This window comes from Triticum urartu, chromosome 7 (genome assembly GCF_003073215.2).
Source record: "Triticum urartu cultivar G1812 chromosome 7, Tu2.1, whole genome shotgun sequence".
Classification (NCBI taxonomy): Eukaryota; Viridiplantae; Streptophyta; class Magnoliopsida; order Poales; family Poaceae; genus Triticum; species Triticum urartu.
Window position 1 is genome coordinate 487852782 of NC_053028.1, and position 71840 is coordinate 487924621.

The window sequence follows — 71840 nt, forward strand, 5'->3', positions numbered from 1 at the left end:
AACGAGTGATTAGATGCATCTACGTACCTTGTAGATCGCGAGCGGAAGCGTTCAAAGAACGGGGATGATGTAGTCGAACACGACGTGATTCAAATCACCGATGATCTTAGCACCGAACGGACGATGCCTCCGCGTTCAACACACGTACGGAACGGATGACGTCTCCTCCTTTCTTGATCCAGCAAGGGGGGAAGAGAGGTTGATGAAGATCCAGCAGCACGACGGCGTGGTGGTGGATGCAGGGCGTCACAGTAGCAGGGCTTCGCCTATACTACGAGAGAGAGACGTAACGGGGAGAGAGGAAGCACCAAAGGCTGAGGTATAAAATCCCTCCTCTCCCCCACTATATATAGGAGGGCCAAGGGGGGGTGGTGCGCCAGCCCAGGAGATCTAATCTCCTTGGTGCGGCGGCCAGGGGAGGTTTCCCTCCCCCCCAAGGCACTCAGGGGTGCCTTCCACTAGTGGGACTCCTCCCATATGGAAACCCTAGGCGCATGGGCCTATAGGGGCTGGTGCCCTTGGCCCATACAGGCCAAGGCGCACCCCCTACAGCCCATGTGGCCCCCCGGGATAGGTGGCCCCACCCGGTGGGCCCCCGGGACCCCTCCGGTGGTCCCGGTACAATACCGATAACCCCGAAACTTGTCCCGATGGCTGAAACAGCACTTCCTATATATAATTCTTTACCTCCGGACCATTCCGGAACTCCTCGTGACGTCCGGGATCTCATCCGGGACTCCGAACAACATTCGGGTTACTGCATATACATATCTTCACAACCCTAGCGTTACCGAACCTTAAGTGTGTAGACCCTACGGGTTCGGGAGACAAGCAGACATGACCGAGACGACTCTCCGGTCAATAACCAACAGCGGGATATGGATACCCATGATGGCTCCCACATGCTCCACGATGATCTCATCGGATGAACCACGATGTCGAGGATTAATCAACCCCGTATACAATTCCCTTTGTCAATCGGTATGTTACTTGCCCGAGACTCGATCGTCGGTATCCCAATACCTTGTTCAATCTCGTTACCGGCAAGTCACTTTACTCGTACCGTAACGCATGATCCCGTGATCAACCACTTGGTCACCTTGAGCTCATAATGATGATGCATTACCGAGTGGGCCCACTGATACCTCTCCGTTATATGGAGTGACAAATCCCAGTCTCGATCCGTGTCAACCCAACAGACACTTTCGGAGATACCTGTAATGCACCTTTATAGTCACCCAGTTACGTTGTGACGTTTGGTACACCCAAAGCACTCCTACGGTATCCGGGAGTTACACGATCTCATGGTTAAAGGAAAAGATACTTGACATTGGAAAAGCTCTAGCAAACGAACTACACGATCTTTGTGCTATGCTTAGGATTGGGTCTTGTCCATCACATCATTCTCCTAATGATGTGATCCCGTTATCAATGATATCCAACGTCCATAGCCAGGAAATCATGACTATCTGTTGATCAACGAGCTAGTCAACTAGAGGCTTACTAGGGACATATTATGGTCTATGTATTCACACGTGTATTACGATTTCCGGATAATACAGTTATAGCATGAATAAAGACAATTATCATGAACAAAGAAATATAATAATAATGCTTTTATTATTGCCTCTAGGGCATATTTCCAACAACTAGCGGGTGTCAGTTTCTCCAACTTTAGTTGAACCGAGTGTGGCTACGCCCTGTCCTTGCGAAGGTTAAAACAGCACCAACTTGACAAACTATCATTGTGGTTTTGATGCGTAGGTAAGAATGGTTCTTGCTAAGCCCGTAGCAGCCACGTAAAACTTGCAACAACAAAGTAGAGGACGTATAACTTGTTTTTGCAGGGCATGTTGTGATGTGATATGGTCAAGACGTGATGAGATATAAGTTGTTGTATAAGATGATCATGTTTTGTTGAAGTTATCGGCAACTGGCAGAAGCCTTATGGTTGTCTCTTTATTGCATAAGATGCAAGCGCCAAATAATTGCTTTACAATTATCGCTATGTGATAGCAATAGTTGCAAGAGCAATAGTTGGCAAGACGACCATGTGACGACACATTGATATAGATCAAGATGATGGAGATCATGGTGTCATGCCGGTGATGATGGAAATCATGACGATGTTTTGGAGATGGAGATCAAAGGCACAAGATGATGATGGCCATATCATGTCACATATTTTGATTGCATGTGATGTTTTATGCATCTTATCTTGCTTTAATTGACGGTAGCATTATAAGATGATCTCTCACTAAATTTCAAGATAAAAGTGTTCTCCCTGAGTATGCACCTTGACAAAGTTCGTCGTGCCCAGACACCATGTGATGATCGGGTGTGATAAGCTCTACGTCCATCTACAACGGGTGCAAGCCAGTTTTGCACACGCAGAATACTCAGGTTAAACTTGACGAGCCTAGCATATGCAGATATGGCCTCGGAACACTGAGACCGAAAGGTCGAGCGTGAATCATATAGTAGATATGATCAACATAGTGATGTTCACCATTGAAAACTACTCCATTTCACGTGATGATCGGTTATGGTTTAGTTGATTTGGATCACATGATCACTTAGAAGATTAGAGGGATGTCTTTCTAAGTGGGAGTTCTTAAGTAATATGATTAATTGAACTTAAATTTATCATGAACTTAGTCCTGGTTGTATTACATATCTATGTTGTAGATCAATAGCTCGCGATGTTGCTCCCCGTTTAATTTTTATATGTTCCTAGAGAAAACTAAGTTGAAAAATGTTAGTAGCAATGATGCGGATTGGATCCGTGATCTGAGGATTATCCTCATTGCTGCACAGAAGGATTATGTCCTTGATGCACCGCTAGGTGACAGACCTATTGCAGGAGCAGATGCAGACGTTCTGAACGTTTGGCTAGCTCAATATGATGACTACTTGATAGTTTAGTGCACCATGCTTAACGGCTTAGAATTGGGACTTCAAAGACGATTTGAACGTCATGGAACATATGAGATGTTCCAGGAGTTGAAGATAATATTTCAAGCAAATACCCGAATTGAGAGATATGAAGTCTCCAACAAGTTCTATAGCTAAAAGATGGAGGAGAATAGCTCAAGCAGTGAGCGTGTGCTCAGATTGTCTGGATACTACAATCGCTTGAATCAAGTGGGAGTTAATCTTCCAGATAAAATAGTGATTGACAGAATTCTCTAGTCACCATCACCAAGTTAGTAGAACTTCGTGATGAACTATAATATGCAAGGGATAACGGAAACGATTCCCAAGCTCTTCATGATGCTGAAATCGACGAAGGTAGAAATCAAGAAAAGCATCAAGTGTTGATGGTAAACAAAAACCACTAGTTTCAAGTAAAGGGACAAAGGGAAGAAAGGGGAACTTCAAGAAGAACGGCAAGCAAGTTGCTGCTCAAGTGAAAAACCCAAGTCTGGACCTAAGCCTGAAACTGAGTGCTTCTACTGCAAAGGGACTGGTCACTGGAAGCGGAACTACCCCAAGTAATTGGCGGATAAGAAGGATGGCAAAGTGAACATAGGTATATTTGATATACATGTTATTGATGTGTACTTTACTAGTGTTTATAGCAAATCCTCAGTATTTGATACTAGTTCAGTTGCTAAGAATAGTAACTCGAAACGGGAGTTGTAGAATGAACAGATACTAGTTAAGGGTGAAGTGACGATGTGTATTGGAAATGGTTCCAAGATTGATATGATCATCATCGCACACTCTCTATACTTTTGGGATTAGTGTTAAACCTAAAATAAATGTTATTTAGTGTTTGCGTTGAGCATAAATATGATTTGATCATGTTTATTGCAATACTGTTATTCATGTAAGTTAGAGAATAATTATTGTTCTGTTTACATGAATAAAACCTTCTATGGTCATACACCCAATGAAAATGGTTTGTTGGATCTCGATCGTGGTGATACACATTTTCATAATATTGAAGCCAAAAGATGCAAAGTTAATAATGATAGTGCAACTTATTTGTGGCAATGCCGTTTAGGTCATATTGGTGTAAAGCGCATGAAGAAAATCCATGCTGATGGGCTTTTGGAATCAGTTGATGCTTGCGAACCATGCCTCATGGGCAAGATGACTAAGACTCCATTCTCCGGAACAATGGAGCGAGCAAAAGATTTGTTGGAAATCATACGTACTGATGTATGTGGTCCGATGAATATTGAGGCTCGTGGCAGGTATCATTATTTTCTGATCTTCACAGATGATTTGAGCAGATATGAGTATATCTACTTGATGAAACACAAGTCTGAAACATTTGAAAAGTTCAAAGAATTTCAGAGTGAAGTGGAGAATCATCGTAACAAAAATAAAAGTTTCTACGATATGATCGCAGAAGTAGAATATTTGAGTTATGAGTTTGGCCTTCAATTAAAACAATGTGGAATAGTTTCACAAAACTCATGCCACCTGGAACACCACAGCGTAATGGTGTGTCCGAACATCGTAACCGTGCTTTATTAGATATGGTGCGATCTATGATGTCTCTTACCGATTTACCACTATCATTTTGGGTTTATGCATTAGAGACAGCTACATTCACGTTAAATAGGGCACCATCTAAATCCGTTGAGACGACACCGTATGAACTATGGTTTGGCAAGAAACCTAAGCTGTCGTTTCTTAAAGTTTGAGGTTGCAATGCATATGTGAAAAAGTTTCAACCTGATAAGCTCAAACCCAAATCGAAGAAGTGCGTCTTCATAGGATACCCAAAAGAAAATGTTGGGTACACCTTCTATCACAGATCCGAAGGCAAGATATTCGTTGCTGAGAATGGATCCTTTCTAGAGAAGGAGTTTCTCTCGAAAGAAGTGACTGGGAGGAAAGTAGAACTTGATGAGGTAACTGTACCTGCTCCCTTATTGGAAAGTAGTTCATCACAGAAATTTGTTCCTGTGACTACTACACCAATTAGTGAGGAAGCTAATGATGATGATCATGTAACTTCAGATCAAGTTACTACCGAACCTCGTAGGTAAACTAGAGTGAGATCTGCACCAGAGTGGTACGGTAATCCTGTTCTGGAGGTCATGTTACTTGACCATGATGAACCTACGAACTATGAGGAAGCGATGATGAGCCCAGATTCCGCGAAATGGCTTGAGGCCATGAAATCTGAGATGAGATCCATGTATGAGAACAAAGTATGGACTTTGATTGATTGCCCAATGATCAGCGAGCCATTGAGATTAAATGGATCTTCAAGAGGAAGATGGACGCTGATAGTAGTGTTACTATCTACAAAGCTAGAATTGTCGCAAAAAGGTTTTTGACAAGTTCAAGGTGTTGACTACGATGAGAGTTTCTCACTCGTATCTATGCTTAAGTCTGTCCGAATCATGTTAGCAATTGCCGCATTTTATGAAATTTGGCAAATGGATAAACAAAACTGCATTCTTTAATGGATTTATTAAAGAAGAGTTGTATATGATGCAACCAGAAGGTTTTGTCAATCCTAAAGGTACTAACAAAATATGCAAGCTCTAGCGATCCATCTATGGACTGGTGCAAGCATCTCGGAGTTGGAATATACGCTTTGATAAGTTGATCAAAGCATATAGTTTTATACAGACTTGCGGTGAAGCCTGTATTTACAAGACAGTGAGTGGGAGCACTACAACATTTCTGATAAGTATATGTGAATGGCATATTGTTGATCGGAGATAATGTAGAATTATTCTGCAAAGCATAAAGGAATGTTTGAAAGGAGTTTTTCAAAGAAAGACCTCGGTGAAGCTGCTTACATATTGAGCATCAAGATCTATAGAGATAGATCAAGACGCTTGATAAGTTTTTCAATGAGTACATACCTTGACAAGATTTTGAAGTAGTTCAAAATGGAATAGTCAAAGAAAGAGTTCTTGCCTGTGTTACAAGGTGTGAAACTGAGTAAGACTCAAAACCCGACCACGGCAGAAGATAGAGAGAGAATGAAAGTCATTCCCTATGCCTCAGCCATAGGTTCTATAAAGTATACCATGTTGTGTACCAGACCTATTGTATACCCTGCCCTGTGTTTGGCAAGGGAGTACAATAGTGATCTAGGAGTAGATCATTGGACATTGGTCAAAATTATCCTTAGTGGAATAAGGGTATGTTTCTCGATTATGGAGGTGACAAAAGGTTCATCGTAAAGGGTTACGTCGATGCAAGTTTTGACACTGATCCAGATGACTCAAAGTCTCAATCTGGATACATATTGAAAGTGGGAGCAATTAGCTAGAGTAGCTCTGTGTAGAGCATTGTTGACATAGAAATTTGCAAAATACATACTGATCTGAATGTGGCAGACCCGTTGACTAAACTTCCCTCACAAGCAAAACATGATCACACCTTAGTACTCTTTGGGTATTAATCACATAGCGATGTGAACTAGATTATTGACTCTAGTAAACCCTTTGGGTGTTGGTCACATGACGATGTGAACTATGGTTGTTAATCACATGGTGATGTGAACTATTGATGTTAAATCACATGGCGATGTGAACTAGATTATTGACTATAGTGCAAGTGGGAGACTGAAGGAAATATGCCCTAGAGGAAATAATAAAGTTATTATTTTTTCCTTATATCATGATAAATGTTTATTATTCATGCTAGAATTGTATTAACCGGAAACATGATACATGTGTGAATACATAGACAAACAGAGTGTCACTAGTATGCCTCTACTTGACTAGCTTGTTGATCAAAGATGGTTATGTTTCCTAGCCATAGACAAAGAATTGTCATTTGATTAACGGGATCACATCATTAGGAGAATGATGTGATTGACATGACCCATTCTGTTAGCTTAGCAATTGATCATTTAGTTTTTTGCTATTTCTTTCTTCATGACTTATATATGTTCCTATGACTATGAGATTATGCAACTCCCGTTTACTGGAGGAACACTTTGTGTGCTACCAAACGTCACAACGTAACTGGGTGATTATAAAGGTGCTCTACAGGTGTCTCTGAAGGTACTTGTTGGGTTGGCGTATTTTGAGATTAGGATTTGTCACTCTGATTGTCGGAGAGGTATCTCTGGGCCCACTCGGTAATACACATCACTTAAGCCTTGCAAGCATTGCAACTAATGAGTTAGTTGCGGGATAATGTATTACGGAACGAGTAAAGAGACTTGCCGGTAACGAGATTGAACTAGGTATTGAGACACCGACGATCGAATCTCGGGCAAGTAACACACCGATGACAAAGGGAACAACGTATGTTGTTATGCGGTTTGACCGATAAAGATCTTTGTAGAATATGTGGGAGCCAATTGAAGGAAATATGCCCTAGAGGCAATAATAATGTTATTATTTTATTTCTTATATCATGATAAATGTTTATTATTCATGCTAGAATTGTATTATCCGGAAACATAATACTTGTGTGAATACATAGACAAACTAAACGTCACTAGTATGCCTCTACTTGACTAGCTCGTTAATCAAAGATGGTTATGTTTCCTAACCATAGACATGTGTTATCATTTGATTAACAGGATCACATTATTAGGAGAATGATGTGATTGACATGACCCATTCCATTAGCTTAGCACCCGATCATTTAGTATGTTGCTATTGCTTTCTTCATGACTTATACATGTTCCTATGACTATGAGATTATGCAATTCCCGTTTGCCGGAGGAACACTTTGTGTGCTACCAAACGTCACAACGTAACTGGGTGATTATAAAGGAGTTCTACAGGTGTCTCCAAAGGTAAATGTTGGGTTGGCGTATTTCGAGATTAGGATTTGTCACTCCGATTGTCGGAGAGGTATCTCTGGGCCCTCTCGGTAATGCACATCACATAAGCCTTGCAAGCATTGCAACTAATGAGTTAGTTGCGAGATGATGTATTACGAAACGAGTAAAGAGACTTGCCGGTAACGAGATTGAACTAGGTATTGAGATACCGACGATCGAATCTCGGGCAAGTAACATACCGATGACAAAGGGAACAACATATGTTGTTATGCGGTCTGACCGATAAAGATCTTCGTAGAATATGTGGGAGCCAATATGAGCATCCAGGTTCCGCTATTGGTTATTGACCGAAGACATGTCTCGGTCATGTCTACATTGTTCTCAAACCCGTAGGGTCCGCACGCTTAAGGTTTCGATGGCAGTGATATTATGAGTTTATGAGTTTTGATGTACCTAAGTTAGTTCGAAGTCCCGGATGTGATCACGGACATGACGAGGAGTTTCGAAATGGTCGATACATAAAGATTGATATATTGGACGGCTATATTCGGACACCGGAAGTGTTCCGAGTGATTTCGGAGAAAACCGGATTGCTGGAGGGTTACCGGAACCCCCCGGGAGAAGTAATGGGCCTTATGGGCCTTAGTGGAGAGAGAGAGGGGCAGCCAGGGTGGGCCGCGCGCCCCCTCCCCCTCTGGACCGAATTGGACTAGGAGAGGGGGGGCGGCGCCCCCTTTCCTTCTCCCTCTCCCCCTTCCTTTCCCCCTCCTAGTAGGAGTAGGAAAGAGGGGAGTCCTACTCCTACTAGGAGGACGACTCCTCCTCCTTGGCGCGCCCTAGGGCCGGCCAGCCTCCTCCCCTTGCTCCTTTATATACGGGGGCAGGGGCACCCCTAGACACACAAGTTGATCCACATGATCGTTTTCTTAGCCGTGTGCGGTGCCCCCTTCCACCATACTCCTCGATAATATTGTAGCAGTGCTTAGGCGAAGCCCTGCGACGGTAGAACATCAAGATTGTCACCACGCCGTCGTGCTGATGGAACTCTTCCCCGACACTTTGCTGGATCGGAGTCCGGGGATCGTCATCGAGCTGAACGTGTGCTAAAACTCGGAGGTGCCGTAGTTTCGGTGCTTGATTGGTCAGGCCGTGAAGACGTACGACTACATCAACCGCATTGTCATAACGCTTCTGCTGTTGGTCTACAAGGGTACGTAGATCACACTCTCCCCTCTCGTTGCTATGCATCACCATGATCTTGCGTTTGCATAGGAAAATTTTGAAATTACTACGTTCCCCAACAGTGGTATCAAAGCCTAGGTTTTATGTGTTGATGTTATATGCACGAGTAGAACACAAGTGAGTTGTGGGCGATATAAGTCATACTGCTTACCAGCATGTCATACTTTGGTTCGGCGGTATTGTTGGACGAAGCGGCCCGGACCGACATTACGCGTACGCTTACGCGAGACCGGTTCTCCCAACGTGCTTTGCACAAAGGTGGCTAGCGGGTGTCAGTTTCTCCAACTTTAGTTGAACCGAGTGTGGCTACGCCCGGTCCTTGCGAAGGTTAAAATAGCACCAACTTAACAAACTATCGTTGTGGTTTTGATGCGTAGGTAAGATTAGGTCTTGCTTAAGCCTGTAGCAGCCACGTAAAACTTGCAACAACAAAGTAGAGGACGTCTAACTTGTTTTTGCAGGGCATGTTGTGATGTGATATGGTCAAGACATGATGCTAATTTTTATTGTATGAGATGATCATGTTCTGTAACCGAGTTATCGACAACTGGCAGGAGCCATATGGTTGTCGCTTTATTGTATGCAATGCAACTGCGCTGTAATGCTTTACTTTATCACTAAGTGGTAGCGATAGTCGTGGAAGCATAAGATTGGCGAGACGACAATGATGCTATGATGGTGATCAAGGTGTTGCGCCGGTGACGATGGTGATCATGACGGTGCTTCGAAGATGGAGATCACAAGCACAAGATGATGATGGCCATATCATATCACTTATATTGATTGCATGTGATGTTTATCTTTTATGCATCTTATCTTGCTTTGTTTGACGGTAGCATTTTAAGATGATCTCTCACTAATTATCAAGAAGTGTTCTCCCTGAGTATGCACCGTTGCAAAAGTTCTTCATGCTGAGACACCACGTGATGATCGGGTGTGATAGGCTCTACATTCAAATACAACGGGTGCAAAACAGTTGCACACGCGGAATACTCAGGTTATACTTGACGAGCCAAGTATATACAGATATGGCCTCGGAACACGGAGACCGAAAGGTCGAGCGTGAATCATATAGTAGATATGATCAACATAGTGATCTTCACCAATGAAACTACTCCATCTCACGTGATGATCGGACATGGTTTAGTTGATTTGGATCACGTGATCACTTAGAGGATTAGAGGGATGTCTATCTAAGTGGGAGTTCTTTAGTAATATGATTAATTAAACTTAAATTTATCATGAACTTAGTACCTGATAGTATCTTGCTTGTTTATGTTTGATTGTAGATAGATGGCCCGTGCTGTTGTTCCGTTGAATTTTAATGCATTCCTTAAGAAAGCAAAGTTGAAAGATGATGGTAGCAATTACACGGACTGGGTCTGTAACTTGAGGATTATCCTCATTGCTTCATAGAAGAATTACGTCCTGGAAGCACCACTGGGTGCCAGGCCTGCTGCTGGAGCAACATCAGATGTTATGAACGTCTGGCAGAGCAAAGCTGATGACTACTCAATAGTTTAGTGTGCCATGCTTTACGGCTTAGAATCGGGACTTCAACGACATTTTGAACGTCATGGAGCATATGAGATGTTCCAGGAGTTGAAGTTAATATTTCAAGCAAATGCCCGGATTGAGAGATATGAAGTCTTCAATAAGTTCTATAGCTGCAAGATGGAGGAGAACAGTTCTGTCAGTGAGCATATACTCAAAATGTCTGGGTATAATAATCACTTGATTCAATTGGGAGTTAATCTTGCAGATGATTGCGTCATTAACAGAATTCTCCAATCACTGCCACCTAGCTACAAGAGCTTCGTGATGAACTATAATATGCAAGGGATGAATAAGACTATTCCCGAGCTCTTCGCAATGCTGAAAGCTGCGGAGGTAGAAATCAAGAAGGAGCATCAAGTGTTGATGGTCAACAAGACCACTAGTTTCAAGAAAAATGGCAAAGGGAAGAAGAAGGGGAACTTCAAAAAGAACAGCAAGCAAGTTGCTGCTCAAGAGAAGAAACCCAAATCTGGACCTAAGCCTGAAACTGAGTGCTTCTACTGCAAGCAGACTGGTCACTGGAAGCGGAACTGCCCCAAGTATTTGGCGGATAAGAAGGATGGCAAGGTGAACAAAGGTATATGTGATATACATGTTATTGATGTGTACCTTACTAATGCTCGCAGTAGCACCTGGGTATTTGATACTGGTTCTGTTGCTAACATTTGCAACTCGAAACAGGGACTACGGATTAAGAGAAGATTGGCTAATGATGAGGTGACGATGCGCGTGGGAAATGGTTCCAAAGTCGATGTGATCGCGGTCGGCACGCTACCTCTACATCTACCTTCGGGATTAATATTAGACCTAAATAATTGTTATTTGGTGCCAGCATTGAGCATGAACATTATATCTGGATCTTGTTTAATGCGAGACGGTTATTCATTTAAATCAGAGAATAATGGTTGTTCTATTTATATGAGTAAAATCTTTTATGGTCATGCACCCATGAAGAATGGTCTATTCTTATTAAATCTCGATAGTAGTGATACACATATTCATAATGTTGAAGCCAAAAGATGCAGAGTTGATAATGATAGTGCAACTTATTTGTGGCACTGCCGTTTAGGTCATATCGGTATAAAATGCATAAAGAAACTCCATACTGATGGACTTTTGGAACCACTTGATTATGAATCACTTGGTACTTGCGAACCGTGCCTTATGGGTAAGATGACAAAAACAACGTTCTCCGATACTATGGAGAGAGCAATAGATTTGTTGGAAATCATACATACAGATGTATGTGGTGTTGGAAATATGCCCTAGAGGCAATAATAAATTAGTTATTATTATATTTCCTTGTTCATGATAATCGTTTATTATCCATGCTATAATTGTATTGATAGGAAACTCAGATACATGTGTGGATACATAGACAACACCATGTCCCTAGTAAGCCTCTAGTTGACTAGCTCGTTGATCAATAGATGGTTACGGTTTCCTAACCATGGACATTGGATGTCGTTGATAACGGGATCACATCATTAGGAGAATGATGTGATGGACAAGACCCAATCCTAAGCCTAGCACAAAGATCCGTGTAGTTCGTATGCTAAAGCTTTTCTAATGTCAAGTATCATTTCCTTAGACCATGAGATTGTGCAACTCCCGGATACGTAGGATGCTTGGGGTGTGCCAAACGTCACACGTAACTGGGTGGCTATAAAGGTACACTACAGGTATCTCGAAAGTGTCTGTTGGGTTGGCACGAATCGAGACTGGGATTTGTCACTCCGTATAAACGGAGAGGTATCTCTGGGCCCACTCGGTAGGACATCATCATAATGTGCACAATGTGATCAAGGAGTTGATCGCGGATGATGTGTTACGAAACGAGTAAAGAGACTTGCCGGTAACGAGATTGAACAAGGTCAGGATACCGACGATCGAATCTCGGGCAAGTATAGATACCGCTAGACAAAGGGAATTGTATACGGGATTGATTAAGTCCTTGACATCGTGGTTCATCCGATGAGATCATCGTGGAACATGTGGGAGCCAACATGGGTATCAGATCCCGCTGTTGGTTATTGACCGAGCCGTTCTCGGTCATGTCTGCATGTTCCCGAACCGTAGGGTCCTCCACACTTAAGGTTCGATGACGCTAGGGTTATAGAAGATTTTGTATGTGTACCGAATGTTGTTCGAGTCCCGGATGAGATCCGGACGTCACGAGGAGTTCCGGAATGGTCCGGAGGTAAAGATTATATATAGGAAGTGCTATTTCGGCAATTGGGACAAGTTTCTGGGTCACCGGTATTGTACCGGGACCACCGGAAGGGTCCCGGGGGTCCACCGGGTGGGACCACCAGCCCCGGGGGGCCACATGGGCTGTAGGGGGGTGCACCTTGGCCTATATGGGCCAAGGGCACCAGCCCCAAGAGGCCCATGCGCCAAGAGAAGAGGAAAAGGAAGAGTCCTAAAGGGGGAAGGCACCTCCGAGGTGCCTTGGGGAGGAGGGACTCCTCCCTGGCCGCACCCTTCCTTGGAGGAAGGGCCAAGGCTGCGCCCCCCCTCCCTTGGCCCTATATATAGTGGGGGGAAAGAGGGCAGCAACATACCTGAGCCCTGGCGCCTCCCTCTCCCTCCCGTGACACAACTCCCTCCTCCCGCAGCGCTTGGCGAAGCCCTGTTGGAATCCCGCTACTTCCACCATGCCGTCGTGTTGCTGGATCTCCATCAACCTCTCCCTCCTCCTTGCTGGATCAAGGCGTGGGAGACATCTCCGCTCCGTACGTGTGTTGAACACGGAGGTGCCGTCCGTTCGGCGCTAGGATCATCGGTGATTTGAATCACGACGAGTACGACTCCATCAACCCCGTTCTCTTGAACGCTTCCGCGCGCGATCTACAAGGGTATGTAGATCCACTCCTCCCTCGTTGCTAGATGACACCATAGATTGATCTTGGTGACACGTAGGAAAATTTTGAATTTATGCTACGTTCCCCAACAGTGGTATCAGAGCCAGGTTTATGCGTAGTTTCTATGCACGAGTAGAACACAAAGTAGTTGTGGGCGTTGATTTTGTTCAATATGCTTGCCGTTACTAGTCTTGTCTTGATTCGGCGGCATCGTGGGATGAAGCGGCTCGGACCGACCTTACACGTACTCTTACGTGAGACTGGTTCCACCAACTGATATGCACTAGTTGCATAAGGTGGCTAGCGGGTGTCTGTCTCTCCTACTTTAGTCGGATCGGATTCGATGAAAAGGGTCCTTATGAAGGGTAAATAGCAATTGGCATATCACGTTGTGGTTTTGCGTAGGTAAGAAAAGTTCTTGCTCGAAACCCATAGCAGCCACGTAAAACATGCAAACAACAATTAGAGGACGTCTAACTTGTTTTTGCAGGGTATGCTATGTGATGTGATATGGCCAAAAGGATGTGATGAATGATATATGTGATGTATGAGATTGATCATGTTCTTGTAATAGATGATCATGGAGCCCCAAGATGGAGATCAAAGGAGCTATATGATATTGGCCATATCATGTCACTATTATTTGATTACATGTGATGTTTATCATGTTTATACATCTTATTTGCTTAGAACGACGGTAGTAAATAAGATGATCCCTCACTAAAATTTCAAGAAGTGTTCTCCCCTAACTGTGCACCGTTGCTAAAGTTCGTCGTTTCGAAGCACCACGTGATGATCGGGTGTGATAGATCCTTACGTTCACATACAACGGGTGTAAGACAGTTTTACACATGCAAAACACTTAGGGTTAACTTGACGAGCCTAGCATGTGCATAGACATGGCCTCGGAACACAGAAGACCGAAAGGTCGAGCATGAGTCATATAGAAGATATGATCAACATGAAGATGTTCACCGACGTTGGCTAGTCCGTCTCACATGATGATCGGACACAGCCTAGTTGACTCGGATCATGTAATCACTTAGATGACTAGAGGGATGTCTATCTGAGTGGGAGTTCATAAGATGAACTTAATTATCCTGAACATAGTCAAAAGATCTTTACAAATCATGTCGTTGCTCGCGCTTCAGTTCTACTGTTTAGATATGTTCCTAGAGAAAATTTAGTTGAAAGTTGATAGTAGCAATTATGCGGACTAGGTCCGTAAACTGAGGATTGTCCTCATTGCTTCATAGAAGGCTGATGTCCTTAATGCACCGCTCAGTGTGCTGAACCTCGAACGTTATCTGTGGATGTTGCGAACATCTGACATACACAGTTTTGATAACTACGTGATAATTCAGTTAAACGGTTTAGAATTGAGGCACCGAAAACGTTTTGAAATGTCACGAAACATATGAGATGTTTCGAGGGCTGAAATTGGGATTTCAGGCTCGTGCCCACGTCAAGAGGTATAAGACCTCCGACGATTTTCTTAGCCTGCAAACTAAGGGAGAAAAGCTCAATTGTTGAACTTGTGCTCAGATTGTCTGAGTACAACAATGGCTTGAATCGAGTGGGAGTTGATCTTCCAGATAAGATAGTGATGTTTCTCCGAAGTCATTACCACCAAGCTGCTAGAGCTTCGTGATGAACTATAATATATCGGGGACATATATGATGATCCTTGAGATATTCGCGATGTTTGACACCGCAAAAGTAGAAATCAAGAAGGAGCATCAATTGTTGATGGTTGGTAAAACCACTAGTTTCAAGAAGGGCAAGGGAAAGAAGGGATACTTCATGAAACGGCAAATCAGCTGCTGCTCTAGTGAAGAAACCCAAGGTTGAACCCAAACCCGAGACTAAGTGCTTCTGTAATAAGGGGAACAACCACTGGAGCAGAATTACCCTAGATACTTGGTAGATGAGAAGGCTGTCGATAGAAGTATATTGGATATACATTATGTTAATGTGTACTTTACTAGTACTCCTAGTAGCACCAGGGTATTAGATACCGGTTCGGTTACTAAGTGTTAGTAACTCGAAACAAAAGGCTACGGAATAAGCGGAGACTAGCTGAAAGGTGAGATGACGATATGTGTTGGAAGTATTTCCAAGGTTGATCAAATATCGTACGCTCCCTCTACCATCGAGATTGGTGCTTGCGTTGAGCATAGACATGATTGGATTATGTCTATCGCAATACGGTTATTCATTTAAGGAGAATAACGGTTACTCTGTTTATTTGAATAATACCTTCAATGGTCTTACACCTAAAATGAATGGTTTATTGAATCTCGATCGTAGTGATACACATGTTCATGCCAAAAGATAGTAATGATAGTACCACCTACTTGTGGCACTGCCACGTAAGTCATATCGGTATAAAACGCATGAAGAAGCTCCATGTTGATGGATCTTTGGGCTCACTCATTTTTGAAAAGTTTGAGACATGCGGACCATGTCTATTGGTGTATATGCATGAAGAAACTCCATGCAAATGGACCGTTTGAACTCACTTGATCTTGAATCACTTGAGACATGCAAAACATACCACATGGGCAAGATGCCTGAAAGCCTTGGTTTCAGTAAAATGGAACTAGAAAGCAACTTGTTGGAAGTAATACATTTTGATGTGTGCAGTCCAATGAGTGCTGAGGCATGTAGTGGATATCGTTATGTTCTTACTTCACAGATGATTTGAGTAGATGTTGAGTATATTTGCTTGATGAATCACGAGTCTGAATTATTGAAAGGTTCAAGTAAGTTCAGGGTGAAGTTGAAAGATCGTCGTGACAAGAGGATAAAAGATCTATGATATGATCATAGAGATGAATATCTGAATTGCGAGTTTGGCACAGAATTAAGACATTGTGGAAATTTTTTCACAACTAATACAGCCTGGAACACCATAGTGTGATGGTGTGTCCGAACATCATAACTGCACCCTATTGGATATGATGCATACCATGATGTTTCTTATCGAATTACCACGATAGTTTATGGGTTAGGCATTAGAGACAACCACATTCACTTTAAATAGGGCACCACGTAATTCCGATGATATGACACCGTATGAACTATGGTTTAGAGAAACCTAAGCTGTCATTTCTTAAAGGTTTGGGGCTGTGACGCTTATGTGAAAAAGTTTCAGGCTGATAAGCTCGAACCCAAAGCGGATAAATGCATCTTCATAGGACACCCAAAACAGTTGGGTATACCTCCTGTCTCAGATCCGAAAGCAATAAGGGATTGTTTCTAGAATCGGGTCCTTTCACGAGGAAAAGTTTCTCTCGAAAGAATTGAGTGGGAGGATGGTGGAGACTTGATGAGGTTATTGAACCGTCTCTTCAACTAGTGTGTGACAGGGCACAGGGAGTTGTTCCTGTGGCACCTACACCAATTGAAGTGGAAGCTTATGATAGTGATCATGAAACTTCAGATCAAGTCACTACCAAACCTCGTAGGATGACAAGGATGAGTACTACTTCAGAGTGGTACGTAATCTTGTCTTGGAAGTCATGTTGCTAGACAACAATGAACCTACGAGCTATGGAGAAGCGATGGTGGGCCCAGATTCCGATAAATGGCTCGAGGCCATAAAATCCGAGAGAGGATCCATGTATGAAAACAAAGTGTAGACTTTGGCAGAACGGCTCGATGGTCGTAAGGCTATTGAGTACAGATGGATTTTAAAAGGAAGACGGACAATGATGGTAAGTATCACCATCAAGAAAGCTCGACTTGTCATTAAGATGTTTTCCGACAAGTTCAAGGAGTTGACTATGATGAGACTTCCTCACTCGTAGCGATGCTAAGAGTCTGTTGCAATTATATTAGCGATTACTGCATTATTTATGAAATCTTGCAGATAGGATATCAAAACATTGTTTCCTCGATGATTTTCTTGAGGAAAGGTTGTATGTGATACAACCGGAAGGTTTTGTCAATCCTGAAAGATGCTAATAAGTATGCAAAGCTCTAGCAATCCTTCTAAGGACTGGAGTAAGCATCTCGGAGTTGGAATGTATGCTTTGATGAGATGATCAAAGATTTTGGGTGTATACAAAGTTTATGAGAAACTTGTATTTCCAAAGAAGTGAGTGGGAGCACTATAGAATTTCTGATGAGTATATGTTGTTGACATATTATGGACAGAAATGACGTAGAATTTCTGGAAAGCATATAGGGTTATTTGGAAAGTGTTTTCAATGGAAAGCCTGGATTAAGCTGCTTGAGCATTGAGCATCAAGATCTATAAGGATAGATCAAACGCTTAATGGAACTTTCAAATGAGCACATACCTTGACATGATCTTGAAGGTGTTCAAGATGGATCAATCAAAGGAGTTCTTGCCTGAGTTGTAAGGTATGAAGTTAAGACTTAAAGCTCGACCATGGCAGAATAGAGAGAAAGGACGAAGGTCGTCCCCTATGCTTAAGACATAGGCTCTACAGTATGCTATGTTGTGTACCGCACCTGAAGTGTGCCTTGCCATGAGTCAGTCAAGGGGTGCAAAAGTGATCCAAGAATGGATCACAGGACAGCGGTCAAAGTTATCCTTAGTAACTAGTGGACTAAGGAATTTTCTCGATTATGGAGGTGGTAAAAGAGTTCGTCGTAAAGGGTTACGCCGATGCAAGCTTCGACACTAATCCAGATTATTCTGAGTAGTAAACTGGATTCGTATAGTAGAACAGATATTTGGAATAGCTCCAAATAGAGCGTGGTAGCTACATCTAGGAGATGACATAGAGATTTGTAAAGAACACACGGATCTGAAAGGTTCAGACCCGTTGACTAAAACCTCTCTCACAAGCAACATGATCAAACCCAGAACTCATTGAGTGTTAATCACATAGTGATGTGAACTAGATTATTGACTCTAGTAAACTCTTTGGATGTTGGTTACATGGCGATGTGACCTGTGAGTGTTAATCACATGGCGATGTGAACTAGATTATTGACTCTAGTGCAAGTGGGAGACTGTTGGAAATATGCCCTAGAGGCAATAATAAATTAGTTATTATTATATTTCCTTGGTCATGATAATCGTTTATTATCCATGCTATAATTGTATTGATAGGAAACTCAGATACATGTGTGGATACATAGACAACACCATGTCCCTAGTAAGCCTCTAGTTGACTAGCTCGTTGATCAATAGATGGTTACGGTTTCCTAACCATGGACATTGGATGTCGTTGATAACGGGATCACATCATTAGGAGAATGATGTGATGGACAAGACCCAATCCTAAGCCTAGCACAAAGATCGTGTAGTTCGTATGCTAAAGCTTTTCTAATGTCAAGTATCATTTCCTTAGACCATGAGATTGTGCAACTCCCGGATACCGTAGGAGTGCTTTGGGTGTGCCAAACGTCACAACGTAACTGGGTGGCTATGAAGGCACACTACAGGTATCTCCGAAAGTGTCTGTTGGGTTGGCACGAATCGAGACTGGGATTTGTCACTCCGTGTAAGCGGAGAGGTATCTCTGGGCCCACTCGGTAGGACATCATCATAATGTGCACAATGTGATCAAGGAGTTGATCACGGGATGATGTGTTACAGAATGAGTAAAGAGACTTGCCGGTAACGAGATTGAACAAGGTATCGGTATACCGACGATCGAATCTCGGGCAAGTATAATACCGCTAGACAAAGGGAATTGTATACGGGATTGATTAAGTCCTTGACATCGTGGTTCATCCGATGAGATCATCGTGGAACATGTGGGAGCCAACATGGGTATCCAGATCCCGCTGTTGGTTATTGACCGGAGAACGTCTCGGTCATGTCTGCATGTCTCCCGAACCCGTAGGGTCTACACACTTAAGGTTCGGTGACGCTAGGGTTATAGAGATATTAGTATGCGGTAACCCGAAAGTTGTTCGGAGTCCCGGATGAGATCCCGGACGTCACGAGGAGTTCCGGAATGGTCCGGAGGTAAAGAATTATATATAGGAAGTGCTATTTCGGCCATCGGGACAAGTTTCGGGGTCACCGGTATTGTACCGGGGCCACCGGAAGGGTCCCGGGGGTCCACCGGGTGGGTCCACCTGCCCCGGGGGGCCACATGGGCTGTAGGGGGTGTGCCTTGGCCTATATGGGCCAAGGGCACCAGCCCCAAGAGGCCCATGCGCCAAGAGAAGAAAAAAAGGGGAGAGTCCTAAAAGGGGAAGACACCTCCGAGGTGCCTTGGGGAGGATGGACTCCTCCCCCCCCTTTGGCCGCACCCTTCCTTGGAGGAAGGGTCAAGGGCTGCGCCCCCCCTCTCCCTTGGCCCTATATATAGTGGGGAAAAGGAGGAGCAAACATACCTGAGCCCTGGCGCCTCCCTCTCCCTCCCGTGACACAACTCCCTCCTCCCGCAGCGCTTGGCGAAGCCCTGTTGGAATCCCGCTACTTCCACCATGCCGTCGTGTTGCTGGATCTCCATCAACCTCTCCCTCCTCCTTGCTGGATCAAGGCGTGGGAGACATCTCCGCTCCGTACGTGTGTTGAACACGGAGGTGCCGTCCGTTCGGCGCTAGGATCATCGGTGATTTGAATCACGACGAGTACGACTCCATCAACCCCGTTCTCTTGAACGCTTCCGCGCGCGATCTACAAGGGTATGTAGATCCACTCCTCCCTCGTTGCTAGATGACACCATAGATTGATCTTGGTGACACGTAGGAAAATTTTGAATTTATGCTACGTTCCCCAACATGTGGTCCGATGAATATTGAGGCTCGTGGCGGATATCGTTATTTTCTCACCTTCATAGATGACTTAAGCAGATATGGGTATATCTACTTAATGAAACATAAGTCTGAAACATTTGAAAAGTTCAAAGAATTTCAGAGTGAAGTTGAAAATCATCGTAACAAGAAAATAAAATTCCTATGATCTGATCGTGGAGGAGAATATTTGAGTTACGAGTTTGGTGTACATTTGAAACAATGCGGAATAGTTTCGCAACTCACGCCACCCGGAACACCACAGCGTAATGATGTGTCCGAACGTCGTAATCGTACTTTACTAGATATGGTGCGATCTATGATGTCTCTTAATGATTTACCGCTATCGTTTTGGGGTTATGCTCTAGAGACGGCCGCATTCACGTTAAATAGGGCACCATCAAAATCCGTTGAGATGACGCCTTATGAACTGTGGTTTGGCAAGAAACCAAAGTTGTCGTTTCTGAAAGTTTGGGGCTGCGATGCTTATGTGAAAAAACTTCAACCTGATAAGCTCGAACCCAAATCGGAGAAATGTGTCTTCATAGGATATCCAAAGGAAACTATTGGATACACCTTCTATCACAGATCCGAAGGCAAGACTTTTGTTGCTAAATTCGGAAACTTTCTAGAGAAGGAGTTTCTCTCGAAAGAAGTGAGTGGGAGGAAAGTAGAACTTGATGAGGTAACTGTACCTGCTCCCTTATTGGAAAGTAGTACATCACAGAAACCGGTTTCTTTGACACCTACACCAATTAGTGAGGAAGCTAATGACGATGATCATGAAACTTCAGAACAAGATATTACTGAACCTCGTAGATCAACCAAAGTAAGATCCGCACCAGAGTGGTACGGTAATCCTGTTCTGGAAGTCATGCTACTAGATCATGATGAACCTACGAACTATGGAGAAGTGATGGTGAGCCCAGATTCCGCAAAATGGCTTGAAGCCATGAAATCTGAGATGGGATCTATGTATGAGAACAAAGTGTGGACTTTGGTTGACTTGCCCAAAGATCGGCAAGAAATTGAGAATAAATGGATCTTCAAGAAGAAGACTGACGCTGACGGTAATGTTACTGTCTACAAAGCTCGACTTGTCGCAAAAGGTTTTCGACAAGTTCAAGGGATTGACTACGATGAGACCTTCTCACCTGTAGCGATGCTTAAGTCTGTCCGAATCATGTTAGCAATTGCCGCATTTTATGATTATGAAATTTGGCAAATGGATGTCAAAACTGCATTCCTGAATGAATTTCTGGAAGAAGAGTTGTATATGATGCAGCCGAAAGGTTTTGTCGATCCAAAGGGAGCTAACAAAGTGTGCAAGCTCCAGCGATCCATTTATGGACTGGTGCAAGCCTCTCGGAGTTGGAATAAACGCTTTGATAGTGTGATCAAAGCATTTGGTTTTGTACAGACTTTTGGAGAAGCCTGTATTTACAAGAAAGTGAGTGGGAGCTCTGTAGCATTTCTGATATTATATGTAGATGACATATTACTAATTGGAAATGATATAGAATTTCTGGATAGCATAAAGGGATACTTGAATAAGAGTTTTTAATGAAAGTCCTCGGTGAAGCTGCTTACATATTGGGCATTAGATCTATAGAGATAGATCAAGACGCTTAATTGGACTTTCACAAAGCACATACCTTGACAAAATTTTGAAGAAGTTCAAAATGGATCAAGCAAAGAAAGGATTCTTGCCTGTGTTACAAGGTGTGAAATTGAGTAAGACTCAATGCCCGACCAATGCAGAAGATAAAGAGAAAATGAAAGATGTTCCCTATGCTTCAGCCATAGGCTCTATCATGTATGCAATGCTGTGTACCAGACCTGATGTGTGTCTTGCTATAAGTCTAGTAGGGAGGTACCAAAGTAATCCAGGAGTGGATCACTAGACAGCGGTCAAGAACATCCTGAAATACCTGAAAAGGACTAAGGATATGTTTCTCGTATATGGAGGTGACAAAGAGCTCATCGTAAATGGTTACGTTGATGCAAGCTTTGACACTGATCCGGACGATTCTAAATCGCAAACCGGATACGTGTTTACATTAAACGGTGGAGCTGTCAGTTGGTGCAGTTCTAAACAAAGTGTTGTGGCGGGATCTACATGTGAAGCGGAGTACATAGCTGCTTCGGAAGCAGCAAACGAAGGAGTCTGGATGAAGGGTTCATATTCGATCTAGGTGTCATACCTAGTGCATCGGGTCCAATGAAAATCTTTTGTGACAATACTGGTGCAATTGCCTTGGCAAAGAATCCATATTTCACAAGAGAACCAAGCACATCAAGAGACGCTTCAATTCCATCCGGGATCTAGTCCAGGTGGGAGACATAGAGATTTTCCAGATACATACGGATCTGAATGTTGCAGACCCGTTGACTAAGCCTCTTCCACGAGCAAAACCTGATCAGCACCAAAGCTCCATGGGTGTTAGAATCATTACTGTGTAATCTAGATTATTGACTCTAGTGCAAGTGGGAGACTGAAGGAAATATGCCCTAGAGGCAATCATAATGTTATTATTTTATTTCCTTATATCATGATAAATGTTTATTATTCATGCTAGAATTGTATTATCCGGAAACATAATACTTGTGTGAATACATAGACAAACTAAACGTCACTAGTATGCCTCTACTTGACTAGCTCGTTAATCAAAGATGGTTATGTTTCCTAACCATAGACATGTGTTGTCATTTGATTAACGGGATCACATTATTAGGAGAATGATGTGATTGACATGACCCATTCCATTAGCTTAGCACCCGATCGTTTAGTATGTTGCTATTGCTTTCTTCATGACTTATACATGTTCCTATGACTATGAGATTATGCAACTCCCGTTTGCCGGAGGAACACTTTGTGTGCTACCAAATGTCACAACGTAACTGGGTGATTATAAAGGAGCTCTACAGGTGTCTCCAAAGGTAAATGTTGGGTTGGCGTATTTCGAGATTAAGATTTGTCACTCCGATTGTCGGAGAGGTATCTCTGGGCCCTCTCGGTAATGCACATCACATAAGCCTTGCAAGCATTGCACTAATGAGTTAGTTGCGAGATGATGTATTACGAAACGAGTAAAGAGACTTGCTGGTAACGAGATTGAACTAGGTATTGAGATACCGACGATCGAATCTCTGGCAAGTAACATACCGATGACAAAGGGAACAACGTATGTTGTTATGCGGTCTGACCGATAAAGATCTTCGTAGAATATGTGGGAGCCAATATGAGCATCCAAGTTCCGCTATTGGTTATTGATCGGAGACATGTCTCGGTCATGTCTACATTGTTCTCGAACCCGTAGGGTCCGCACGCTTAAGGTTTCGATGACAGTTATATTATGAGTTTATGAGTTTTGATGTACCGAAGTTAGTTCGGACTCCCGGATGTGATCAAGGACACGACGAGGAGTCTCGAAATGGTCGATACATAAAGATTTATATATTGGACGGCTATATTGGGACACCGGAAGTGTTCCGAGTGATTTCGGAGAAAACCGGATTGCCGGAGGGTTACCGGAACCCCCCGGGAGAAGTAATGGGCCTTATGGGCCTTAGTGGAGAGAGAGAGAGGCGGCCAGGGTGGGCCGCGCGCCCCCTCCCCCTCTGGTCCGAATTGGACTAGGAGAGGGGGGGCGGCGCCCCCCTTTCCTTCTCCCTCTCCCCCTTCCTTTCCCCCTCCTAGTAGGAGTAGGAAAGAGGGGAGTCCTACTCCTACTAGGAGGAGGACTCCTCCTCCTTGGCGCGCCCTAGGGCCGGCCAGCCTCCTCCCCTTGCTCCTTTATATACGGGGGCAGGGGGCACCCCTAGACACACAAGTTGATCCACGTGATTGTTTTCTTAGCCGTGTGCGGTGCCCCCTTCGACCATACTCCTCGATAATATTGTAGCAGTGCTTAGGCGAAGCCCTGCGACGGTAGAACATCAAGATCGTCACCACGTTGTCGTGCTGACGGAACTCTTCCCCGACACTTTGCTGGATCGGAGTCCGGGGATCGTCATCGAGCTGAATGTGTGCTAAAACTCGGAGGAGCCGTAGTTTCGGTGCTTGATCGGTCGGGCCGTGAAGACGTACGACTACATCAACCGCATTGTCATAACGCTTCCGATGTCGGTCTACAAGGGTACGTAGATCATACTCTCCCCTCTCGTTGCTATGCATCACCATAATCTTGCGTGTGCATAGGAAAATTTTGAAATGACTACGTTCCCCAACACCAATATGAGCATCCAGGTTCCGCTATTGGTTATTGACCAGAGACGTGTCTCGGTCATGTCTACATAGTTCTCGAACCCGTAGGGTCCGCATGCTTAACGCTACGATGACAGTTATATTATGAGTTTATATGTTTTGATGTACCGAAGGAGTTCGGAGTCCCGGATGAGATCGGGGATATAACGAGGAGTCTCGAAATGGTCGAGACATAAAGATCGATATATTGGACGACTATATTCGGACTTCGGAAAGGTTCCGAGTGATTCGGGTATTTTTCAGAGTACCGAAGAGTTACGGGAATTCGCCGGGGAGTATATGGACTTTATTGGGCCATACGGGAATAGAGGAGATAGGCCAAAAGGAAGGAGGCCTGCCCCCCCCCTCTGGTCCGAATTGGACAAGGGGTGCAGCCCCCTTTTCCTTCTCCCTCTCCTCCTCTTTCCTTCACTCCTACTCCAACAAGGAAAGGAGGAGTCCTACTCCCGATGGGAGTTGGACTCCCCCCTTGGCGCGCCCTCCTCCTAGGCCGGCCGCCTCCCCCCTTGCTCCTTTATATACAGGGGCAGGGGGCACCTCTAGACACACAAGTTGATCGAGTTGATCATCTCTTAGCCGTGTGCAGTGCCCCCCTCCACCATAGTCCACCTCGATAATACTGTAGCGGTGCTTAGGCGAAGCCCTGCGTCGGTAGAACATCAACATCGTCACCACACCGTCGTGCTGACGAAACTCTCCCTCAACACTCGGCTGGATCGGAGTTAGAGGGACGTCATTGGGCTGAACTCGGAGGTGTCGTGCGTTCGGTACTTGATCGGTCGTATCGTGAAGACGTACGACTACATTAACCGCGTTGTGCTAATACTTCCGCTTTCGATCTACGAGGGTACGTGGACACACTCTCCCCTCTCGTTGCTATGCATCACCATGATCTTGCGTGTGCGTAGGAATTTTTTTGAAATTACTACGTTCCCCAACATGATCATGGCTTGAACATGCCACCAATCATAGTTTTCCCGAGGAGCAGCCATTCCGCGTTATGGCTTGTTTTGAATTCCGAACGACTGCAAGTTTCTGGCGGCGATGAGTAGATCTTGACGAGAGGCAATAAGGGGGCGCCGCCTGACCACTCGATGCAGCCGACTGGACCAACGGGCCAAAGAATGTAGCAGGACAACATCGACTAGGAGCGGCGCTCCGGTAGAGTTTGGAGCGAATTAAAAGCGTACATCGACGACCATGTCGGCAGAGTTGTACGGTGGACGAACCTCGCTCTAGATGCCAATGTTAGAAATTTAGGGTTTGTGGTCTATCCCCTATTCCTCTGCGTTTATCCATGGTGTCGCTCACAATTCGCATATCTGAGGCTAGAGGGTAGGGACCTTCTTATATTGTCTTTCCAAAGAGTCCACCTCTTATACAAATATAAGATTCCTAGTTTTTTTCACTAGTTTTCGGAATAGAGTCCAGACCAAATTATCAACCACAAAAATATTTGTCTGTTAACGGATTCTACCCCTTATGTCCCCGGAGCACGCGCTTGTGAGCGATGCGTCATAATAGAGTGTAAATTCCTCTAATCATGTAGATCAACATTAGGGCTGTAATCTAACTATACGATCTAGCTCCTTCCGATTATCACTGTACCCTGGTAGTCTTTCCAATATAAATAGTATATTGTATTCCACTGATAATCAACCAGCTTCCTTAAGCATATAACTTAATTATGTTCCAACAAGTGATAATTCCATGATAATCATGTAAAGTAATTCCATAATGAGGTATTCCGAATATTATTAACTCCTAGTAATTTGAATATAGTTGCAGGACACATAATTTCAACATCTCCCACTTGTCCAAAACGATCATTCAAATATTCATAAACCCATAGTCTTAACATGCTTACCAAATACCTCCTGACTAAGAGGCTTAGTCAAGGATCAACAATCGTATTAGCACTACGTTGAAAAACCCAGACTAAAAATGTGACACTTTCCCTCAATATGTTTCCTTGGTGTGACACTTAAGATCATTAGAGACCTTTAGTTTCCGCCTAACTATTCCAGCACACCTGTCCTCGGCGCCTCGAGTATTATTTCCTTGAGTGTAATTCCACCTTTATAGGCACCTTGAGTATTTTGTTTCCTCAAGTGAAATTCCGCATCAGTTATTTTCAGTCACATATATCAATAATATGAATAATTCCACATTGAGTCAAATAGAAGATATCGATCTTGAATAAAGTTCCCAAAAACCAAATAAATATCAAATCCAATCACGTGATGAAGTTCCATCAGTAACCATGTTTTGAAAGAAATTCCTGAGTTCGGTCAGTGAACCTGCACCATATTAGTACAAAAAATAACAATTGAATATGTGTACCTAGATTTATTTCTCATCTCGTAAATATAGTAATAGCTTCCTCAATGTGTTTACTTTTAATACAATTCCTAGAATAAATGTTACATTGTGATGCACTTTCCATGATCATGATGTGTGGGATTCCCTTAACCACCCTTTTATCCTTCCACATTTGTTCATTCCTTTTCCTCATGAGTTAAAAAATAATTCCTCATTGAGTGTCTTCCCTTCGTCAAAGGTGCTTTAATAGGTTTGCAATTTTCCGTAGAAAAAATGTTTCAAAACATTCCCTATGTATTTCCACTCCCAAAACATAGGAAGCTTCAAACATTCCTTTCATATGAAATTTAAAACATGACCAAGCTTTCACTTCCATCAACCTGATTTTATCATTGCAAACAACAAAACAATGTTAATGTATACAATAATAATGCAAAAAATATTTTACACTTACATTTGTAGATGAACTCCTTGCTTCATTTAGAAAATGATATGACCTGTTATTCCATTGATGTGAAACTTGTTATAAGACCATACATAATGTATTCAGTTAGCAAACCATGTCATTAGTTCCTCTTTCCCAAAATTCCAAGAGAGAGAGTTTTTTCAAAGAGACCACCTCTTATACAAATATAAGATTTCTAGTTTTTTCACTAGTTTCCGGAATAGAGTCCAGATCAAATTATCAACTACGATCATATTTGTCTGTTAACGGATTCTTCTCCTTATGTCCCCGGAGCACGCGATTGTGAGCAACGCGTCATAATAGAGTGTAAATTCCTTTAATCATGTAGATCAACATTAGGGCTGTAATCTAACTATACAATCTAGCTCCTTCCGATTATCACTGTATCCGGGTAGTCTTTCCAATATAAATAGTATATTGTATTTCACTGATAGTCGACCAACTTCCTTAAGCATATAACTTAAATACGTTCCAACAAGTGATAATTTCATGATAATCATGTAAAGTAATTCCATAACGAGGTGTTCCGAATATTATTAACTCCTAGTAATTTGAATATAGTTGCAGGACACATAATTCTAATAGAAATATCATGGATCAATGTACCTTCCCATCAATGACTGGATCGCAGTAGTATTGAAGAACACCAATGTTCAGAAATTTAGATAATTACGAGCAAGAACGGAGTTGCACCGCAGCACCAAATGATTTGCAGTAGTATGGAACATGAAACCCTTATATGATGATAAATAGCCTTGTAGATTATCTACTTCAAATGATGGCTATGCTGCAGCCATCACCATATAAATAATTTCAATGCTGGATAATGAAACAAAACTGCCAGTAGTATTAGAAGTTCCAGAAACACAATTGCTAGTATTAGAAATCAAGTGCTTGATCGACTAATCATCATACATATCTGATTGAACATGTGTATATATACGTAGGTCTGGATTTTGTATGTCGCACCTGTAGTGTTTCTCTCCCCCTGTATGTACTTGTATCTTGGGAAACAAGACACTGGTCACACCCCTTACCCAGTGCACGATCAATTATTATCGATACACCAAATCATTCTCCACATGGTATCTACCACAAGTCGATCTAATCCCGCTTCCGCCTAACCCTAGCCGCCGCCTCGGGTCGCCGCCGCCGCCGCGATCTACAACTGTCGCCGCCTCCCCACCCACTCTCCCGCGCCGCGCCTGCCTGTTCCGCGCCGCGCCGTGCCGTATCCATCCCGCTAGCCGCCAACCCCGATCCCACTTGGACGCTAGCCGCCAACCACCGCTCGCTCGCTTCGTGCCACGCCACGCCGCTAGCTTCCCGATCCCGATCCCTCCACGTCGCTAGCCCGCACGCTACGTCGCCCGCACGCTACGTTACCCGCTGCATCACTGCTGCTTACGCGGCTGCTTGCTCGCGCGTAGATCGCCCGAGCCGCCGCCAGCTGCCTCGCGTCGCTCCGCTCCCTTCCCTGTGTCGCTATGACTTCCACCGACTCTTCCTCCTACAACCCCTTCGTCGGGCCAGACCCCGCTGACATCCGCGACATCAACATCCACGACCGCATCCCCGTCGTCCTCGATGCCACCGACGCCACGTACTTTGCGTGGAAGACGTACTTCTCGCTACTCTTCCACGAGAACAACCTCGTGGATCACATTGACGGCTCCGTCGACTCCCGCACCATGGTGGGCGACTCCGAGTGGACCACGATCGACGCCACGCTCATCCGGTGGTTCTTCACCACCATCTCGAAGGACCTGTTTCACACGGTCGTAAGCGATGGTGATGATGCTCGCGCTCTGTGGGTCAAGCTCAACGGCCTCTTCACCGACAACAAGCTTCAGCGCCGTGTGTTTTTGCAGAAGGAATTTTTTGACTATCATCAGGATGATCAGTCAATCGATGACTACTGCCGCCGTCTGAAGACGTTGGCGGATGAGCTCCGTGACATTGGCGCCAAGGTTGATGACGACCTCCTCCTCAGCACGCTTACGGTCGGCCTCAACGAGGACTTCGGTAACGCCGCCTCCAACCTCTCCCTCATGCCGGAGCCCTCCTTCCTCAAGTTTGTGACATACTTGCAGTTGGAGGAGCGCCGGATGAAGGGGGTCAAGAAGCGCGTGCAGCACTACGCCCTCGCCGCCGGCACCTCGTGCGGTGCCCCTCCACCGGCTGCTCTGCCCGTACCTGCGCCCCGTCACCAGCCGGCGCCCCCGCGCCTCCGGGGTTTTACCCCCCCTCCCGCCCGCGCCCCACGCCCCACCCGCTGCCCCCCCAGCAGCCGCAACAGGGTGGCGGGCGCCGCGGCAACCGCCGCGGGGGCGGGCGCAAACGGGCTCACGGGGGGCTCCTCGTCAGCAGCAACAGCAGGCCACCCCACCCTGGACTTACATCACCAACCCGTGGACGGGTGTCGTACACGCGTACTCGATGCCGGTTCCTCGGGCTCTCGCTCCGGGCACCCTTGGGCCTCAGCCGGCGAGCCACCAGGCGCTCTTCACCGCGCAGAACGCCACCCCCTACAGCGGCTACGACGCCGCGCCCGCACCCGCGCCCGCCTACGGAGGGTTTCTCCCCCCCAGGTGCCTCCGCCGTGGGACCCGACCCTTCTCGCTGCTCTGCACTCCACCCCATCACCGAGCTCCTACGTTGGCGGCGGTGACTGGTACATGGACTCGGGCGCCACCGCTCACATGACTGCTCATCCCGGTAACCTCACATCCGCCACTCTTGTTCATACTCCCACTCACATCACCCTTGGTAACGGTTCCTCCATTCCCATTACACATGTCGGTCATATGTCTTTCCCTTCTACTTCTACTCCCGTTAACATGTCTAATGTTCTTGTGTCTCCTAACTTAGTTACCAATCTTGTTTCTGTTCGTCGCCTTGCTCGTGAGAACCCTATTACTGTTGAATTTGACGATATCGGCTTTTCTGTGAAGGACGCCCGTACACGGATAGTACTCCACCGATGTGACAGCCCGGACGAGCTTTACCCGGTGCATTCCTCCGGCGCCACCACCACCCATCGTCCCGTCGCCTTCGCTGCTAGTGTCGACCTTTGGCATGCCCGCCTCGGCCATCCCAACTCCACCGTTATGCGCCAGATTCTTCAGAGTTTTTCTTTCTCATGTAATAAGGTTGACGACCACTCTTGTGAGGCTTGCCGTCTTGGCAAGCACGCTCGTCTTCCCTTTAGCGAGTCTACAAACATTTGCACTTTTCCGTTTCAATTATTGCATAGTGATGTTTGGACGTCCCCGGTTGCGAGCAACACGGGTTACTTATACTATTTGGTGATATTGGATGATTCCTCTCACTATGTGTGGACATTTTCTCTCCGTCGCAAGTTCGACGCTCTTGCCACACTCACCGCTTTTTATTCCTATGTCACCACACAGTTCGACCGTCCTATTCTTGCCTTGCAAACTGACAACGGAAAGGAGTTTGACAATGTCGCCGTCCGCAATCTTCTTGCGTCGCACGGCATCATCTTTCGCCTCACTTGCCCCTACACGTCACAGCAGAATGGTCGCGCCGAGTGCGTCCTTCGCACTCTTAATGATTGTGTCCGCACGTTGCTCTTTCACTCCTACGTGCCTCCCCGGTACTGGCCGGACGCGCTCGCAACCGCCAGCCTCCTCATCAACATTCACCCGTGTCGTCCCCGCTGGAACTACACTCCTCGCCAGCTTCTCTTTGGTGCGGTTCCATCTTATGATGGTCTTCGCATTTTCTGGTCTCTGTTATCCTAGCACCGCATCCACTGCACCTCACAAACTCGCTCCCCGGTCGCTTCCTTGCATCTTCCTTGGTTATCCTCCCAACACCAAAGGTTACCGGTGCTATGATCCAGTGTCCCACTGCGTGTTCACCTCGCGGCACGTGTACTTTGATGAGTTGGTGTTCTTGTTTCAGCAGGTACCGTCACCCTCGGCGTCCCCCGCGGCGCGGTTCGCCCTTGCCCCCACCTCTGGCGAACCGCCCTGCCGTGCACCGGGCTTGGCCCTGCCTGCGCTCCAGGCGCCGGCGGCCCCCGTCGCCGCGGCCCCCTCGGCCGCCCTTGTCGCCGCGGCACCCTCGGCGGCCCCCTCGGCCGCCCTTGTCGCCGCGGCACCCTCGGTGGCCCCCGTCGCCGCGGCACCCTCGGCGGCCCCAGTCGCCGCGGCCCCCACCGCTGCGGCCGCCCCCTCGGCTGCCCCGTCGCCCCGGCCCCTTCGGCCGATCCGGAGAACTTAGCATCCCATCTTGCACATAGACCACTATGAGAACTCACCGTGAAGCCTTGTCAAAGTCCAGAATCAGTCAGGTTCTTTGACATTCGATAGCTAGAGTCGCACCTGGGGCACCCTCAAGAATTTTTATCGTGGCCCAATGAACGACACACTTGTAGTGTCCCGGTGATCATCAGAGGGAGATCAGAAGGAGTGTACCTGGGCGCCGATTTATCTACTACACGCAGGAGCTGCACAACCTCCACAGGCTGTTCTTCTGCTGCGGCTACAAATCCTCGTGGTCATCGGCGTTGCCGACGCCATCGTCGCCTCACGACCTCAGATTTCGAGCCATGCACGTCTTCCCACTGAAGCGGCCCCGCCATCTACACGCATCGACACCCTCGCCATAGGTTGCAGCCTCCGCGCCCGTTGAAGTCCTGCGGGTCCTCACAACATGGGCCACATGAACTGGAGAGCGGTGGCAGCCGAAGCTTTGGCTCTTGCGCAAACGATCTGGCGGTGGAGGTCGTACGTGCAGCAGTAGAGCATGGTGTCATCCTTTTGGAAACAGGACGTGTGGTGGGGGTAGGGAAAAGACCAGGAGAAAAGACCAGGCGTGATGAAAAAGAAAATCGGTGGGTGTCTTCGTTCGATCGATGAGGGAAGGAAACGAAACAACTTAGCAAACTCCTGGGATTAGATACGTGATTGGACAGTAAATTTAATTTATGCATTTTTGGTGATGTATGGAAATATTAATTAACGTGATCGAGCAACTTATGGTAAAGTTAATTAATTTAGATTTGGTCTTTTGAGATTGATCGTGATTGATTTTTTCACATATAAAAACATTACTAAATAAGTTGCACCCGCATGGAAAGTTCGGATCCGTTTATATTTTTTCGGTTGTGTGAGAGGTGAGGCGAAAATAAACCAATGGGAGAAGGTGGTGGGAGGTGAGGCGAAGAAAAACTGGACGAAAATAAACCGTACCAAGCTACCAAGTACTTCATTAGAAATAGAGATGGACAAGTAGTAATAGATTGTCGCCGTGTTTACTATTGGTCGCTTTTTTGCTCCTTTGCGATCTTAATGTATCTCTATTGATAGACTAAAGCTAAGAGCATCTCCAGCCGCGCCCCCAACAGGCCCTTCCTAGGCATTTTTGCCGCGCCGGTGCCAAAAAAACTGGCCCAGTCGCACCCCCACTAGCCCATTTTTCGCCGGCTTGGGCCGAAACTGACGCTGGCAGATCCAGGCCGAACCCGGCTCGCTGGGGGGCGCCCGGGGGTGTCGGGGCGAACGGTTTTGGCGTGAAAGGGCCGCGGGCCAGCCGCGTCAGCAAGACGAAGCCTCGTCTTCCCCCAGCGCGCCTTGGTTTTCCGCGGGGAATCGATGGCAAGGCTGCCGCCGGTCAGCCTTCCATTGATTCCTCACGGACCGGCACGTCACGGGTGGCGCGGCGACGCCTCCCCTCCCGCCACGCGTACACACGGCGCGGGCTATAAAGACCTGCCGCTCCCCCTCGCCGCTGGCCACACCATCCCGAGCCCAAACCAGACGCCACCGAACTCTGCTCTTCCCCAGTACGCCGCCGAGTTCTACTCTCTCCCGTCCGCGCCGCCGAGTTCTACATCCCCCTGTCCTCCCCTTCCCTCCTTCCCTCTCTAGCGATGGCCGAGCGCTTCCCCGGCGACGCCGCGACGGCCAACGGCTTCGGCCGCCGCTCGCTCCAGTCATCGGAGGCGTGGCTTCTGTTTGAGGCCAACATCCCGGCGCCGCCGAACATGCGCGCCGGGCCAACGGGGTGGAGGCTCAGCAACGGCGGCGTCCCCATCCCCCCGGTGCCCGACGTCGACGCGCGCCCCGACTTCTTCGCCGCCGAGGTCGACCGCGTGCAGTCGGCGCTGACTAAGGAGCAGCGCGCCCTCCCCCAGTACGCCGCCGACAACCACGCGGCGTGGACGTAGTATTTCTAGCGGCGGCAGGCGCAGCGGTTGGCGTCCACGAACGGGGCGCCGGTGGTGGGGGCGTCAAGAATAGTGACGGCTACCGCCTCTGGTGGGGCGTCCCGGGCCGCATGCTGCACGGGGTGCTGGAGTACCTCGAGGGCGGCAACAACCCACCGCTGGCATACCCTGCCGCGGCGGCTGTACCCCCTCCCCCCTCGGTCAGAGCGCCGGGCCGTGGGTGCCGAGGAGGTTCGGCTCTTCCTCTTCCTTCCACTCCTTCTCGCCAGCGCTCTTCGGCGTCAAGCCCGAGCCCGCCGCGGAGACGCCGCTCGGTCGGCGCACCCACAACACCGGCATCGTCATTAACGAGGGCGGCCGGCGCACCCCCTCCTCGGCACCTCCGAGCTTCGTCAAACCGAAGACGGAGCCGGAGCTCTCCGCCGTCAAGGAGGAGCCGGGGCTCCTCGGGATCGCCGGCGGCGTCAAGGAGGAGGAGCTCGACGACGAGGCGGCCCTGAAGTGGGCGCGTGACGACTGGGCGCAGACGGAGCTGTAGCGCCAGATCGCCGCCTTCGAGCGCTTCGAAGCCCGGCGCCACGGCCGGGACGAGGGAGGCGTCGTCATCCTCGACGACGACGACGCGCCGCCGCCACCACCGGTCCGCCTTGGAGACGCCGGGCAGGGGTTCAGCAGGGACGGCCGCGTCGTCAAGAAGGAGAAGGCCGCCGACGACGAGGACGGCGGCGACGTCAGCGACTTCGCGGCGCTCAGCGACTTCTTCGCCCTGTAGATGTCTTTTTTCTTAAATAATTTGTGACACCCTCGATTTGACCGTACACTAATCCTACACACAAACGTGTACGATCAAGATCAGAGACTCACGGGAAGATATCACAACACAACTCTACAAATAAAATAAGTCATACAAGCATCGTATTACAAGCCAGGGGCCTCGAGGGCTCGAATACAAGAGTTCGATCATAGACGAGTCAGCGGAAGCAACAATATCTGAGTACAGACATAAGTTTAAACAAGTTTGCCTTAAGAAGGCTAGCACAAACAGGGATACATATCGAAAGAGGCGCAGGCCTGCTACCTGGGATCCTCCTAAACTACTCCTGGTCGTCGTCAGCGGCCTGCACGTAGTAGTAGGCACCTCCAGTGTAGTAGGAGTCGTCGTCGACGGTGGCGTCTGGCTCCTGGACTCCATCGTCTGGTCGCAACAAACGGGTATAGAAAGGGGAAAAGGGGGGAGCAAAGCAACCGTGAGTACTCATCCAAAGTACTCGCAAGCAAGGAGCTACACTACATATGTATGCATTGGTATCAAATGAAAAAGGGTAGTGGACTGAACTGCAGAATGTCAGAATAAGAGGGGATAGCTAGTCCTGTCGAAGACTACGCTTCTGGCAGCCTCCATCTTGCAACATGTAGAAGAGAGTAGATGGTAAGTTCACCAAGTATCATCGCACATCATAACCTACTCGACGATCCTCCCCTCGTCGCCCTGTGAGAGAGCGATCACCAGTTGTATCTGGCACTTGGAAGGGTGTGTTTTATTAAGTATCCGGTTCTAGTTGTCATAAGGTCAAGGTACAACTCCGGGTCGTCCTTTTACCGAGGGACACGACTATCCGAATAGATAAACTTCCCTGCAGGGGTGCACCACATTTCCCAACACGCTCGATCCCCTTTGGCCGGACACACTTTTCTGGGTCATGTCCAGCCTCGAAAGATCAACACATCGCAGCCCTACCTAGGCACAACAGAGAGGTCAGCACGCCGGTCTAAATCCTATGGCACAGGGGCCTGGGCCCATCGCCCATTGCACACCTACACGTTGCGTGGGCGGCTGGAAGCAGACCTAGCCCCCTTAATACAAGAGCAGGCTTACGGTCCAATCCGGCGCGCGCCACTCAGTCGCTGACGTCACGAAGGCTTCGGCTGATACCACGACGTCGAGTGCCCATAACTGTTCCCGCGTAGTTGGTTAGTGCGTATAGGCCAGTGGCCAGACTCAGATCAAATACCAAGATCTTATTAAGCGTGTTATTTTGAAGTAACCGCGGACGCCGACCATGGACAGGCCCACCTCTCTCCTAGGTGGTCTCAATCTGCCATGTCGCTTCGTCACAAAGTAACAGTCGGGGGCCATCGGGAACCCAGGCCCACCTCTACCTGGATGGAGCCACCTGCCCCTTCAGCCCCCTCATCGAAATCACTTGCGGGTACTCTACGAGCCGACCCGACTTTAGTCACCATAAGTATCATATATTATGTATAAGTATATACCCGTGATCACCTCCCGAGTGATCACGGCCCGATAGTATAGCATGACAGACGGACAAGAATGTAGGGCCATTGATGAAATACTAGCATCCTATACTAAGCATTTAGGATTGCAGGTAAGGGTAACAACAGTAGTAGTAAGGACATGCTATGCATCAGAATAGGATTAACGGAAAGCAGTAACATGCTACGCTACTCTAATGCAAGCAGTAGAGAGAATAATAGGCGATATCTGGTGATCAAGGGGGGGCTTGCCTGGTTGCTCTGACAAGTAGGGGTCGTCAACAACGTAGTCGATCGGGGCACCAGCAGCGGCGTCAGTCTCGTAGTCTATCGGAGAGAAGAGGGGGAAGAAACAATGCAAACAGATGCATGACATGACAACGAGTGGTGCTAGGCGCGCCTAACACGGTAGGAGGTGATACCGGCGAAGAGGGGAAAACATCTGGGAAAGTATCCCTGGTGTTTCGCGTTTTCGAACAGATGAACCGGAGGAGAAAAGTTGTGTGTTCGCTATGCTATGGATGTGTGAAGGATGAGCGGGCTGCGTATTCGGATTCGTCTCGTCGTTCTGAGCAACTTTATGTAGAAAAATCCGAGCTATGGATTATTTTATATTAATTCTTAAAGTTTTAACTAGTAAGTGTGCACGTGCGACGCACGTCTACATAAATATTACGACCAGATGTGAGCCTATTTGTGGAAGTCCGTGCTCAAGAAATATAAGGCATCTCAGTCATGGAAGTCCGTTCTCGACAAAGAAAAGGCCCCCATATCACTTGCTCGAGTGACATGAATGGCGATCCCAACGCCTCCCTTCCTTCCCTCCTATCTTGTTGTCATTGGTGGAAACTATTGGGAAAATTGGTGTATGTTGTGAATTTGATATGTTGTGAAATATAGTAAGGAAGAACATGTAATGTGGCTCAACATTTTACAACGTGTGGTACAATCTCTCTATTTCATATACCAACACCTGTCACCTGATAAGTTGCAGCATCTGTTCGGTTGTAAACATGGAGATGTTTTCAAGATACTCTCGATTGGCACAATTTTCTTCAAATGCTTGGCGATAACCAGCAAGGTTTATCCCTTCCAACTGTAACCCCACATCCTGCAAGTAAACAACTACTTTATCAAGACAACAAAGAGTATTTTGAATTATAAGCAGCAATCTAGAGCTTGCACTATTATAATTCTCTTACTTGAAAATGATCTATGCTTATCTAAGTGAAGAAAGGATATGTCTGATCAAAAATTGCAGAGCACAATTGTTTTTTTTTTTTTTGCAATTCCAGAGTGTTATCTCTTGCAATCTTGAAAAGGCTTGTGTTGCAAATTAATAACATCGAACAATTTGTCATAAAAACTGCAATATTCAAAAGAGAATCACTCATTTCCATACAATCCTATACTGAAGAAATGCACTCTTTTGACTCATTTCCAAACCATACAGGGTAACATGAACATTTCAATTAAAGAGTTACCACACCTTTCTCATTTTGAAAATTTATCTCTTGATTCAGTATCACCACCGAGGCACCCACACTTCATACCGAATATTTTTTAGTACCTATGAATAATGTAAACATAATATTGCTAGAGAGTTGGAGGGCTTAATGCGATATCTCAAATGCAATACCTAGCCCTGAACCTAGTAAAGAGGGGACAAAGTAGGCATTTCAATTAAAGAGTGACCACACTTTTCTGTGGCGAGCAGTTCCGTTTGGCAAGGTGATGAATGACACTGACTGTGGTGGTGACCATCCGGCTAGGTCCGCGGACGTCAGGCCAAGACATTGAAGCCCTCGTCCACTTGATCAGTTCAGTTGAAGCTATAACAACAAACAAACAAAGATTTTCAGTTCAGTTGTTGATCTCGACAGGTGAGTATAACACTTGTATTAACACTTGAATGGTAGCTATTTTCTTAATGTAAGGATAAACACACTTTGCTTCTCCAACCATATACAGTGTACTGAAAGAACAGAAAAAGCAAAACATACCGTACACGTAGTAGAAAGTAGGACAAAAAGCTGGTAGAAAATTGTGTAAATTACAGTAACTTCACAGCCATAGCCACAAGAGAACGGAGGGAGTACACGGCCACACGGGTGAAAAAACAACAAACACCAGAAGCACTACATCCCAAATCTGAGCCTGACTAGGCCCCTGAGGGCCATGCGGCAAGAGATCATCTATGAGATAAACACAAGGGTTGACAAATATGCATGTTGGTAATGAAAATCACGACATGGCATCAGGCAAGTCAACGCATATACATTGGGCATCTTGCTTCCATAATGATGTTTGACTCTACCTATAAATGGAGAACTACCATTCATTGAGGTGTACATATCAAGCTATAGCATGATTTTAGTTAAATCGAAGATGACAGAATTTTGCCTCACCTGGACAAGCATCCCTAGTAGCGATGCTCATAATAGATGCCGCCACATAGCCCAGCTGACAAAGTACGACAAGATGGAAAAATAATGGATTACTCCTCGACTCAAATAAAATATATAGTTCACGACTTGTTATCCATTGCTCCATAAATCAGGTTAAGCACAATTTCAGTTTACGAAAACCCATATACATCACGGGATTAATCAAAATTCACTTACCAACATTTGCTTAATAAATCATGATATGCACAATATCTAAATAGCAAGGTATTGTGTCTGAACCATAGCACACATCCTGTAGGATCTAACTACAGAAAATAATACCATGCAATTCAAACTTTAAAGATGCACCGAATCAGTCTAAAATTTTAAGTAGACAGCCTTTTAAAATTTCAGTTCTAATATCATTTACATTTGTCATGAGGAGAACACATCAAAAGCAGTTTATAAGTACCTATCAGATCTACACCAAGTGGTTAAGTGGATATAACAAAATTCAGAATTCTATAAGTTGGCACCTGCCACTTGCATTGCAAACTTTATGCTGACATCCAAAACGTACAAGCATCAGCTAGTGCAAGAACTTACAAGAAGCAGGTATAGCCAGCAGCGCCTATAGAAACAGAGCAAGCAACGCTGCCTAGCCACCTCGCCTCCTTCAGGCTAGACTCGAAGCTAGTGCACACACGCGCGCTACATCTACCGACCGCTGTCGGCAGCGGCAAAACGACGCACGGCCCAAAATCGCACTGACCACCACCCCTGAAACGGGAACCTGACGTAGTAGGCGGCCGGACAGCAGTGAAAAGGGCGGATAAGCGGTGCCCGGGATGTCACAGCGGGCGGGGAGGGAGGCACGGGGGAGGGGTGGGCATCGATGTGTAGAGGAACAGCAGAGCCCGCGACGGTGTGTCGGGAAACAGAGCTTCGGCGACGGATTCCGCATGTTTGTTTACGGCCTTTGCGGCCCCGTCAGGTTCTATGCCTACGGGTTCAGTGGCAAGCGGTCACGGCGAGATGACGCGGCGTCCGACAACGGCAGGGAAGATTGGGCGTTTGGGTTGGAGGGTGGGCACAATCTGGGCGGTGACGATGTGTGTGGGGCGAAGGCCAAGAGGAGGAGTGGCGGCGGCAGAGGGTCAGGCGGCAGCGCGAACTGGGATTGGGGTGTGAGAAATTTCATCCGCTCAACCTCGTCGAGATCCTTGTTCCTGCGCTGCACGCCGGACTTCGTCCTGGCCGTCGTCATCCCGATGGACGCAACCTGGTGGGTTGCCTTCAGGGGTAGCCGGAGAAGAGAGTTTTGGCCTCCAACCGGCGACCGTAGGCTGGCGGCAGCGATCTAATTCTAGGAGGGTGCGATGAACTTGGAAGGAAGGCCAGGGAGGAGCGGGTTGTGGGGTTTGATTGATGTGAGAAGACGGATTACGTTTTGCACAGAAGACTATTTGGCAGAGTAATCGTCCGCCCAGGTCAAAGTTTTCTTGTTTAATAGTAACTCTCAAATATAAAAAAAAAATTATTAATTTTATTTATGTTTAATCAAGTAAATGTATTCATGCGTTGCAACGGGAGAAACAAAATTCTTGCGTTCCCTCGCCACTAATGTGTTCTACTTATCCTCTTTCAAAGCTCGCACTCTCATGAGTCGTATTCACCTGGCCACCTCATCATCAAGTACGCGGACACATGCTTGGGGTTGTCACGGTCGAACATGTACTTTATGAACTCTGCCTCCTTCCCAGCTCTTGTCGTGTGGCCGTCATGCGTGCTCAAAGCAAAACTCGATTATATGATGAAGTTGAATTCACTAAAGAAATTTTTAAAAATAATAATTAAAAGGGTAACAAAATATGTTTTTAGTGTAAACAGGAATGGTTGGGAGGATTTCCAAGGAGTCATGAACTGGAGTCAGAGAAACTCTCATAGGTCCCCTAAAACATTTCCCATCAATCAACGCATAGGGACTCAACTATAAAGATCCTCACTTACAATTTGTTTAACTCCAGCAGACCTCTAAACCTCAACCCCTACATTTCAATGTCCTATATTTTATTAATTTTATGAAAATATCATACATTCATCATTGTAGTACCTTGCATTTTCATTTGAATGAACATTGGTACAATACAGAACTAACACATGAAACAAACAACCAAATAAAACTTAGTAATTCGAAGGCATCTCCGCTCATGCCAAGGAAAATCCCACTCGTCGTGTATCGCGTTGCGGAACACATCCAATAGTTATTAATTATTACACTTAATAGTGAAAATACATCTCCGTTAAGTAAAAATGGAACACAAATCAGAACAATCAAATTACCGTGGACCTACACGGCCGGTAAGGGCACTCTCAAATCATCTCAAACACATATGATTCTCCAAATTTACATAGATCGATATCTAATTAGTTCACATACATGGATTAAACTCCAGTGCATATAGCCAGAATCATTTGTCCTCCGCATGGCAAAAATCTACGAGATCACAAATCATAAAATTGCGAAGTTTATGTTGCCATCTTGTATCCATAATATTTGTTATCCCATATTTTGTCATGGCCGATGACCCACATCTGTGGAGTAATAAAACCGATGCCAGTGCATGATCTTGCTTTCACAGTGTAATATGTTGTTCTAGTGAAAGCAAGTAGGAGTGGATAACTGCACCCGAGTCTACCTTCAGTTCTGCCCCTGAACTCCCTGCTTATGTACAGAGCATGCTAAAGTCTCACACCCCTGCAGTTGAAAACTTAAAACAAAATAAACATGCATGTGCAACACATGTCTTACAAATATAAATGTTGATAATCACAATAGATGCTAATAAGTACTATATTATTGGATGTTGTATGTTTTTGCTAAATTTTTAAACATTTTGTTAACTACAATAACAATCAAGCAGACAATATGGTATTTTACTTCAAGAGTTCACACACGTATAGTTTTTGTATGTCAAGAACACAGAGATACTGAGTGCTGATGACCTGATGCGTAGATGAATTTAACCCATTTGCCAGCTAAAATGTAACACACCACATTAAAGTAGTACTACTATCTAAAATAATATATCACATGCACTAAAGTATTAGAAATATCTTTCAACAAGTATCATCAAATAAATTGAGGTAGATACATGTGGAAACCCTACCGTTGCAAGGTTCAAATCATCAAATATCATCTATTCCAGCACATGGATAAATTCGGGCAGTCCATTTGTAGTTGGTTGGCTGTCTGGCCCTTTGCAATACAGTATTAGTTAGCTCCAACCAAATAAATTGTTCTTAAGCTCTGCAAAGACACCTCTTATGTAGCATTCAAGGGAATAAAATCAGTCAAAAATAACAGATATACGGGTATAGAAGCGAGCAGGAATTTGGAGGATCACGGCACTCTCATGCTCTACTGCTTGCTCTTCAAAAGAGAACAAGTCATTGAAGAGCACCACACGCCGAACACTTTTTATCAAGTACCTCATGGGAAATAGCAACAACAATAAATCGTGAAAAATTAACCGTGTGTAACGCACATCTCAAGCTCTAACCCAGGGAGATTCACATGGTATAAAAATAAAGCAACTGTTGAAAAAAAATGTGTACTCAATGTTGTGATGCCATTCAAATAGTATTTTCAAAACAAAGTCACCATTGTGGTCATGATGCTGCATAGAGCAACACCCTGGATCCCTCATGGGCCTATAGGGCCGGAGACCTTGGTGGGCGTGTATCCCGGCAACGCCATCTGCGGCCTGATGACTACGACAAAGAATTTGCTCCAGAAGTATAGCTAGCAGTTACTGTATTGTTGGTACGTGACTACTCCGCCACCCCGTCCACTGTTGAGGCTCTTTTGATAGCAGGTGTTGGCCCTAGCTGTGTTAGTGAAAACTAAAGTGATTTTTGAATTTTCAGGTTTAGAGAAATAGGCAGTGCCTAGATGGCCAGACATCTGAACCTCTCTATATGCAAATTGGAGCGCACAAACCAAGTGAGTTAGCTTCTAAAAAATGAAGACAAAGAGGTTGGTCGGGATACAAGCTCGCCAATGTAGGATTCAGTCAATGCCAAGCACGTGCCAAGCAAGGGTCAATGCCATCAAATAATTTGTGGATGATTCTGTCAATACCATGCAAGGATCGTTTTGAGTGACGTCGGCATCTCACTTTTCCAATGACCCCCGGCTCCCGGCATCGCCGCTGCGCAATCCAGCCGGCAACAGACAAACAAGCAACACACACACACACGCCAGCAGAGAAATCATGCCATACCTCCTGGAACTGGAACCACATTTTGATTTTATGTATGAATCGAAAGATTATTCATGCCCATAGAAAATTGAGTTTTCTCAATATTTATGTTCAAGCAGTCAAAGAAGTAACAAGCGTGCACTGTAGATGTTTCAGTGAATGGAAGAGGAGATAAGATGAGAATAAAGTGTTGATGATTCAGTGTTAAACAACCAGTCCATCCATTGGATAGTTTCACTGAGCATTTGAATTTGATAATGGAAAGCAGTACCTGATTATTTATAGCAGATGTCCACCTGGGAGTCTTTTTTATGAGGTTAACATCAGTACAAGAAACACTTGCAAGTTGTTAAACCAAAGACATTGTGTTAGAATATAACTTGGAAGTAATAATCAGAATATCCTGAATATAATTCAGCTTGTACTTCCATGAATCAATCAGAGATAAAGTTGATCTTTATTTGACATTCAATCAAATTAAATTTGAAGCAAGGTAGAAAGATGCAAGTCACGGCAGGGACAAAAACTATCAATTGATGAATTACCTACTCAAGGGTGTGGTGACTGCAGCCTCGTGCGGCATGGAATGACGGGAACGCACAGAGGAGATGCAAGTGACGACACTTGTGCATGGCTGCATGCGGCAAATACCTTGGTGGGAAAGCAGTGGCCATGATGAAATTCTTGACAACACCCTGTAATCAAGAATATAAATGTTGATATATCCTTAAAATTTAGGACTGCTTGATGACTATAAACCTGACAGTAAAGATGTGCATCGCTGAAAAATGACAAATGAAGTTCAGAACGACGGGTAGATGACAATAAATTTCAGAATCTAAAATGGTGATCCACGACATACTCTTGGTTACATCAATTTGAGAAGCACCGGAAGAGAAGTTGAAGCATCACATCACTGAGGAAATACCGTAAAGAAAACAAATCTGAGATGGAAGACCTCCGGCGCGACGGCCTCATGACTGAAGCTTCTTGGCGTGTCCTCTAGCTGCGGATTGGGGAGATGGCGGATACGACACGGGGACGGCGGGGAGGGTCGGCGAGGGCCACTGGGAGGGCGCTGACAACAGATTGAGGAGACGACGGGTACGGCGCGGGGCCGGCGGGGAGGGCCGACGAGCGCCACCGGCAGGGCGCTGGTGCAGCCGACCGGGCAACGGGGTGGGCACTCTTGGGGCTGGCGGAGGAGGAAGGAAGTGGTAGCTTCACGTGGGTAAGAGAGGCAGGCGGCGGGGAGCACCGGTTCTTTTGGGCAGGCGGCGTAGCGAGTACAACCACGGCCGCGGGGATGCGCCCCGATCCAACTCCGCGCGCTAGGCGGCCGCCGGAGCCCGCTCGCCGGCGAGCACCTCCTTAGCAGCCACCAGGCCTTACTTCTCCTCCCCTGTCCTCTTATCCTCCCCGAAGATGCGCCGCCTCCCCGATCGTGTTGTTTCTCCTGTATCATATCTTGCCTTTTTTTCCTCGTATTGCTGAACCAATGCGGGCGGCAGAGTTTTCGTCCGCCCAGGAAAATCGCTAAACGCAGTTTGGGGTGAGGCTTAGTGTAATCTTAATCGTTAGATTAAATTAAATGATCCTGATCTGAGGCTGCAATTGGTCCGTACTGTTTCTGTGTAGATTAGTGTGGGTGCACTTAGCGATGAATATGTTTGCTTGTTTAATAATAGTAGAGATAAGTAGAGATTCAATTTTGGAATTAACAGATTTTAATTAATTAGAAAAGGTAATTATTGGGTTAGCATGACATCAACATGATGTCAGCAGGTCTACAGGTTGACTAGGTCAACCCTGGCACGTAGGGCCCGTTCGTCATAGTCTCAGGTTAAGCAAACATGGTTAATTACTTAACTAAATGATTAGGTTAATCTAATACATAATTATTAAGTTAATTATTAAGTTAATTAATTAATTAATATTTTTATTTATTATTTTTTAAAAACTCTCTTTTTTTAATAAAAACGATCTGGGGCTGGGCCCCGACTGTCATTGGGCCAGGGCCTTATCGGTTTTGGCTAACGGGCGCCGTGTGCAGGGGGGTGCGGGCGCAACCCGTAGCTCGTTTGGGCGCCTGCAGGCCAGTGGAGGCGCCAGGCGCGGGTGGCCGTGGCCTTGGCGAGGCCACGGGCGGAGCGCGAGCCGCGCATGTGAGGAGGAAGTAGGGCAGGGGCGGCCAGGGAGGTAGCAGCGTCAGCAGCCGGTGGGGGGGGCGGCGAGCGGCGAGCGGCGCCGGAGAGGAGCTCCGATGGGCGCGTGGGGCGGAGTGATACGTCTCCGTTGTATCTACTTTTTCAAACACTTTTGCCCTTGTTTTGGACTCTAACTTGTATGATTTGAATGGAACTAATCCGGACTGACGCTGTTTTCAGCAGAATTGCCATGGTGTTGTTTTATGTGCAGAAAACAAATATTCTCGGAATGACCTGAAACTCCACAGAACATCTTAGAAAAAATAATAAAAAATCCTCGACAAAGATGAAGACCAGGGAGCCCACACCCTACTCACGAGAGTGGGGGACGCCCCCTAGGGCGCGCCCCCTACCTCGTGGGCCCCCTGTTGCGTCTCTGACTCCAACTCCACCTCCATATATTGAGTTCCGATGAGAAAAAAATCAGAGAGAAGAAATCATCGCGTTTTACGATATGGAGCCGCCGCCAAGCCCTAAAACCTTTCGGGAGGGCTGATCTGTAGTCCGTTCGGGGCTCCTGAGAAGGGGATTCGTCGTCGTCGTCATCATCAACCATCCTCCATCACCAATTTCATGATGCTCACCACCGTGCGTGAGTAATTGCATCGTAGGCTTGCTAGACGGTGATGGGTTGGGTGAGATTTATCATGTAATCGAGTTAGTTTTGTTAGGTTTTGATCCCTAGTATCCATTATGTTCTGAGATTGATGTTGCTATGACTTTGCTATGCTTAATGCGTGTCACTAGGGCCCGAGTGCCATGATTTCAGATCTAAACCTATTATGTTTTCATGAATATATGTGAGTTCTTGATCCTATCTTGCAAGTCTATAGTCACCTACTATGTGTTATGATCTGGCAACCCCGAAGTGACAATAATCGGGACCACTCCCGGTGATGACCATAGTTTGAGGAGTTCATGTATTCACTTTGTGCTAATGCTTTGTTCCGGTTCTCTATTAAAAGGAGGCCTTAATATCCCTTAGTTTCCAATAGGACCCCGCTGCCACGGGAGGGTAGGACAAAAGATGTCATGCAAGTTCTTTTCCATAAGCACGTATGACTATATACGGAATACATGCCTACATTACATTGATGAATTGGAGCTAGTTCTGTGTCACCCTATGTTATGACTGTTACATGATGAACCGCATCCGGCATAATTATCCATCACTGATCCGGTGCCTACGAGTTTTCCATATACTGGTTCTCGCTTATTTACTTTCCCGCTGCTACTGTTACAATCACTACAAAATACCAAAAACATTACTTTTGCTGTCTTTACTTTTGTTGCCGCTACCACCACTATCATATTACTTTGCTACTAAACACTTTGCTGCAGATACTAAGTTTCCAGGTGTGGTTGAATTGACAACTCAGCTGCTAATACTTGAGAATATTCTTTGGCTCCCCTTGTGTCGAATCAATAAATTTGGGTTGAATACTCTACCCCCGAAAGCTGTTGAGATCCCCTATACTTGTGGATTATCAAGACTAATTTCTGGCGCCGTTGCCGGGGATCATAGCTCTATTCTTTGATTCACTTGGGATTTATATCTGCTGGACACTATGAAGAACTTGAGAGATCCAAAAACCAAGATCTATCCCTCAACTACGTGGGGAGGTAAGAAACTGCCATCTAGCTCTGCACTTGATTCACCTTCTGTTATGAGTAAGTTTGCGACACCTACATCTGCTTCTGCTATTCGTTCTGATATGTCGCATGTTATTGATGATGCCACTTCTGCTATGCATGATACTTATTATGAAACTGCTTCTATGCCTGATACTACTGTGCCCCTTAGTGAATTTCTTGATAAACAAATTGCTAGGGCTAGAGAAAAAGAAATTATTGAATCTGAATACGATGATGATAGTGATGATGAAAATATGCCTGTTATTCCTGAGGGCTATCTTTTTGATATGGAATCTTCTGCCGCTATTTTCGCTTGCAAAGATAGATATGAGCTTAAGAGGTTATTAATTAAATGGAACAAAGAATCACTTAGAGATAAAATGAGATCTGACCCTGCTTTTGCTACTTCACCTATATGCATTCCTGATAAGGATTATGAATTCTCTGTTGATCCTGGTATAATTACTTTAGTTGAATCTGATCCGTTTTATGGCTATGAATCTGAAACTGTTGTGGCACATCTTACCAAGTTAAATGATATAGCTGCCCTGTTCACTAATGATGAGAGATCGCGTTACTTTTATATACTCAAAATATTTCCGTTCTCATTAAAGGGTGATGCTAAGATATGGTTTAATTCTCTTGATCCTGGTTGTGTGCGTAGTCCCCAGGATATGATTTATTACTTCTCTGCTAAATATTTCCCTGCTCATAAGAAACAAGCTGCTTTGAGGGAAATATACAAATTCGTGCAAATTAAAGAAGAGAGTCTCCCACAAGCTTGGGGGAGGCTTCTCAAGTTACTTAATGCTTTGCCTGATCATCCTCTTAAGAAACCTGAAATACTTGATATCTTTTATAATGGACTAACCGATGCTTCTAGAGATTACCTGGATAGTTGTGCTGGTTCTCTTTTCAGGGAAAGAACACCGGATGAAGCTGAAATTCTATTGAATAATATGTTGACAAATGAAAATAATTGGGCACCTTCTGAGCCAGCTCCTGAGCCATCTCCTGCTCCAATTACTGAGCCTATTCCTAAACCAACTCCGAAGAAGAGAGGTGTTTTATTTCTCAGTCCCGAAGATATGCAAGAGGCAAAGAAATCTATGAAAGAAAAAGGTATTAAAGCTGAAGACGTTAAGAATTTACCTCCTATTGAAGAAATACATGGTCTTAATTCACCGCCTGTTGAAGAAACATATGATCTTAATTATTTATTTACTGAAGAACCTCCTGATCCCGATATCCCGACACAGGTAGTAAAGGTAAATTCTCTCTATAGATATGATAAAGCTGAAGTCCCTCCTACTAAAATTGCTAGTCAGTGCTTGGATGAGTTTGATAACTTTATGTTTAAGCAAGACGACTTCAGTGCTTATTTTGGTAGACAATTAAAAGAAAATGCTTATATGATTAGACGCTTGGGTGATTATATGGCTGATATTAAAGATGAACTTAAACTTGTTAGCAAACATGCTTCTATGGTTACCACTCAAGTAGACCAAGTACTTAAGGCTCAAAAAAAAGTGCTTGATGAAATGAATAGTTAGAAAAATGATTATGATGTTAGAGTGGCTACTAGAACTGGTAGAATGACTCAGGAACCTTTGTATCCTGAAGGCCACCCTAAGAGAATCGAGCAAGATTCTCAAAGAAATAATATTGATGTTCCTAGTTCTTCTAAAAAGAAGAAGAAGAAAAAATGATAGAACTGTGCAAACTTCTAGTGAGCCTATTGCTGAACCACCTGATAATCCAAATGATATTTCTATGTCTGATGCTGAAACACAATCTGGTAATGAACATGAACCTAGTAAAAATATTAATGATGATGTTCATGATGATGCTCAACCTAGTAATGATAATGATGTAGAAATTGAACCTGCTATTGATCTTGATAACCCACAATCAAAGAATCAACGTTATGATAAATGAGACTTTGTTGCTAGGAAACATGGTAAAGAAAGGGAACCTTGGGTTCAGAAACCCATACCTTTTCCTCCGAAACCATCCAAGAAAAAGGATGATGAGGATTTTGAGCGCTTTGCTAAAATTATTAGGCCTATCTTTTTGCGTATGCGATTAACTGATGTGCTCAAAACAAATCCCTATGCTAAATATATGAAGGACATCATTACTAATAAAAGAAAGATACCGAAAGCTGAAATTTCCACCATGCTTGCTAATTATACTTTTAAGGGTGGAATACCAAAGAAACTTGGAGACCCCAGAGTACCTACTATACCTTGCCCCATTAAAAGAAATTATATTAAAACTGCTTTATGTGATCTTGGAGCCGGTGTTAGTGTTATGCCTCTCTCTTTATATCGTAGACTTGACTTGAATAAGCTAACACCTACTGAAATATCTTTGCAAATGGCTGATAAATCAACTGCTATACCTGTCGGTATTTGTGAGGATGTGCCCATTGTGGTTGCAAACGTTACTATTTTAACGGACTTTGTTATACTTGATATTCCCGAGGATGATAATATGTCTATTATTCTTGGAAGACCTTTTCTTAATACTGCAGGGGCTGTTATTGATTGCAACAAAGGCAATGTCACTTTTCATGTTAATGGTAATGAGCATACGGTACACTTTCCAAGGAAACAACCTCAAGTTCATAGTATCAACTCTATTGGAAAAATTCCATCGATTATAATCGGAGGTTTTGAATTTCCTCTTCCTACTGTCAAAAAGAAATATGATATACTTATTATAGGGGATGTGCATATCCCCGTTGAGGTAACTTAGTGTTATTCGAAATTTCTCCGGTTTCATGATTATCGGAATGAGTTTGTTAACAAGACTTAATCAACCTTGTTAGTGGATTCTTTTTGATGAGCATGAGATGGATGAAACTAGAAGCACACACTTCTGTACCCTCTCTATACTTTCTGTTATTTATATTAAATAAAGTAAAAATAGTATTTTCTGTCTGTTTCCTGACTTTTCCGTGCAATATAAAAATATCCCGAAAATAAAAGTCCTCAGAATGCCATGCCAATTTAATATGTTTTTTCGGGAATATTTGAGGATTTACTGTGCAAAAATTACCGCGGGAGGAGCTGCCACCTGGCCACGAGGGTGGTGGGCGCCCCCCCCTATAGGGCGTGCCCCCTGCCTCGTGGGCCCACGGTGGCCCTCCTCCACTTATCCCAGCACCCATCTTCTTCCTCTATCTCAGACAAACCCGAAAAACCAACTCAAGCACGAGTTCCAGCCACTTTTGCTGTGATTTTCGATCTCCTTGCTCAAAGCACCTCTCGCAAAACTGCTTGGGGAGATTGTTCCTTGGTATGTGACTCCTCCATTAGTCCAATTAGTTTTTGTTCTAGTGCTTTATTCTTTGCAAATTTGTGCTGCATAGGTGACCATGTTCTTGATGCTTGCATGCCAAATTTATATGGTTCCAAGTAGTTCTAATGCTTGATATAGGCTCCAGGCACTTGTAGGAGTAGTTACTATCAATATTATTGAAGTTGGTTCATTTTTGTTTGAAGTTACTAAAAATTTCAGATTGTTTCAGAAAAATAATGAGGAGATTTTTTAGGGGCTCATCGAGCCAAAGCTCGAAGGAAAAGGCACTGAAGCCTAAGTATAATTTGCCACGCACCGTGGAGATTCGGGCGTGTGAATGACCTTCTGAAGATTTCTTGAGAGCAGCCGATATCTATGAAGATTTTCATGAATTGGCTCACAATGCAGGCCTCACCGCTTTCCTCCACGACCAATGCAATCAGTATCTCTTACTCACAAATACCTTTGTGCAAAACTTTCATTTTCATGCTAGGAACTCACCACCTACGGTGGAGTTTCATTTATATGATGAGCATAAGGAGATGTCACTTTATGATTTCTGTCGGATTTGTTTAGTCCCTTTTGAGGGCAAGACAGAAGAACCACATCATGATGATGTGGATGGGTTTATTGATAATATCACTGTAGGAGAAACCAGGAAGGTTTCCGACGCACGAATCACTAGCATACATTTTCCTGTTTTGCGTTACTTTGCATTATTTGCTAGTCGTTGTTTAATTGGATGTGGAAATTCTGGAAACCTTAGTATCCCTGATTTAATTATTCTGCTCCAAGGTTTATACAGTGATAACACTTTTAGTTTGGGCGGTATTATTGCTAGACGGTTAAATATGAACCGTACTAAGGGCCCCATCTTTGGAGGCATCTATGCCACACACCTAGCCGCACATTTTAACATACCTATTAGGCATGCTGAGAAGGAAGAAAAGGTGCTGCCCCGTGTTTATCTAGATCATAAAAGCATGGTGGCACATGATTTTATTGTTAAAAATAGGGCAGGGGAGCTTAAATATCAATTGTTCTTTAATAAACATCATCCTGAGACTATTACCTTGCATGCTCCTTCTTTGTTTGATTTGACTGCACGCACGTACCTTGTTCCGTTGACGGCTATTCACGCCTACCGGAACCCTGCACCAGTCGAGGAGCCAGAACAGGAACCACAAGATGAGTCTCCACAACAATCTGTTTATTTTGGGATCCAGAGATGACTGTCAGCCAGTGGCAGTCAGAGTCTTCTTCTTCATCACAATATGATCCCAACTATTCTTCCTCATCACAGTATGACCCCAACAACTATTATTATGGATATCCGCCAGGCCAGCCGTGGTCATAGACCAACTTAGGCCAAAAGCCTAAGCTTGGGGGAGTACGTATTTCTCACCGACATTACATTTAAGCTCACACACACTCATTGCTAGATGTCGGTGCTCATACCTTTTCATTGTAATATCCATGCTAGTTTATTTTCCTTTTCCTGCTTTCTTCTTGTGTGTTTGTTAAATCTTAAGAAAAAACCAAAAAAATAGTAGTAGTTTATTTTTCTGCTGTAGTAGTAATAATTAAAAAGAAAACCCAAAAATATTTCCCGTCCTTCTTTTGCATGTTGGGAGCTTTCCCGTGTAAATAGTTTTATTTCTTTTCTTTTATTTGGGGGTCAGTAGGAGAAGACCATGATTAAATTGTTGAAGTGGCTCTTATATTCATTATTGTTGATTTAACCAGAGCCCATATTGCCTTGTCTTCTCCTGTTTATTGAATGCTCACAGATTCCAGCTTAGTCCAATGCACGTGCACTCTTATTATTATTCACACCGTTCGGTCGTGCAAGTGAAAGGCAATTATGATGATATATGATGGACTGACTGAGATGAGAAAAGCTGGCATGAACTCGACCTCTTTTGTTTTTGTAAATATGATGAGTCCCTCGTTCTTGATTCAGCTTATTATGAATAAACATGTTTGCAATGACAATTAGAGATCATAGTTGCTTGTGCCATGCTTGATTAGCTATGAGTTATAATGATTTACCTTGTACGCCAACATGCTATTGAGATGATTATGATGTGGTATGATGGGATGGTATCCTCTTTTGAATGATTTAAGTGACTTTACTTGGCACATGTTCACGCATGTATTTGAAACAAAATCAACATAGCCTTCACGATATTTATGTTCATGGTGGATTATATCCTACTCATGCTTGCATCCAATGTTTATTAATTTTAATGCATGTACATGGCTGTTGTTTCTCTCTAGTTGGTCGCTTCCCAGTCTTTTGCTAGCCTTCACTTGTACTAAGCGGGAATACTGCTTGTGCATCCAATCCCTTAAACCCCAAAGTTATTCCAGATGAGTCCACCATACGTTCCTATATGCGGTATCTACCTGTCGTTCCAAGTAAATTTGCATGTGCCAAACTCTAAACCTTCAAATAAACATTATGTTTTGTATGCTCGAATAGCTCATGTATCAACAAAGGCTGTCCTTATCTTCCGTGTTAGGCGGGTTATTCTCAAGAGGAGTGGACTCCGCTCCTCACTCACGAGAAAATGGCTGGTCACCGGGATGCCCAGTCCCATGCTTTATGCAAACTAAATCAAAATTAATTGCAAACAAAACTCCCCCTGGGACCTGATGTATGTTGGAGGCACTCGTTGTTTCGAGCAAGCCATGGATTGATGCTTGTTGGTGGAGGGGGAGTATAAACTTTACCATTCTGTTTCGGAACCGCCTATAATGTGTTTAGCATGGAAGATATCGCCATCTCTTAGTTTTTACGTTGACAATGAAAGTATACCGCTCAAAATACAATTTATCTCTAATTCAAAACTGAGCTCTGGCACCTCTACAAATCCCTGCTTCCCTCTGCGAAGGGCCTATACATTTACTTTTATGTTGAGTCATCACCCTCTTATTAAAAAGCACTAGCTGGAGAGCGCAGCCGTCATTTGCATTCATCACTATTAATTTATATTGGGTATAACTATGATTGGATCTCTTTTACCATGAATTACAATGTCTAGTCAGTCCTTGATCTTTAAAGGTGCTCTGCATTTATGTTTTGCAGTCTCAGAAAGGGCTAGCGAGATACCATCTTGTTATATCATATTATGATTGTTTCGAGAAAGTGTTGTCATCCGAGATTTATTATTATGACTTGCTAGTTGATTATGCTATTGATATGAGTAATGATGAGACCTGAGAATTATTGCAAGTGTGGTTAGTTATGATTTATGCTGAAAACTTGAATGCTGGCTTAACATAGTTACAACAACAAGAGCAAACAGAGTTTGTAAAAGTTTTTCTTTCTTTCTTTCAGTTTGTCAACTGAATTGCTTGAGGACAAGCAAGGGTTTAAGCTTGGGGGAGTTGATACGTATTCGTCGTATCTACTTTTCCAAACACTTTTGCCCTTGTTTTGGACTCTAACTTGTATGATTTGAATGAACTAACCCGGACTGACGCTGTTTTCAGCAGAATTGCCATGGTGTTGTTTTATGTGTAGAAAACAAATATTCTCGGAATGACCTGAAACTCCACGGAACATCTTAGAAAAAATAATGAAAAATCCTCACCAAAGATGAAGACCAGGGGGCCCACACCCTTCTCACGAGGGTGGGGGGCGCGCCCCCTACCTCGTGGGCCCCCTGTTGCGTCTCCGACTCCAACTTCACCTCCATATATTGAGTTTTGATGAGAAAAAAAATCAGAGAGAAGAAATCATCGCGTTTTACGATACGGAGCCGCCGCCAAGACCTAAAACCTCTCGGGAGGGCTGATCTGGAGTCCGTTCGGGGCTCCGAAGAGGGGGATTCGTCGCCGTCGTCATCACCAACCATCCTCCATCACCAATTTCATGATGCTCACCGCCGTGCGTGAGTAATTGCATTGTAGGCTTGCTGGACGGTGATGAGTTGGATGAGATTTATCATGTAATCGGGTTAGTTTTGTTAGGGTTTGATCCCTAGTATCCATTATGTTCTAATATTGTTGTTGCTATGACTTTGCTATGCTTAATGCTTGTCACTAGGGCCCGAGTGCCATGATTTCAGATCTGAACCTATTATGTTTTCATGAATATATGTGAGTTCTTGATCCTATCTTGCAAGTCTATAGTCACCTACTATGTGTTATGATTCGCCAACCCCGAAGTGACAATAATCGGGACCACTCCCGGTGATGACCATAGTTTGAGGAGTTCATGTATTCACTATGTGCTAATGCTTTGTTCCAGTTCTCTATTAAAAGGAGTCCTTAATATCCCTTAGTTTCCAATAGGACCCCGCTGCCACGGGAGGGTAGGACAAAAGATGTCATGCAAGTTCTTTTCCATAAGCACGTATGACTATATACGGAATACATGCCTAGATTACATTAATGAATTGGAGCTAGTTCTGTGTCACCCTATGTTATGACTGTTACATGATGAACCGCATCCGGCATAATTATCCATCACTGATCCGGTGCCTACGAGTTTTCCATATACTGGTTCTCGCTTATTTACTTTCCCGCTGCTACTGTTACAATCACTACAAAATACCAAAAACATTACTTTTGCTGTCTGCTAATACTTGAGAATATTCTTTGGCTCCCCTTGTGTCGAATCAATAAATTTGGGTTGAATACTCTACCCTCGAAAGCTGTTGCAATCCCCTATACTTGTGGGTTATCACGGAGCTCTGGCGAGCGTCGACGACTGACGCGGGAGGAGGGGCCCGAGTGGGGCGGCCGCAAGGGAGCGAATGACGGCGACAACAGGGGGAGGCGGAGAGGCTCCGGCCGGCGTCGGGGAAAACAGCGGCGGGCAGTGACGCGAGGCCATGTTTGGGCAGGCGCTCGCGGGTGCGCGGGGAAGGAGCAGCAGAGGCGAGGAGGAGCAGCGCGGGCGCGCACGGAGCGGCGGGCGCGACGAGCAGGTGCAGCGGAGCGGGGCACAGGAGAAGAAGGGGGCTCACAAGGGGTTGCAGGGGTTCGGGCAACGGTGCTCGGGAAGGAGGTCGAGGAGGCCACGGCGAGGTCGATTCAGTGACGACAGCAGGCTTCGGGGCGCCGACAAGGAGCGACGGGGTGGCGCGCGGTATCGGCGTCGGCGGGGTCAGGGCGCGGCTGCCTCCCGATCCAGACGAGGGAGGAGCGAGGCGTGCGACGGGGTCGAGGCGGCAAGGGCGGGGCGGCGCCGGAGACGACTAGCGGCGTCGGGGGACGCCGACAGCGAGGTGGGCACTGGGGTCGGAGCCTGATCCGAATCGAGGGGGAGTGAGGGGGAGAGGGGATCGTGCGGGAGGGGAGTGGGGGTGTGCGCTAGGATTCCCCGGGGGGGGGGGGCCATGTAGGCCAGGCGCGGGGTGGGTCGGCTGGTCAGCTGGGCCGGTCGACTGGGCCGGTTGGGACGAGGCCCAGTTGGCCAGGGGTTTTATTTTATTTTTATCTATTTTTTATTTATTTCTTTTCGGTTTCTTTTAATAATTAATTTATTTTAGTTTTTGTAAAAAAATCAACACCTAAATTATTATTTAGAATTGCAACACTGCCACATTAATTTGGACAGCTAAATAAAATAGTTTAATATTTTATCAATTGAAAAGGGTATTTAATTAAATGGTTTGCTTCTGTTTTATTTATTTTAGAGCCTTTAAACACTTTGTCAATGTTTGAATTCTCCACCACAATTACCTTTGATTTATCCGACACCTTTAGAACATTTTAGTTTCAAGGTTTGAAAACGTTTGTCATTTGCCTTTACATCAAATTTGAATTTGGATCGGTTCTCAACTAACGCGAGATTAGCACAAGGATCGTGGTGACGTGGCATCATTAGCAGGGTGTTACTGTAGCGTAAATATCCGGGCGTCACAATTCTCCTCCACTACAAGAAATCTCGTCCCGATATTTAAGAGGCGTAAGGGGGGAAGGTTCTAGTTACGAAATTCTAGCGAGTGTTCTCGGTCTTAGTTGCTCTCCTCGAAGTGGTCGATCCATAACGCTGATGTTTTCATACTTCAGCCTGAGGTTATCATGATGAAGTTGGCATCCTTTCTTCGGGAACTCCATCATACTTACGAAAAGGATAAGGGGTAGCATTGGAAGAACGTAACTCTACAAGGTGGCTGTCGGCGTTCTAGGAACGGGGGTCCCCAGACTTGCCTGCCTGCAGCCTACGGCGTGGCTCAAAGGGGGGCCCAGCACAACCCATCTTCACCAACACAAACTCAAGACCCCCGCGAGGGGCCAAGCCTTGCGGGGCGGACAACACGGAGCTTCCTCAGGCACGGCCTCGTCAGGCTGGCTCACGAGGAGGCGGAGAGATCAAGGCGGGGTACCTCGCGAGGTGCCCGTGACGCAAGCCATGACGACTCAGGGCGCCAGGCGGGTGCCAGCCTGCGCAGCGTCCTCCTTTCCTCTTTGGTGCAAAGGGGGCAAGCGCAGCTGCGGAGTACCGAGGCGTCAGGCAAAGGTTGCCATTTCGGTGCAACGAGACCAAGACCAGGAGGACTACGAGACGGAGGTCACCGTGGAGCCCAAGACGGCGTCATCACCAGAGCTTTGCGCAGGCGAAGACTACTTTTGTCAGGATAGCTGATACTTGTTGTCCCCTTTCAAATTAGCCCGCCATTGTTGGCTCCCTTCCCGCTCAATATTTAGAGAGAGGACCAGGGCCTCTATAAATAGGACCAGCCACCCACATAGCAAGGGGGTCGGTCGGTCGACCAGTTGGAAAGAGGGAGAGAGAAAGAGAAAGGTGGCTGAACTCCTCCCAGCGGTTCATCGCCCCAACCAAGAACAGACCCTCGCGAGGCTGTTCTCCCTTGTATTGTTCATCATCATCAGCCCAAGAGGCAATCCACACACCACACACTGGAGTAGGGTATTACACCACAACGGTGGCCCGAACCAGTATAAACCCTGTGTCCCTTGTGTTGTTCTTTTCATAGCTTTGATCCTAGCGTGGCGGAGGGGTGCAGGTAGGTAGGAGGAGAAACCTCCGTGCGCACCCCAGTGTTCGAACCTCAAGGGTCTGCCGGAACCCGAAATCCGACATTTGGCGCGCCAGGTAGGGGTGCGCCGGAATTCGTCTTCCACCACTCCGCTCTCCTCCGACCATCACGCTCATGTCTGACGCACGTCGGGCCCGTGCGGAGCGCCGGGCCACCCTCGCTTCCCGCGTCGCCCAGACAGCCCCTGTCGGCGGGCGTCCTCGCCGTTCCCCGTCACCTACCGTCAACGCCGCCACCGGCCCGGTGGGGGACGAGCAGCAAGCATCGTCTCAGCATCCATCCGTGCGGCAAGACGGCCGCACCGCAACTCCCTCGCTCGCCCCAGCTGGATCTTCGTCCCGCGTGCTCCGCGCGCCCATGGAGGCTCGGGCTGCACTCATTGCGGCGAACGAGCTCCTGCGCTACCGCCCCATCGATGACGTCTACGAAGAATGGCTCGGTCGCGTCGCCGAGCTCGTCCGCGCTGCAGGGGGTTCTTCCACGCCGTCCGTTCCGCTGCACCGCACCCCGCCCCGCACGGGCGACGAGGCTCCGGCGGTGCCCCGGACGCCTCCTCCCCAAGAAGACGCCATGGCTCCAAGGTGTGTGGCCCCTGGGCGGAACCCGCTCTGTCAGGTGCCAGCGCGGCAAGAGCAGAGCTGCCAAGAAGTCCCTCGCCCGCCAAAAGCTGCCCGGGCACTCCCTGCTCCAGCACGTCGCGACCATCCTCCTGCTCCGGCGCGTGGGGACATGCAAGACCAGGCTCTCCATCACCCAAGGCCTCCCGTGGACACAGCAGGCTGCCGCGCCTACACCACCGAACTGCGCAGTGTCGCGTGGCCGGGCAAGTTCAAGCCGGACCTGCCTCCTCGCTACGACGGCACGGCCGACCCTGCGGAGTTCCTCCAGCTCTACGAGCTGGGCATCGAAGCTGCCAACGGAGACGAGAAGGTCATGGCGAACTGGTTTCCCATGGCGCTCAAGGACGGGGCCCGCACCTGGCTCCTGAACCTGGCTCCAGGCACAATCTCCTCCTGGGAAGAGATGCGCACCCGCTTCATCGCCAACTTCCAAGGTACTCGCGACCGGCCACCCGCCGTGAGCGACATGCGCCGCATCAAGAAACAACCCGGGGAGACCCTGCAGAAGTACATCCAGCGCTTCAACAACGCACGCCTCAAGATTCCCAAGGTGACTAAAGAGGCCATCATCTCAGCCTTCTCCGACGGCGTGCGCGACGTCAAGATGAAGGAGGAGCTGGCGATGCATGAAGACCTGTGCACTTCCTTGGAGCTGTTCAACTTGGCGAACAAGTGCGCCAGGGCAGAGGAAGGGCATCTCTCCCTCCTCGAGCTGCCTGCCGCAGACCCAAAAGAGAAGAAACTCAAGGCCAAGGAAGTGAAGCGCAAGGGGGCTGCCGTGCTCGTGGCAGAACCAGACACCAAGCGGGGCAGAGGTCAGCCCGAACCCCCCAAGGGCAGCCGGTACTGCGTGTACCACGACCTCCACACCCACAACACCAGCGAATGCCAAGAACTCCGAGCCGTGCGTGAAGGAAGGATCGGCCGTCGCCCTGACCGTGGTGACTGGGGATACAGCCGAGGAGGAAGGAACGCAGGGCGCTGGGAAGACCATGGCCCGCGCCAGGGGTGGCGCGACCAACCTCGCGAGGATCGCTGGCAAGACCCACCTCGCGAGGGAGGCTGGAGGGACCATCCTCGTGAGGATCGCCCTCAAGGCAATGCAGGCCTCCCACCGCTACCGCCACAGCCAAGGAGAAACGAGGACCGCCACCAGGACGAGGAGGCTGGGGGCTTCCAGGAGCCGCGCGCGATCGCCTACATCCTGGGCGGGGCTCAGGCCCCAGCCTCTCAGCGCATCTTCAAGCAGTTCGCCTGCAAAGTGAATGCAGCCCTCCCCAGGCTCGAAGCCACACTCCCTCTCAGGTGGTCGGCGTGTGCCATCACATTCAGCTCAGCAGATCAACTCAAGTGTGCGGCTACAGCCGGAGTCCTCCCGATGCTTTGTTCCCCAATCATCAGCAACGTGGTGGTCACCAAGACCCTCATCGATGGCGGGGCAGGGCTCAACATCCTGTCCGTAGAGACATTCAACAACCTCCAAGTGCCCTACAGCCAGCTTCAGCCAACCAAGCCCTTCTCCGGTATCACCGACGGCTCCACGGTCCTGATCGGGCAGGTCCGCCTCCCCGTCACCTTCGGGGCACACGACAACTACCGCACCGAGCTCATCGACTTCGACGTCGCTCACATCCGCCTGCCGTACAACGCCATCCTTGGGTACCCGGTGCTGGCCAAGTTCATGGCCGTGACTCACCACGGCTACAACATCCTCAAGATGCCAGGAAGCGGCGGAGTCATCGCGGTGCCCTGTGAAGAGAAGGACGCAGTGTGTTCCTTGGAGCGAGCCTTTCAGGACGCATCACTGGAAGACCCGGATCGTGGAAGTAGGAGGCTTCCCGAGGCCACCCCCAAGAAGAAGAAGACATTGCCCGGCCTGGCCCCTCAGGAGGTAGGCCCCTCTGGGCCCGTGCCTGCCCAGGGGGAACCTCCTTCCATCGCATAGGAAAGCGCGCCCGGCGCCCTCCTCAGGCAGGGCTCGGGGGCTCTCCCCTGGAGGGCCACCGACCTAGCAAGGGTCACGAGGGAGGCGCTGGGGCACCACATGGAGGCGTGTTTTGAAGCACGTTTCCCTCAAGAAGGAGCAAGGCAAGGAGATCCAGACCCACAGGAGTTCTTCAGCAAGGCCATTCAGGAGCTACAGGAGTCCAGAGTCATGAAAGGCGCCCGCCGCCTACCAGCAGTGGCTCCCCATCCAGGCGAGGATGGCGGGCTGCGCGTCTGCGTCGACGTACCAGGGCTCAACCAAGTCGCCTCCCTGGAGCGCCTCTGGCCCTCGCGAGTGGGGCGCTGCGGAGGTCCACCCCACAGCTATGTTCGCATGCCTTACGGCTTGCCGAGTGCGGCTGACGCGTACCAGCGCCTCATGAGGGGCATCACGGAGGCACAAGAGGCCAGGTGCTCCGCAGCCCTGGCGGAGATGAAGATGGCCCGCGAGGAACCGCCAGCGCCTTCGGAGCCTCCCGAGGCCCCTGGGCCTGGGGGCTCATGAGGATCGGCTTCCGCAGCCCATCGAGCCGGCTACACCAACACCCCTTCATCTTCAGCGTCATCAGGTGACATCTTTCAAGTCTCACTTCTAGCTGGGAGCGCCCCCAGGGCTGCATCATTCCCAGGCCGCGTGGGTCCGTCCCTGCGGCGTGTATCCCTTTGCATTCCATGTTGTTGGCTTACCTTGTTGGGGGCGCCCCTCGGGCTGCATGATCCCCAAGTCGCTCGGGCCTGACCCAGTGATCTCCGCATCCACTTGAACGAATCCACTCCTTCGCGGCTAATGTGCTTTACCTAGTTGCCTGCTCAGCTGACGCCAACTAACGGAGCTGCTCCCAAATGGCACGACGCTTGCGCATGGGTCCGTCCCTGCAACGCCGACGAACCTGGATGGCTGAGCTCTGGACGCGGCAGCCCCGCATAGCGTCACCTCGTCAAGCCTTCAGTGCCTCACTACCCTTCGGAAGCAACCAACGGCTGACCGTCAATTGTTATGGCAACCCCTTGCTTTTTCTATGATGGACCTGCAGGGCCTCCTGAAGGAGCCGCGTCAGGCAAGGCTCTTGCTGTGTCTCCTTCGCTCTCGTCCGCGCGAACCGCTTGCACATTAAAGGGGGGGGGGGTACCTGAGCATCGCGACTCAGGGCTCTTACTGGCTCTCCAGCCCTCACCCTCTGGCCTTGACCACGGCATCGCGACCTGGCATACCAGCGACGGCTGAGACTCGCTCGAGGGCCGGGACCCGAGGACGTAGAGTAGAAAGGGGAGCAAAGGCAAGAGGGGAGAGACACGCGAGGACTTTGCCGAGCAACCTCGCGCCTGCTGATGCATGGACCCGGCCACACGCCAGAGAGCGGCCCCTGATCCTCGAGATAAGTTATCGCCCGGAAGCGCTAGCTACTGTGGCATCATCCCTGCACCTAATGCTATCCCATGTTAGCGTCGTCGCTCCCCTTTCTCACCGAACGACGGTTGCTTGGGCGCCAAAGGGGACCTCCTGAGCATCGTGACTCAGGGGCTCTTACTGGACTCTGGGTCGCTCACCTCCTGGCCTTGACCACGACATCGCGACCTGGCATACCAGCGACGGCTGAAGCCGCCTTGGGACTGGGACCTGTCGGCGCAGAGCACCAAGCCCTCGTGAGGTTCGAAAGGGAGGACCGAGCTAAGACGGAATGAGCAACACGCGTAATTCTACGGCAAGGGTTATATTAACAAAACAGGATCACAGGCACCTTACAAACCCCCACGGGGCGCGTTTTTGGTTCCTCGCAGGGAACAGATCCTAAAGAGACGCAAACTACGTGCATCGCTACAAAAGACGCCATCATCAACAGTGGGCCGTCAAGCACCGACGCCAACCCCATCCAGATCAGAGTCGGCGGCGGCCTGACGAGCTCGCCCTGCTCCGGGAGCGGCGCTGGCTCGGGGGCTCGTAGCTGTCGTCGCTCGTCTCCGGGGTCGTGAAGGGCTCGCCGGAGTCGCTGGAGCCTCCGACGTCTCCACCACCTGAGGAGCCGCCAAGGGAGCGGTTGGCGAGCCCAGTCCTCATCACAGCAGGGCCCTGGCCGTCTTCACCGGGGCAACACTCCACCCGGCGCCCGCCCACGTCGAAGACCTTGAGGAGCATCACCGAAGCACCGTCGTAGTCCAAGTGGATCGCGAAGACGCCCCTTGTCCTGCAAACCCGGGCAACCTCTCTCCAGCCCCGGGTCATGTAGACCTCGCCCGGGGCGACGGCCGCGACCTCTGCCTCGGTCGCGAGGGTGCTGCAGCCGGCATGCTGCAGCCAGAGCTCTAGGGCCTCCCCCTGTGGGATGACGGAGGCGAAGAAGGGAGGAAGACGGATCCAAGACTGAAGAGGAATGGCGACGTGGAGCACGAACTCTTGGGAGGAGCCCTCGGTGTGGACCCCAGGGGGGACGACCCACACCTTCGTGACCCGTCGGCGCCGACGGCGGCGCCGCCCGTGGCGGTCAGCATCAGCTCCTTCGGGGCCCTCGACGTGGGCGTACAATGGAAGCGGGAACCCCGGCGGCGCCCGCTCGCCCCAAGGCCTCGACACCACCTGAAGGGCCCCCTCGTCCAGGCCATGGTGGACATGCCGTTTCTTCGGCAGGAGCGGGTCTGGTCCCTCTCGGGGAGCCTTTCCCTTCTCTGCCGTCAAGAACCGGCGGATCGGAGCCATCGCAGCAAGACGGAGCAAGAATCGGGAAGAAGGAGAAGCAAGAAGGGATGGACTGGAAGGACGCACGACATTCCGTACTTATAGCCGGCGGAGGCCAACCGCCGACCTCCACGATCACAGGTAATCATGACCCGTTTTGCATGCAGGGACTTGTCCAATCCGAGCAGTTACCGAGGCGCCGTGGGGAAGTGGAGACGCCCACGTCCAATCAACCGCCACGCGGCGCCCAAGGCCGCAGGCTGTTAGGGCCTGCGGCGCTTCACTCTTGCCCTTCCGCCTCCCTGCACGGCCAAGTCCGGGCGCGCCTTGGGCCCGGGGGCTACTATCGGCGTTTTGGGAACGGGGGTCCCCAGACTTGCCTGCCTGCGGCCTGCGGCGTGGCTCAAAGGGGGGCCCAGCACGGCCCATCTTCACCAACACAAACTCAAGACCCTCGCGAGGGGCCAAGCCTCGTGGGGAGGACAACACGGAGCTTCCCCAGGCACGACCTTGTCAGGCTGGCTCATGAGGAGGCAGAGAGATCAAGGCGGGGTACCTCGCGAGGTGCCCGTGACGCAAGCCATGACGACTCAGGGCGCCAGGCGGGTGCCAGCCTGCGCAGCGTCCTCCTTTCCTCTTTGGTGCAAAGGGGGCAAGCGCAACCGCGGAGTACCAAGGCGTCAGGCAAAGGTTGCCATTTCGGTGCAACGAGACCAAGACCAGGAGGACTACGAGACGGAGGTCACCGTGGAGCCCAAGACGGCGTCATCACCAGAGCTTTGCGCAGGCGAAGACTACTTTTGTCAGGATAGCTGATACTTGCTGTCCCCTTTCAAATTAGCCTGCCATTGTTGGCTCCCTTCCCGCTCAATATTTGGGGAGAGGACCAGGGCCTCTATAAATAGGACCAACCACCCACATAGCAAGGGGGTCGGTCGGTCGACCAGTTGGAAAGAGGGAGAGAGAGAAAGGTGGCTGAACTCCTCCCAGCGGTTCATCGCCCCAACCAAGAAAAGACCCTTGCGAGGCTGTTCTCCCTTGTATTGTTCATCATCATCAGCCCAAGAGGCAATCCACACACCACACACTGGAGTAGGGTATTACACCACAACGGTGGCCCGAACCAGTATAAACCCTGTGTCCCTTGTGTTGTTATTTTCATAGCTTTGATCCTAGCGTGGCGGAGGGGTGCAGGTAGGTAGGAGGCGAAATCTCCGCGCGCACCCCAGTGTTCGAACCTCAAGGGTCTGCCGGAACCCGAAATCCGACAGTGGCTATCTTGGTTTATAACTCAGGGAATGTGATAGAAAGTAACTCCCAAGTTGAAACTTAAGAAAATATCGAGAGCAAAGTAAAAAGGCACAATAAGGAGTTTCAAGCGGGTAGGCAATCGTTCGATGTCTGAAACAGGGCGAGAAAGGGGCTCAAAGCTACGGAAATAAGAATTGTGCCTGATACCAGAATAGATCACTTGGCAGGTGGCCCATGAATTGCATAAGAAATCAAGCGTGAGGAATAACTTTGACAACAGGGTGTACAGGAGAGTCAGGTTTCAACCTTGGGACCTGTGGGTTATTGGCCCACTATGTGGGTTAAAAGTAGGAAGAGCGAGGATGTCTTGCATGATCATGTAAGCAAGGTATGTCAGAGGATAGCCTGTCAGTTATGTCGGCAACAACATCAGTACCAAGGGCGAGGGACGAAGAGAACCATTTTCCTGCTCGTTGAACGAGGCGGGCCAATAGGCAAAGTTCTCGTCCATCGGTGGCTACCGGAATGTCATCAACAATAGTAACAGGGTCTTGCTGACAGAATTGTACGCCGAGATGTTTACATAAGCAGGAGAATATTACTGCTTAGATCATATAGATCACGAGCAACGTTATACCAACCAATAGAAAGGAAAATATGATTATCAGATTAAACAGAACAATGGAAAGGAAAATGTGTTTAAACACATATTTCAAGGTTATATCCTTCCCAAGGACAAGCAGAGCATGATACCCATGATAGGACACAACGTAGAAAACCCTTTAGGAAAGGGGAGAGAAATTTCATGACATTACCCATACAACGGGGTTTGTATAATGGACAAAGAAAACTTTAGCATTGTGCTTCAAATGCTCCTATTGAAAATCGAAGTACCACAGACATGCTTGGAGAGAGCATTTACATGGTCTTGAAGCAAAGGTCAGACTTTGGATACTGGGAGGATCCATCAGGAACAACTTGTAGAATAAGTCTTACAATTTCCTCATGGAAGAATGGATAACCTTGCTAATAAGGAAACTATAGCAGTAGGTCCTCTGGACCGGTGTGATAGGCATGACATCACCTTACCGATATATAAGGACCAATGTTATAATTCTTGGAAATAAGTCCCAACCATCATATCTGACCAAGGTTCAGATCTGATTGGTGTCAGGATACCTCAGACTTAGGATGCCTGAGAAAGAAAAGGTGCAACACAATTGACGAGATGACATTATAAGATCCTCGGGAAATGAACTATGGTAGTGAGTTCCGAAACAAGAGTTCATCATTAACCAAGGAGAAGATGAGGAGGTGGCTGATGGACTCAGCGACATTTCATCAAGATTAACAAAAGATGGATTTCCACAATTATCTGAACAAGGAGGTAACACTTGTCAGACCAAATGATATAATGATATATGCTTGAGGAAAACATACACAATTAAACATTGATTGAAAGGTGCACCCGAAATATGGGCTTAGGTAGCATGATCAATTTTAGAATGATGATTCGATAACCAATGGTCTAAGAATGAAATATCGACCATTAACTTGGAAGCAATAGGGTTGCTAGAAGTTTTGAAGTCGCACATCATAGTTCAATTGTCGGTTTTCCGGTTAGAAACAACACGGGGACCAAGGAGCAAACGGATATGGCAAGGAGTATCACCTATATCAAGAATTCTTAAGAGGTGGTGAAATTCTCATGACATTCTTGACATAAAAGATGGTAATACTCCAAGGTAAAGAACAAATGCTGGATAGCAAGGATCTCAAGGTATATCACGAAACACAAACAAGTTTGTGTTGAAGGGAAGACAATAGAGTGGTCGATGGTAACACTAATCATCGAGGGCAAGGATGGTCTTTCTCATCATGAATTCAATTGATATCCTGGAAAATCTCGGAATACTGATGATGATCACTACACATTTGTCGAGATATTTCATGAAGATGTAATCGATCGATGATGACATCAAGTCAAACGAACGATGAAGCAAAAGGTTATTGGAACCATGGGTAGGACACAAACTCGAAGTCAAGTTTGTTGTACAAGGAGAAAAGATATGACGAGTAAGATCGGTGTAAGCTTAGCTCATTGTCAAAAATTGTGCTCAGGAAGAAGAACCAGGTAGCACAGTTAAAATTAGCGCAATATTGATAGAGCCGATCAGGCTAGGAATGACTTGAAGGATTATTAAACTCGTAAGCAATGAAGATTATTAAGAGTTGTTGAATGGAAGTGCGGATTCGATTTAGTTGTCCATGTCCTTGAGGGGTTCTAACAACTCAGAACCCATTGGAAAAATGGAACCGGCAGGAATAGTAGTTGATGAAGAACTCATAAGAAGTTATGTAGTTCCGTGGTATTCTCGAGATACTAGAGGGTAATACTCGAAGGAAGATCAGAATAGAAACTGAACTGGAGTGTTGACTTGCAATAGCAGATACTTTAATCATGTCATAATAGAAGAGGAAATGGAATGGTTTCCTTTCAGATGTATCGAATAAGGTTAGCATGGTCGGAACCATAACTGCAAGGGATCCAATTTACTACACTGGAAGAATTATTCGAATGATAAAATATTCTTTCAAGAAGCTTTCATGATAAGTTCCACATCATATCCATGGGCATGAACACTAAGTTCAAGGTCGACTCCCACTTCTTCAATTGATAACCTTCCATTCACTTCTCGTGTTTCAAAAATGACATTAGTTGTTGAAAGTTTTACCTGGTTCAATACCAGATAAGTATGGCCCGTGAAATCTTATGGGTTCATACGGTTTAGAGAAGGCATATGTTCAACCCATCGGGGCATCTTAAAAACATATACCACAAGCTTCAAGAGTAAATATCACGAGCTCGAAAGCAGAGCATGGTTGAGAAAGCAGAGGATACAATTTACCAAAGGCATTATGTATCCAAGGGAAGGCTCACAAGGCTATTGAATATGAAGGATGCTGTTGGATAAAATCCAACAAATGATATGGTGGTCCACAAAGGATCTGGTGTGAGTATTGGCACTCAACCAGAGGAAGAAACAATGCAAACACATTGGATTATAGAAACAACTGACTAACTCAGAGCTCAATTGCAAAGGAATTATGATTTACAAAGCGAAGGATCAGAAGCAAACACTCTGATTTAAGGATGGATAAGTTGAATAGCCTTAGGGGTACAATCGATGGCAATTTGATTGGTCGAGATCCAGTAAAATGACGTCTGAGCTGGAAGGATGAATATAAGGATTCATATGAGGATTGCAAGCATTCGCAACATATTGAATCAACAGACTCAAAATGTTAATGACAAAAGCTGTCAATAAGATTACTGTACTTATGGGATTAACCATAATGCAAGCAAGCCAGAAATTCAAGAGCAACAAGCTGCTGAGGATTTTCGGGAGATCGAATAGTATTTTTGAAGATCCTTGTGAAACACATGAACAACTAGTGATGAGAAGATACTCGTTATGTGCGAGGAATTATCCGTAGGGGTATTAATGCAGAAAAGAGCTGCAAAGCGGCGGGCACAAAGGATTCTCGGAATATCGGAGAATTTTTCAGGGTATCAAGTCATAACAGGGGCAACTGGGAACGATGGTATGAACGATGATACGTCCATTTTGCATCATGCTTTTATATCGATATTTATTGCATTATGGGCTGTTATTACACATTATATCACAATACTTATGCCTATTCTCTCTTATTTTACAAGGTTCACATAAAGAGGGAGAATGCCGGCAGCTGGGATTCTGGGCGGGAAAAGGAGCAAATATTAGAGACCTATTTTGCACAGCTCCAAAAGTGTTGAAACTACGGAAGTCATTTTCAGAATATATAAAAAATACTGAGCGCAAGAATTTCACCAGGGGGGCCACACCCAGCCCACGAGGGTGGGGGCGCGCCCTACCCCCTGGGCGCGCCCCTACCTCGTGGGCCCCCTGGTGGCCCTCCGATGGCCATCTTCTGCTATATGGAGTCTTTCGATGATAAAAAAATCATAAGCCATCTTCTCGGACGAAACTCCACCGCCACGAGGCAGAACTTTGGCGGAACCAATCTAGGGCTCTTGCGGAGCTGTTCTGCCGGGGAAACTTCCCTCCGGGAGGGGGAAATCATCGCCATCATCATCACCAATGCTCCTCTCATCGGGAGAGGGCAATCTCCATCAACATCTTCACCAGCACCATCTCCTCTCAAAACCCTAGTTCATCTCTTGTATCCAATTCTTGTCTCCAAGTCCGGGATTGGTACCTGTGGGTTGCTAGTAGTGTTAATTACTCCTTGTAGTTGATGCTAGTTGGTTTATTTGGTGGAGGATCATATGTTCAGATCCTTTATGCATATTAATACCCCTCTGATTATGAACATAAACATGCTTTGTGAGTAGTTACGTTTGTTCCTGAGGACATCGGAGAAGTCTTGCTGTTAGTAGTCATGTGAATTTGGTATTCGTTCGATATTTTGATGAGATGTATGTTGTCTCTCCTCTAGTGGTGTTATGTGAACGTCGACTACATGAAACTTCACCATTATTTGGGCCTAGAGGAAGGCATTGGGAAGTAATAAGTAGATGATGGGTTGCTAGAGTGACAGAAGCTTAAACCCTAGTTTATGCGTTGCTTCGTAAGGGGTGATTTGGATCCATATGTTTCATGCTATGGTTAGGTTTACCTTAATACTTTTGTTGTAGTTGCGGATGCTTGCAATAGAGGCTAATCATAAGTGGTATTCTTGTCCAAGTAAGGACAACACCTAAGCACCGGTCCACCCACATACCAAATTATCAAAGTACCGAACACGAATCATATGATCGTGATGAAAACTAGCTTGACGATATTCCCATATGTCCTCGGGAGGGCTTTACATCATATAAGAGTTTGTCCAGGCTTGTCCTTTGCTACAAAAAGGATTGGGCCACCTTTCTGCACTTTATTTACTTTTGTTACTTGTTGCTCGTTACCAATTATCTTATCACAAAACTATATCTTACCTATTATTTCAGTGCTTGCAGAGAATACCTTGCTGAAAACAGCTTATCATTTCCTTCTGCTCCTCGTTGGGTTCGAAACTCTTACTTATCGAAAGGACTACGATAGATCCCCTATACTTGTGGGTCATCAAAAAGCAATATTAGAACTTATACACCTCCTGAGCAAATTAAAGTTGAACCTAATATTGCTATTGTTAAAGATCTCTTGTCTGATAATATTGATGGGCATGTTATTCATGTTCGTGATGAGACTGCTAGAATTGCTAAACCTTGTGCTAAATATAAACTTAGATCTTTGGTAGGCATGCCTGTTATTTCTGTTAAAATAGGAGATCATTGTTATCATGGCTTATGTGATATGGGTGCCAGTGCTAGTGCTATACCTCATGACTTATACAAAGAAATTATGCATGATATTGCACCTGCTGAGATAGAAGATATTGATGTCACAATTAAACTTGCCAATAGAGATACTATTTCACCAATTCGAATTGTTAGAGATGTTGAAGTCTTGTGTGGGAAAACTAAATATCCTGCTGATTTTCTGGCGTCGTTGCCGGGGAGTGAAGTGCCTTTGGTAGGTGGAATTTGGTAAGGAAAAATTTATACAGTGTGCTGAAATTTACTGTCACTTGTTACTATGGAAAGTAATCCTCTGAGGGGCTTGTTCGGGGTATCTTCACCCTGACCAGTAGAGCAAAGAGTTGCTCCTCAACCTACTGAACCTACTGAAAATGAAGATGAAAATGTCTGCTTTGAAATTCCTTCGGGTATGTTAGAAAAACTGCTAGCTAATCCCTTTGTAGGAGACGGAACAATTCATCCTGATGAGCACCTAATATATGTGGATGAAGTTTGTGGATTATTTAAGCTTGCAGGTGTACCCGGAGATGTTATTAAGAAGGTCTTCCCTTTATCTTCGAAGGGAGATGCATTGACATGGTATAGGCTATGTGATGATACGAGCTCATGGAACTACAAATGATTGAAATTGGAATTTTATCAGATGTTTTATCCGATGCATCTTGTTCATCATGATCGCAATTATATATATAATTTCTGGCCTTGCGAAGGAAAAAGCATTGCTCAAGCTTGGGGGAGGCTTAAATCAATGTTATATTCATGCCCCAATCATGAACTCTCAAGAGAAATGATTATTCAAAATTTTTATGCTCGGCTTTCTGATAACAATCGCACCATGCTCGATACTTCTTGTGCTGGCTCTTTTATGATGAAGACTATTGAATTCAAATGGGATTTATTGGAAAGAATTAAACACAACTTTGAAGATTGGGACCTCGACAAAGGTAAGGAGTCAGGTATGACACCTAAGTTTGATTGTGTTAAATCATTTATGGATACCGATGTTTTCCGTAAATTTAGCACTAAATATGGACTTGACTCTGAAATAGTAGCTTCTTTCTGTGAATCTTTTGCTACTCATGTTGATCTCCCTAGGGAGAAGTGGTTGAAATATCATCCTCCCATAGAAGTAAAAGTAGCTGCACCTATTAAAGTTGAAGAAAAGACTGTCACTTATAATGATCCTATTGTTCCTACTGCTTATGTTGAGAAACCACCTTTCCCTGTTAGGATAAAGGATCATGCTAAAGCTTCAACTGTGGTTCGTAAAAGTGACACGTCCATTTTGCATCATGCTTTTATATCAATATTTATTGCATTATGGGTTGTTATTACACATTATGTCACAATACTTATGCCAATTCTCTCTTATTTTACAAGGTTTACATAAAGAGGGAGAATGCCGGTAGCTGGGATTCTGGGCTGGAAAAGGAGCAAATATTAGAGACCTATTCTGCACAGCTCCAAAAGTCCTGAAACTTCACGAAAGATGTTTTCCAAATATATAAAAAATACTGAGAGCAAGAACTTCACTAGGGGGGCCACACCCTGCCCATGAGGGTGGGGGGCGCGCCCTACCCCCTAGGCGCGCCCCCTACCTCGTGGGCCCCCTGGTGGCCCTCCGGTGGCCATCTTCTGCTATATGGAGTCTTTTGATGGGAAAAAAAATCATAAGCCATCTTCTCGAACGAAACTCCGCCGCCACAAGGAGGAACCTTGGTGGGCCCAATCTAGGGCTCTGGCAGAACTGTTCTACCAGGGAAACTTCCCTCTCGGAGGGGGAAATCATCGCCATCGTCATCACCAATGCCCCTCTCATCGGGAGAGGGCAATCTCCATCAACATCTTCATCAGCACCATCTCATCTCAAAACCCTAGTTCATCTCTTGTATCCAATTCTTGTCTCCAAGTCCGAGATTGGTGCTAGTAGGTTGCTAGTAGTGTTAATTAGTCCTTGTAGTTGATGCTAGTTGGTTTAATTGGTGGAATATCATATGTTCAGATCCTATATGCATATTAATACCCCTCTGATTATGAACATGTTTATGCTTTGTGAGTAGTTACTTTTGTTCCTGAGGACATGGGAGAAGTCTTGCTATTAGTAGTCATGTAAATTTGGTATTCGTTCGATATTTTGATGAGATGTATGTTGTCGCTCCTCTAGTGGCGTTATGTGAACGTCGACTACATGACACTTCACCATTATTTGGGCCTAGAGGAAGGCATTGGGAAGTAATAAGTAGATGATGGGTTGCTAGAGTGACAGAAGCTTAAACCCTAGTTTATGCGTTGCTTCATAAGGGGCTGATTTGGATCCATATGTTTCATGCTATGGTTAGGTTTACCTTAATACTTTTGTTGTAGTTGCGGATTCTTGCAATAGAGGTCAATCATAAGTGGGATGCTTGTCCAAGTAAGGGAAGTACCCAAGCACCGGTCCACCCACATACCAAATTATCAAAGTACCGAACGTGATGAAAACTAGCTTGATGATATTCCTATGTGTCCTCGGGAGGGCTTTACATCATATAAGAGTTTGTCCAGGCTTGTCCTTTGCTACAAAAAGGATTGGGCCACCTTGCTGCACCTTATTTACTTTTGTTACTTGTTGCTCGTTACAAATTATCTTATCACAAAACTATCTGTTACCACTTATTTCAGTACTTGCAGAGAATACCTTGCTGGAAACCGCTTATCATTTCCTTCTGCTCCTCGTTGGGTTTGACACTCTTACTTATCGAAAGGACTACGATAGATCCCCTATACTTGTGGGTCATCAAGACTATTTTCTGGCGCCGTTGCCGGGGAGTGAAGCGCCTTTGGTAGGTGGAATTTGGTAAGGAAAATTTTATATAGTGTGCTGAAATTTACTGTCACCTGTTACCATGGAAAGTAATCCTCTGAGGGGCTTGTTCGGGGTATCTTCACCCCGACCAGTAGAGCAAAGAGTTGCTCCTCAACCTACTGAAAATGAAAATGAAAATGAAAATGCTTGCTTTGAAGTTCCTTCGGGTATGATAGAAAAACTGCTAGCTAATCCTTTTTTAGGAGATGGAACAAAACATCCCGATGAATATCTGATATATGTGGATGAAGTTTGTGGATTATTTAAGCTTGCAGGTGTACCCGGAGATGTTGTTAAGAAGAAGGTCTTCCCTTTATCTTTGAGGGGAGATGCATCGACATGGTATAGGCTATGTGATGATATGGGGTCTTGGAATTACAAATGATTGAAATTGGAATTTCATCAAAAGTTTTATCCTATGCATCTTGTTCATCGTGATCGCAATTATATATATAATTTTTGGCCTCGCGAAGGAGAAAGCATTGCTCAAGCTTGGGGGAGGCTTAAATCAATGTTATATTCATGCCCCAATAATGAGCTCTCAAGAGAAATGATTATTCAAAATTTTTATGCTCGGCTTTCTGGTAACAACCGCACCATGCTTGATACTTCTTGTGTTGGCTCTTTTATGATGAAGACT

General features: G+C 46.5%; 1 protein-coding gene across 14 annotated transcripts; it reads right to left on the reverse strand.

Annotated features, from left to right (window-relative positions):
- Positions 1-36503: 36503 nt before the first annotated feature.
- LOC125517982 lies at positions 36504-43799 on the reverse strand. Of its 14 annotated transcripts, none has more exons than XR_007287866.1 (5): positions 42841-43799; positions 41201-41289; positions 38637-40788; positions 38052-38106; positions 36504-37475 (listed from the first exon to the last, which is right to left on the reverse strand). XR_007287866.1 is itself a non-coding variant. In XM_048682947.1 (4 exons), exons 1-4 carry the CDS (start codon positions 43271-43273, stop codon positions 41227-41229), a joined length of 330 nt encoding a protein of 109 aa, XP_048538904.1. In that variant the 5' UTR covers positions 43274-43787; the 3' UTR covers positions 40268-41226. The 14 variants fall into 14 exon arrangements, 2 of the variants coding, with proteins under 2 accessions (XP_048538904.1, XP_048538905.1); XR_007287860.1 differs by having other exon boundaries at positions 41201-41283; positions 42567-43798; XR_007287863.1 differs by having other exon boundaries at positions 42567-43798.
- Positions 43800-71840: the final 28041 nt, after the last annotated feature.

What these genes read in the sequence shown, in the direction of transcription:
- LOC125517982 (XM_048682947.1), bottom strand. Translation starts at nt 43,273, where the DNA reads ATGAGGCCGTCGCGCCGGAGGTCTTCCATCTCAGATTTGTTTTCTTTA. An exon ending in TCAGATTTGTTTTCTTTACG is followed by an intron (nt 42,991 to 43,223) that starts GTATTTCCTCAG and finishes TCTTGATTACAG; the next exon opens with GGTGTTGTCAAGAATTTCAT. An exon ending in GTCACCACACCCTTGAGTAG is followed by an intron (nt 42,634 to 42,840) that starts GTAATTCATCAA and finishes ACAACTTGCAAG; the next exon opens with TGTTTCTTGTACTGATGTTA.